This window comes from Podarcis filfolensis (assembly GCF_964270895.1).
Source record: "Podarcis filfolensis genome assembly, chromosome: 3".
Lineage (NCBI taxonomy): Eukaryota > Metazoa > Chordata > Lepidosauria > Squamata > Lacertidae > Podarcis > Podarcis filfolensis.
Window position 1 is genome coordinate 67597541 of NC_139606.1, and position 68364 is coordinate 67665904.

General features: G+C 43.9%; 1 protein-coding gene across 3 annotated transcripts; it reads left to right on the forward strand.

The window, feature by feature from the left end:
- Positions 1-34228: 34228 nt before the first annotated feature.
- Positions 34229-59336, forward strand: OPRM1 (opioid receptor mu 1). 3 transcript variants are annotated; one of them, XM_083608034.1, is made up of 5 exons: positions 34233-35082; positions 48722-49074; positions 50839-50948; positions 51220-51359; positions 56399-59336. In XM_083608034.1, exons 1-5 carry the CDS (start codon positions 34868-34870, stop codon positions 56493-56495), a joined length of 915 nt encoding a protein of 304 aa, XP_083464160.1. In that variant the 5' UTR covers positions 34233-34867; the 3' UTR covers positions 56496-59336. The 3 variants fall into 3 exon arrangements, with proteins under 3 accessions (XP_083464161.1, XP_083464160.1, XP_083464159.1); XM_083608035.1 differs by lacking the exon at positions 50839-50948 and having other exon boundaries at positions 34229-35082; XM_083608033.1 differs by having other exon boundaries at positions 34234-35082; positions 50839-51359.
- The last annotated feature ends 9028 nt before the right edge of the window (positions 59337-68364 follow it).

Below are 68364 nucleotides of genomic sequence, written 5' to 3' on the forward strand. Positions count from 1 at the left end.
AGACAAATTCGATAAAAGTACATTAATTCTGAGGCTGAATAAAAATTAAGGGTCAAACTATATCTATCTATCTATCTATCTATCTATCATCTATCATCTATCTATGAGGTTTAGACAAATTCATGGAAGATAAGGCAAGCAATGGGTACTAGTCATGTCAGCTGTACTGGAATCTCTACAAGGCAACATGATTTAAAGTGCAGAACCCTGAATCACTTAGTGGCACCTTAGTCATCCAGATATTTTGAAAAATGCTGCAGTCATTTTTGAAAGCAAAAGCAATGTATCTAAGCTTTCCATAACACCAGGGTGGGCTAACGGAGAGAAGAGGAGAGCAAATACAGAGTGGGGCGAGGACACAGAGGAATAAGGCTGTTGTCTGCCTTGTAATCAGAGGAACTGGCCAGTGTTCTACAATCCCAGTAGTTATTGCAGGGAGCAGCACTGCAAGGTTAAGTTTTATGTCTAGAAGTGGAGGTAAGATGTCAGAATGGGGAAAGGTGAAGAAGCACTCATGCACAACTGACTGATTTCACTTTTAAAGTGCAGGAGTGAAGGAGTCCTTCTCAAATTTGGCAGTATTTATGCCCTCAGAGGGATGGCCTTGCATGCAAATTTCACCCAGTTCTGCAAAAAAAAAAGTTAGAGATGGTTCCCTTTTGCAGGGGAAGAGTGGTGATCACATTTTAGAGTTGTTCAGCACAAACGTCCCTGGAATTATTTACTTGTATTTTGCATAAATCTGGAGGGGCTACCATGCTTGCAAATTTTATCCACTTCTGTCAAATAAAAAAAGTTATAAGCATTTTAAAACTTCCCAATAGTGAATATGGATGGGGGAAACAAAGTGGATTTGAAGCATCAAGTCCAACTGTGTTGTTTTTTGAAGCTTTGAGTTGAAACTGAATATTGTGGTTGGTGCACATTCCTACGAGATAGGCCCTTGGTCTGATCAGGCAATATAATGTTCTTATATACAGTAATAATTTAAAGCAGATGCGGGGGATGCAGCAAGATAAAAGAAGAATTCAAACAATGCAATAAAAGGAAATACTAAGAAAATAAGAATTTAAAATAGCACTCCCCAGATGAGTGTACACAGAATATCAGCCTTTGTCTTAGAAACTCATCAGTGCACAGTGCTTATTAAACATACTGTACTGGTTTGCATTTCCATTTTTAAAAGTGTTTTCCTTCCTCTTCCTTACCACTTGTAGGGTGCAATGATCACTGAAGATTCTTCTTCCTGTTCTTGACCATTTTAAACAATGTAGTACCTGAGCACTCAGCACCACCTCTGGACAATAGCAGAAAATGCAAGGGAGAACCAAGCTGAAAACATGCTTTAAATGCAAAGCACATAGGAGAGATTAATCTACCAAACAGATTCATAAGCAACAGAACAAAGGCACCACATCCTTTGTAGAATATGACAGAACTGATAGGTGACAAGGAGAAGAGCAGGCTTCTATCTAATGTGAAAATCTAATCAACGACCCAAAGTGCTTTCTCTCACAGTTAGAATAATTGCATGTTACGCATTGCAAAGTGGGCTTCTTCTTTGTTTCCAACATCAAAGAAATATTAAGAATCATATCAATGTTTTTGTCCTTTTGCAAGGCATTAATTTTGGTCAGGACTTCTTCACACTACCAAGACTCAGAAGTTGTGCTCTCTGAATGGTTACCCCTGATGAAACCTACCTAGAATGGTTCAGAGGTTGCATTCACACACCATTTCTGCAATGTTTCCTAACTTAATACCTGCATTATATTTGAGCTTTCACACAACGTAAAAGCCAATTCCAGAAAGCTAGTGGAATCTAGTGGATATTTAGTACTCATTTCTGTGTTAATTGCTTCCAGTGCAAAACATCAATTTGCAGCCCCATTAACCCAGGAAATCACTGGAGTAAAGTGACAAAATGTGGAGTGGTATATACCAGCCTACAGTTCTTTCCTGCCATTTTCATGGGTGAATCATGGAGGAACAGAGAAGCGCACATGTTCGGCAAGGTGGAGGAGTAGCAACACTGTCCAATGGCATTTGTTGTGTCACACCATGTCTATTGGTGTGAATGCAATGCAACAGCAGTGTAACATGCTGGTTTATCTGTCAAAAAGCTACAGTTCCATAACACAGTAGTTACTGCAGTGCGAAAGGAACGTTAGAAAATGTGACAGAAGCCCTACCATCATAATCAAGATTTTGAAACCTGGAGATAAAACAATTCTGGGAGGAAAACCTACAGTAAAATTAATGCAGTGAGCTCACCTTCAGCCCTCACAAAGTTTACAAAAGAGATACAAAAGTGGTCTCTACTTAATCATAGGTCTGTTTTAAAGGGAAGGTGGAAGCCAAGTGTGAAAATCTGAGTGTTCTATTGTCCATTATAGAAACAGATACACACGAATGGACGATGGAAGTAACTTGGGAGAAAACAGCCTATTGACTTTAACGACGCCAAAGCTAGTGCCTCCTTTGTGCCTTGTATGCAAAAACTTGCATGCCTCTAGCAAAAATAATGGAACATTAATTGGCAATGCGTCAGCAAAAAACTAAAACTAAAAATACCGTGTCTTGGACATTATTTGAATCTGGTTACATCCCCTTGGGTAATCTGCAACTGTTTATTGTAAAAATTCTAATGTAGTCACTAAGCATGCAGTTGGTATCTCATCTGGCAGATCCCATAAAGCTTCCTTATAAAGATGAACTTGAATTAAAAGCTCATAATGCTTCTACGTACCCAGATAAGTGACAAATAATGTAATCCTGCAGTCTGCTATGCCTGGTTAAGCCTACTGAGCTCATTGGGACTAAGTGAGTAACTGAGTCCAGGGCTGCAGCCAAATCCTTTATCAAAGGGGAAACTGACACAGCTTCTGTAAGCCAGTAAGGCCTTTTAAAGTAGAGTTTGCCAAATGCAAAATTCCAAGAAAACAGCTGTCCCAGAGCTGCAGTCTCTGGAAAAAGAAGAGAAGCTCCTATGTCCAATCAGGAGCCATAATATTTTGAAATAAAGAACAGTCCTACAAAAATAGAGGCTGTGATGGGTCCATAAATTCCTTTTGGAATGTGTGGGTATCATTCACACGTGCATGCAATAACATATTCTTGCACAACATAAAGTCAGCAGGCAGCTGATGATACTCTGGAGCAATGAGAGGCAGTTCTGCAGTAGGCCACAGCCAGCATTGTCAATGACAGGGAATGATACTCTGTGTGGGTAAGACTGAGAGGTTTCCAATTCATGCTTCTTTTCCCATTACATCCACTGCTGCAACAGGAATAATTAGAAAAGGGATAAGTAGAACACTGACCCTGCTCTAACCCAGAAGAGACAGACTTCTTGAGCCAGTCTCTCCCAACCTATTGCCCTCCAGATGCCGTTGGACTACAATTCCCATATTTCCCTGACCATTGGCCAAGCTGGAAGGAGGTGATGGGAGAGTCTAAAACATCTAAAGGACACCCAGCTAGTCTAAATGCACAGCTTGGTGTTGACCTCCACATGGAGTTATTTCTGGACCATGCTACTTCAGACTTAACAGGTGGAGAAGCCCCATGCTCTCTACAAACATCCCTGCATGGAGAAAACAAGAATATTAGAAATAGGATTTTTGAAAGTAGCTCTCAACCTTGCTTCCATTTCATGCAAAGGGGGTCCAAGAAGACCTAAGCCACACAGTAGAATTGTTCCTTAAAATGAGTGTCCCTTTTTTGTACCAGAATGAAGCAGCTCCAAGTGTTTAGCAACAGAAAGCTAAAATGTCTTCGGTATTGCTAGAGTATAACTCTTAAAAGTTATCTCCTTAAAAACAGAATTTTAATGACTTCATTTGACCTCTTTCATTTCCCAAGCTGTTTAATTAAAGTGACTCGGGTGGTAAGCCCTCCAGGTACAGAAATGAAGATTTTGAAACAATGATTGCTGCAGCCTGTTTTGAACCCCTGTGAAAGAGAAGCCTACAAATAGAAACAAATAAATAAATCACACAACAGCGTCACCGGGTATCCAGAGGAGGCAGGGCAGGAGAAAACTGCATTTATTCAATGAACATGTCACCCACAGCCTAAAAATAATTGTGTGGAACAGGCTCCAGGAAGCCTGCAGGTTGTGTGGCACTGGAGAGGAGATAAACTCTAAATAGAAAGACAGGGGTAACAGTCTAGGAGAGGTTTTCTTTTCTTCAGAAAGGAAAATTAAGGGTGATAAAAAGCTCCCATTTTTCCCCTGCATATTGCTGCAAAAATGTAGAGAACTGAATTTAAGGCTGGAAAAATGAGAAACAGGGAGAAACAAAGTTGGCAGATCCTTTGATTCCTAGGTGGGTGAGAACTTACCAGACCAAAGTTCTTTCTTGGAGATCAATGGGTTTCCACAGCTCTGGAAAAAATGAAATGTTTTGTTTGCCCCTTACATTCTGTACATAGGAACAAGCATAGGTGCATAGTCTTATACTAGTCAGGCAATTGGTCCACATAGCTCAGTACTGTTTGCACTGATGGACAGTGGCTCTCCAGGGTTTCAAAGAGGTTTCTCTCCCATATCTACATGGAGATGCTGGGCATTGACCCTGGGACCTTCTGCATGCAAAGCAGATGTTGTGTCATGAGTTACTGCCATTCCTCAAAGAGTTGTCCCTTCCTCCAGTAGCAACACCAAGTGTTAAGCAGCTCTCTTTTTGAGGCTCTGGGGTTCCTCCCTGGGCAAGAAGATATCAAACTCCCTTCTCTTGCAGTATTCAACTTTTCCACTTTTCCACTGAAGGGAGCCCTTTCCTTTCCCCCACCTCAATATGCTATTCCAGTTTTGGCTCGCAACAAAAAGTTGAATTCTAGCTGTCTGGCCACACTGAAAGAGACACAGCATGTTCCTTCAAGTGCTGCAGATCTGTCCACTGGGTAGAGAGTTAAGTCAACAAATAGTGGTATAATTTTAGTGAATCTGGTTAAGTTTTAATTTTGTTCCACAGGGGCAGATGTGTTATCCATTTAGTGATGAATGTTGCTCAATGAAATTACAAAGTGGGGTAGAGGGAGAAAGACTGTGGCAGCTGCAACCATTACAGAAGGTAGCCATTACTATTGCCAACCTCTATAAAGTGTGAATGCCTATCACCAGAGTTTCAAGGTAGAAGTCCATATTGGTTACCAGTGCAACATAATGAGGATGTGTCAGCTTGCGTTAAAAAGCACAGAAGAACTATTTGCTAGAGGTCTGCAGGGTTCTAAATCTCATAAGGAGCCTTCAGAAGTAGAGGAGTTTTCCTGCTTCAGACTTTTACACTCCAACTCTGGGGGCAATAATGGTGCAGGCAGGGGTATGGAGCTTAGCTTGTTAAACCATACTTGGGTATTGCTTTTACATGCAACATCATTTTGCGCTCTCTCGGCTCTCAGCTGGAAGAACATCACCTTCACCAAGCTTTGACAGGATCTCTTCCTTCAAACCTGAGAGAGAACCCCAGCTACCAAGAAATCATCTCCTGTCAATAGCTCCCATTACTGAATCATCAATCAATTACCCTTGGACTCTTAATGAGTCATCAGCCTGAAAGAAGAAACCAATTTAGGCACAATCCACTGTGAAATTTTCCTGCTCTTTGGAGTGAATGGGAATATCTTTTTTATATATATGTGGTATATTGTGCCCTTTCACACCAATTAAAAATTGTGTCATTTTTTTTTTTGTCACTTTGATCTGGCTTATGTGGGAATATTGTGTTACTAAATGTGGGAACTGTCAAGAGGGAAAGTAATAAAGAAAGTTGGAAATTTTGTTATGTTCTTCTTAGTTTCTATATAGAGATTTCAGTCCACGCTTTACCCAGAAAAATAACACATGCAAGAAAATGTGACATATTATAACTTTCTTCCTCTGTTATGCAAGTCAGGCACAAACAGGGCATGGATCAGGCACTATTATGATTTGGTGGTGGTGCTGACTGGAAGTTTCCATCTGGGTCATGCACTCACATTATAGAGGATTTGTGTTCCATGGTGAAGAAAGTTGATGCAGGCATGGGTGGCTAACCTGCAACCCTCCAAATGTTGCTGGACTATAGTTTGCACCATCTCTGATCATTGGCCACACTGGTTGAGGGTCCTTGGAGGTGAAGGGCAGCAACATCTGGAGGACCAGAGGTTAGCCACCCCAACATGCAAGTATGTCATCTCACTCTACATTTCAGGGATAATGCCAAGGTGGCCACCTACACATCACTCAAGAAGAGCAAATGCATCCTCATGAGAAAGGACAAAACAGTGCACAGATCTGCATGCTTATTTGCAGCTATAGATGCACACTGAGAAATTATTACAATAATTTAAACAGAAATAAAGACAACTCACCCTCTGGGGAAAGGACCAAGGGCCCTGCTGGCCTACTTCGGGTTCTGTCCAGTTGTTGTTGGTGGGTGACTCTCCCTTCTTATAGTTCTTTACGTTTAATTTGGAACTGGACTGGACCAGGAGGGGCTGGTAAGAATCAGTGGCACCACACCCCTGACCTCCCAGCAGCGGAGTCACTACCATATACTAGAGGGTGTGAGGCAGCAGGCAGATTCAACGGCATGGGTGCTTTGTCAGAGGCAATCCAATACTCCTGCTGATACACCCACACAGCACCAGCTTCCCTGCTGCCTCACCTTCTCCCTCCCAGAAAGTTGCAGTGACTCCACTGCCAGGAGATCATGTGTACAGCTCCTCACTTACTACTCCTGGACTTGACTGGACTGCCCTTCAAATAAAAGAAAATTTAAAACAGAGGACTGACTGTCATCTGTGAAGGAGTCACGCCTTCCCTCGGGATATAAGAATAAACAAAAGAGAGGCAACATTAATTAAGGATGCTGTCTGTTGTGACAAGTATTTGCAGTGGACATAACAGAGGCACGAATAAGTCTTATCTGTTGTCCAGCATATGGTCAAGAAGTTCTTTGTAATATATAACTAAAAGAAGGAGACGTGTTTGTTGCTGTCCATGTTGGCATTCACAGTAAGACAGCATCTGTAAATGGCTAAGCACTTCTTTTTATTCATCTAGCTCCTCAACCATCTCAGCTATGGAAACAGATTATTGGTTAGATTACCAGTAGGACTGTCAGGACTGATGGCCTCATCCTGAAGGAACTGAACTGAAAAATTGATCTTGGCTTGTGTGTGGAATTGATTTTATCTATTAGGGAAAGAAAGTCAAAAACTCATTTAGTAAATATGATTGGCTGTGTTTATGAGTAATTACGGACAGGTTGAAAAGGACTGGGACTTCACTGTGTACGCTGGGTCTCACCTTGAGTGCTTTATTTTCTGAGTTTCTTATACAGGACTGTGTGCTACTAAAATATTCTATCTTCAGTCTTAAAGTCACTCAAACATTTCTTATCCACTGAGAAAAACAACAGTGGTTATGTCCTCTATGTGGCCTTGATAGAACACAGAAAGTATTCACATCTTGTTTTGAACTGCCACTTCTTTCCCCCCTCAGTGTCACTTCCCATTCACTCTGCTGAAACCTCTGCCATTGTTAAAAATTACCACTTACCCCCTCTCACTTCTCCTCCATCCCTGGTCTACTCAAACGTCTGCTGTTGTTAAAAACTGGTGCAGCACTACAAATACTTCAATGGGGGCTGTGTAATGATAGCTGTCTTCTGATCTGAAAAGTAAATTAGGCTTTGATCCTATACACTCTTACCTTGAGAGTAATAACCATTCAGTTCAGAGGAGCTGGTGCTTACTTCTGAGTAGACATGTATAGGATTGTGCTGTTATCTAATTCCCAAGCCTTTTAATGTTTCTATTCACAGAATTTTTGCCCAGAAATTTCAAATCACTACAGAAAAACATCCCCTGCTCTCAGGTTTACAAACTAAAACTACATGAAACAAATGGAAAGTGGTTTAGAAGGAATGAGGAAATAAGCAAACTTGAGTTCAGGTTCTTCGTTACAATTTCTAGTTATTATGCACCTACTTTACTAGTAACTTGAGATGGTATCTTGTTAGACTTCTTAGGCTTTTGTTCTGGCTCCCAAATTCTATATTCTGGCCACAAGGCTTCTCCTTGCACCACAGATCTATCTTCAAATATCTGCCCCACGCTGTCGAGACTTTATAAAGTCTTTATTGTTGTTTCAGAACATGCTTTTACTGAATTTAAATTAAACTATGGTATTTTATTTCTCCAATATATATGATACAATTTGGATTTGAACCACCTGAAACATGTGGTGAGTCATAGAATAGTTTGAGCTGTTACCTTTGGTCAAGTTTTGATTGCTTCAAATAATTTTTATTTATTTATTTAAAACAAACTTTATGAATTAGTATTTATTTGATACACAAATTAAGCTAAGAATGGAATGGTAAAAGCAGTGGTTTAAAATATCTTGTTTGTTTTCCAGGAAATAGTAAAGATTTAAAGACAAGCACGCTGACTGTTGCCTACATCTCTATAATCCAGTTGTATGTTTGAAAATAAAAAAGATATTTTTAAAAATGCAAAATGTGTGCAGCACTCTCTGCTTCAAAGGAAGTAACCACAAATGTGCTCTCTATGGAGCACCCTACTGCTCAAGGAAGTGGTAAGGCATTAAACACCTTACAAATATGGTGTAACAGGTCCATTGGATAAAACATATCCAAGTAAATATGGATGCACCTAAGAACAAGTGAAAATCATAAAAGCATGGAATATCAATGCTGGTATTGATATAAATGGTTGATGCAAAGTGCTGTAAGCAGGCTGCCATGCATCTTCACACCTAAAATTGCCCTATACTTTTGGTTGTCAATATCACTATTATTTCATTATTTGCTCATCTATTGATTACAATCCTCTGTGGAGCTGCACACTTTTAAAACCAAGTGTTTTTGGCTGATGGATACAGTGTACTGAACAAATACAAATACATAGTTACTATGATCTGTCAGAAGGCACGAGTCAATTATTTGCAATAATATTGAAACTGCTTGCTGTTCTCAATTTCTGTGCCAATGTCATACCATTGCATACCAGGCTTGCAACAGAGTGCACATTATATCAACAATCACTTCCAAAGGTACACCTTTCCCCTTCTTCTTTTTAGCTACAGGATGCCTAAAGTATACAGTGTCAAGGCATTAAAAAAAAAATAGCCACTAGTGGTTTCAGTATCAACAGGATTAGTTCCATAAATCAGTGCAGCAGCTGGGGAAGGAGGGCTATCTGATCGAAAGGGTGTTTTTGTTCTGATCTAGAAAAATAGACTCCCAATATCTAAGCATTCTAAAATTAATTTAATTTTTAATATGCTCTTGAAACCTCTGCTAATGAATCATGATTGCTATGTGAGTGAATCAAATTATTATAAGTGATGATTCACTCCAGGTGTTCAAAAGTGACACAAACCCAGCTCCCATTTCTCTTCATTATTATGCCATTTGATTTGGAAAGGAGGGTGTTAAGGAGCCTTGTGGCACATCTTTTAACAAACCATAACATTTCTGAAAAAGATGGAGATACCCAAATCACTTGCTTCTTCCTTTTCTTTGGCAGCATCAGCTCATCATTCCATGTCAGCTTGGTACCAACAAGCTGTTGCTAGGATGTGGATGTTTCCATGGCAATAAGCAAACCACTTAGCAGAGCTAACAAACAGAACTCTCTCTTTTGCTCTCAACTCCCTCCTGCACCTCACCACGCTTGCTCAAGGCGTATAGGTGTATTCACTATTATTAAGCCCAAACAAAGCTGAGAACACTGCATGGCTGATTGCATCTTTTCTTGTGTAGAACACATCTGCAAATTCGATTATTCCAGTGAAAGTTTTTGATTTGTGGGGGGGTGGGGTGGAGGGTTTAATTTACCCCTTGGGAGTAATGTGTGGCTGTCTGATATGGAGCCTGACTTCCAATGGATAAGCCAAAGTTATCTCAAGAGTCAGAAGGAACATCCAGTTTCTCTTAAATGAATGTGGATTGCAGGATGACCCAGGTGCTCTCTTGTTCTTTCTAGATGACTTAAGGATGCCTGATAGCTTCCTGTAGCACACTTTGCAAGCATGAAGAGACTGTGTGTGATTGCCACCTGTTGGGTCTGAAACTGTAACTACAGTGTTGTGAGCTGCGATGGGCAAATAATATGACTTGATGGAGTGGTTGCCCATATTGCTCCAAAGTTCAAAAACCCTTCCCAGTTCAAAAACAAATTTAAAACACTTAATTATAAAAGCAGCATAAAATACAGTATAAAAACATGAATAACAATAAAATTCAAAAATCAATTAGATAATCCCCAGGGCTAGCTGGCTGAATTGGTCCTACTTGGGCCAGCAAGGAGGCCAGGGGAGAATTAGCTGTGGGGTCTCAGAGTGGGTGATCTTCATAAAAGGGGAGGGGGAGGGAAGAGAAGGGAAATAAAAGATCAATCTGAATTCAAATTAAAGGCCAGTCGGAATAGCTCTGTCTTACAGGCCCCACGGAAGGAGGTTAAATCCTGAAGGGCCCTAGTGTCATGGGACAGAGCATTCCACCAGGTCGCAGCCATCACTGAAAAGGCCCTGGCCCTGGTGGAGGATAGTCTGACTTCATTAGGGCCCGGGACCTCTAAACTATGGTTATTCATTGACCTTAGGTCCTCTGCGGGGCATACCAGGAGAGGCGGTCCTGTAGCTACAAGGGCCCTAAGCCCTAAAATTCTGCTGTTTTTATGGAAAATACTACCACTTTCAACTTTTCCTACATTCTTCAAGATGTCTATGTTTTAGATGAGTCATCTGATGGCATGTCTTCAGTGTAAACAAGTAGCTTGGGAACCTTTGTTGCCATTCATTGCTACTCTGTTTCCGTAGAAGAGAGGTAGGTGCTAAGTAGAACATAGGAAGTGGTGTTATTGTCAGTTTGCATTTCTTAGTATTGATCTGATGTGTAGAGATCTTTCCTGTTCTGCTTAGTTCAAGAGGGTTCTGGATGCTTGTCTGTAAGAAAGAAGGTTACTGATGTTTGGGTTATTTCTTCAGGGAAGCTGAGTACAGCTGGTTTAAACTGGTTCTGTTATCCTTTCTGTCAAGGTCATTCTGACTATAATAGTCAGGCCAGGAGGAGCCTAGCTTTCACACTTGCTCTTTCTATCTCTTTGTTCTGGTGTGGTGTTCTATATGCAGTGTTCAGGTTTAGTCTTACTGTAAGTTCTTGTTAGTTTAAGTTAAGTCTACTGCAACTGGACTTCTTATGGACTGTGCCAATCCTGAATGTATTGGATTTGTGACCATTATGCTTATTTGCCTTCAGTAGCAGTAAAAAGCAGAGACATCACCTTGCCAGCAAAGGTCCGTATAGTTAAAGCTATGGTTTTCCCACTAGTGATGTATGGAAGTAAGAGCTGAACCATAAAGAAGGTTGATCGCCGAAGAATTGATGCTTTTGAATTATGGTGCTGGAGGAGACTCTTGAGAGTCCAATGGACTGCAAGAAGATCAAATGTATCCATTCTGAAGGAAATCAACCCTGAGTGCTCACTGGAAGGACAGATCACGAAGCTGAGGCTCCAGTACTTTGGCCACCTCATGAGAAGAGAAGACTCCCTGGAAAAGACCCTGATGTTGGGGAAGATTGAGGGCACAAGGAGAAGGAGCTGACAGAGGTTGAGATGGTTGGACAGTGTTCTCAAAGCTACCAGCATGAGTTTGACCAAGCTGCAGGAGGCAGTGGAGGACAGGGGTGCCTCTGGTCCATGGGGTCACGAAGAGTTGGACATGACTAAATGACTAAACAAAAACAACAGCAGTAAAGCTCTGCTGGATGAAGTACAATTGCCTGTGGTCTATTTTTTAGGAACTCTGCAATATGTTTAAGTTTTGCTCCACACACGACAGTTATGCCAGGTCAGGCCATTTGTCCCTCTAGAGTAGTGTCCACTCTGACTGGCTGCAGATCTCAAACAGAGTTCTTTCCCATCACTTGCTACCTTATCCATGCATCTCTAGAGACTTAAATCTGGGACCTTCTTGTCATGGACTGGCTAGAAGCAGAGGAGTGGTGAGAGGCACCAACTGGGGAACTCCCAAGGGAACCCCCAGGGGAAGATGGCTCAGAGCCAGGGGATTGGTGGTGGGACAAGGATGCAAGGTCAGGGGAGGGGAGAGGGGGCAGACTGAGAGGAGGTGGTGTCGGAAGCTGAAGCAGGAAGAGTCTGGGGCATAGAGCAGTCCAGACTCAGAGGCTGGAGAGGAGAGGTGCCAAGAGACAGCAATGAGGCAGGCTATTTAAGAATGCATGAAGTCTCCCCTCCTGCTGCAACCAGCTCCCCTCTGCCCCCCCATCTCCTAGAACATGCAGAACATTTCATAAATGAAAAGAGCAGAGGAGAGATTGGTTGCATGCAAAAGCAGTCTAAGACTGCTTGGGAAAAACCCTGGAGAGGAGGGGACATAGGCAGCTGTGGAAAGCGGGGGACGGGGACCTTCAGTCCTCACAACTGCCTTATTGAGGCAAGACCCACGGGGTAGAGTTGCTGTAATCACTAGGCTGGCATTGTTTTGAATAAAGATTTAATTTCACTGACACCATGCTTTTCATTGCTGACCTACACCTGACTCCGGCTCCTGCATGGAAAGCACTTGCTCTCCTACCAGTGGTGGCTGATGCCCGTTGGCACTGGTGGGGCAGAAGGCAGAGAGCCCAACAATAGGCAGATCCAGAGGAAATGATAGATGGAACCAACTAATTCTAGTTTATCCTTCCTCCTCCCTGCTGAGTTTTACCAGGCCAATACTGGGACTGAGGAGGAAGGACAGGCATGGCAACCCTGCCCTAGACTGGTTGTAAGTATGACAGCGGAGGAAGCTAAGGAGCTGGTTCAATGCAGACTGGGTTTAGTGGAGCAGTGCCCCAATGGACCAGCTTCCACTCCTGAACTATACTTCTGCCCCATAGCTGTGTGTAACTTTCCCCAATAATAAATTGTCCATCTTAAATCGGTTGTTTTCCCTCATGAAAGGCTGAGTCGCAGAATTGAAAGAACAAAAAGCCAACCAAGTTTCTTTTGTTGCACAAAGTATTTTAAGAGTTAATGCTCTGAGTCTTCCACCATAATTTCTGGCAAGTCCCTTAACAGCCAGGCAGAAATTCAACAGGAGAATGGATGGGTGCAGCAATGAAGAAATCTTCACCTGCAAAGTTTCTGCCTGACACACAGACAAAAGGGTGGCAATTTTTTGGCCCCATCCAAATATTATAATGTAAATCATAGAATGCTTCCATATGTCACAAGATGCTGCCTCACTTAGCTAATAAACAGAAAATGCTATAGATAGGGTTGCCAACTGACCAGAAAAAAAGAGGGTGGTCTGTTCCTTTTGCAGCAACACAACCTGCCGAAAACAGCAGGTGAAACATTTTGTAGCATGGATATAAGCCCGCTGTTCTTTGAAGAACAAGATTTGTTAAAGGCATTGGAGTAGGAGGCAGTTTAAAAAACCAACAACTTGGCAATGGGAAGTAGCTCATTAAACAAGTTACTACCTATTTAGATCTCTCATTGCTATTTTGGTGCAGGGGTAATTTGTCTCTGGTGCCAATCTTGCCAATTTTTCTGAACTAGCAGTAAAAAGAACTTGTACTGTCCTTTGGGCCTACGTGAATCATCTGCGGATGATGAACATCAGCATGATTAAGAGTACCAATTCTGCACAAGCCCATTCACATGGAAACTATTTAGCGACAGACAGAGAGCATGGAGTGATCAAGTCCCAATGTGCATGAAATGCTTCAGTGGCTAAAGAAAAACAGGATGAGCAGAAATGCTAATATGTAGGTAGAGGGGGGAGGGAAATGGTTCATTTCACATTTAAAAGTAAACCTACGTAATTCACAGTTTCCAAAACTATACACAAACTGAAAGACAGCAATCCTTCAGAAACTGCACTTCTCCAAATTTTGCAATGCAGTTCCCCAGCCAAGTGATGCATAGAAAAATGCATATATTAGTGAGTATAGCATAAAAAAAATGCATTGTATTAGGTTAAACTGTTTTTTTAATGTGTGTATTACACAAAATTACATACAAGCCTGTATATAATTGTTTTTGTTTTTATTTTGATTATGTATTTTGTGGATTTATATTTTGATTTTATTCTATGAACTGCCCTGAGACTTCTGGGTATAAGGTGATTGAGATTATATATATATGTGTGTGTGTGTGTGTGTGTGTGTGTGTGTGTGTATCGTGTTAAAATGCTAATTAGTTTTCAGGAGGCCTTTTTTAAAAAATCATCATCATCATAAACTGATGTGGGATTCTAGAGGATTAAACAGCAGCTTAAGAAACAGAGAAACAAAAAATGATAGATCCAGACGTCCCTAGGAAAAGGGATTATGAATCCTTCATTCAATGGTAAGAAGAGGGTGGCGATTCCCTTTTGGGTGTACCACAATTGTTTCTTCTGAAATGCAAAACCCGGTTTTTTTGTGCCTTGCTTTCCTAAAACAAGACCATAAGAAAAGCCCTGCTGGTTCAGACCAGTGGGCCAACTCATCTAGCATCCTGTTCTCACAGTGGCCAGTCAGATGCCTGTGGGAAACCTGCAAGCAGGATTTGAACACAAGAGCATTCTCCCCACCTGTGGTTTTCAGCAACTGGAATGATGATGCAAGAAGGGCTGTGGGGTGGGTGTATTTCCCTGGGCTAATGATATGCACAACATATTTTTAGGAGCTGTGTCTAAATATTTCCAGCATGCTGTGCACAATATGGTTGTTTGTGCCTTCCTTCAATATGTGATAACATTTGTTTAATGATTTCTCAGGCACCGACCCAAGCTTGACGGTATCTGCTGTTAAGTTCTAATGAAACTGGGGGAGGAAGTTGCTTACTAAAACTGGAGCAATATATTCAGCAGAACCCCCTCCAACTTTCCTTTGAAACCCAACTGCAACATCATGCCTTGGGAGAAAATAGCACTCATTGCAAGAGAACGTCATTCCTTCTTCATATGCATGCTTATTGTTTCATCCTTAAGTTTTCCTCTTTGATATTTTTTCTTCTAGTCTTAGGATCACTTGCACTCCTAAGATTTTAAACTGCAAACCAGTTCTGTGTTAGGAGAAAGCATAATACACATTGCCAATAATGAGGAAGAAATGCACTGGCACTCTAATAATGTAGGATAAGTTTAACATTCCATTTTATTTAAGGAATGATTGACAGCTGCCCCACAAATGATTCCAAAGTGGCGTGCAATAGAAATATAAAGGAACAATAAATAGAGGGAAATAGGTATCTACATAACAATTTTGCAAAAGATCTGAAAAGCATTTAATTACACAAGTTGTGTATAGTATACAATATAAAATAGGCGAGTCACCTTTCAGGGAAAGCACTCTCTGAAAGATAAACTTCCAACAGCAAAAAACTAAAAGCAAAAAGACCGAGTTTGATTGGAAGCTGATCCCACAGAGCTGAAGATGCTACACTAACAGCTGATGACTGGGGCATCCCCCATTACAGGAACATATGGGCAAGGTGGTACGTCAGATAAACTGGCCTCAAGTTGTGCAGAGCTTTAGATGCTAAAAGCAAAACCTTGAACTGAAATAAAGTGCTATCCCACTATATAAGCAGCCTTGTGTCTGATTGTTTATGTACATGTGTATGTATGGAAGTTATGTATTTCAAGCAGTGCTGTATTATTTTAAAATCCCTAGATTGCAAATTTCAGGTGAAAGTTATTGCAACACACTTGTTTTTATCTTGTTAAGAAAATTTCTGCCTTTTCTTTCAGGCCCCAAAAGAGTCCACAAGAAACTATTCAGATTTATTTACTTTTTAAAGACATGGATCAAAAACCCATCAAAAAAATTGTGGCAGATCCACACTATACATTTAAAGCACTTCCAACACACATTTAAAGCAAATGCGCTTCATGAAAGAATCCTGGGAACTGTAGTTTGTTGAGGGTGCTGGGATTGCAGCACTGTGAAGGGGAAACTACAGTTCCCATGATTCTTTGGGGAAGTCATGTGCTTTAAATCTATGCTGGATGTACTTTAAATATGGTCAAAACAAAAAAAAAATTTTCCTTCCAGTAGCACCTTAAAGACCAACTAAGTTAGTTCTTGGTATGAGCTTTCGTGTGCATGCACACTTCTTCAGACACTTCGTGCATGCACACGAAAGCTCATACCAAGAACTAACTTAGTTGGTCTTTAAGGTGCTACTGGAAGGAAAAATTTTTTTTTTGTTTTGACTATGGCAGACCAACACGGCTACCTATCTGTAACTTTAAATATGGTGTGGATCTAAAGGCTGGGTGCAATGCATTAATTTGGAATAGATGACATTCTATGGATGAGGGTTGAATTATATTTAGGCATTTTCTTCCCCTCTAGCACTATCAGTCCATCACAGCTAGCATCATGGAAGGTTGTGTGCATGCTGTGGAAAATAGCACAACAAAAGGAGGTGGCTGGAAAATCTAAGGAGGGGTTTCCAAGGTTTACAAGCTGAATGCCAGCACTGCTACTTTTGCCTTTGAATGTAACTGCTCAGTGATTGGATCCCTTCTAAGAAACCTGCAGGGCATCCTTCTCCAAGTTGGGTCTTCTGACACTGTTGGCCTCCAACTCCCATAATCCTCAGCCAGCATGGTTAATTGTCAGGGCCAATGGGGTATGTAGTCCAACATCTTGGGAACCAAGGTTGGAGTAGACTTCTATAGGGCAAAGTTTGGACAGTAACAGGCCTGTATTAATGCTGCCTTATTGCTTGCTCAGGCAAACACATTAATGGCCTGAAAGTATAGTGAGATGCCATTCAGCAAGGTGGCAACCCCAAATATCCCCTTCTGTTCCCCCAATGCGATCTCAGCTTTTAAGGTTTTTAGATGTCATGGCTATTTAAAGGGTCGGAAGTATGGAATCTCAGAGGCAGCATAAAGAGTATTCTGAACTGCTCGCTATCTACTCAGACAGGTGTAGCTTATCTTAAGGGGCCACTCCAGAGCCCATTGAAGTTAATAAGATTTCCCCCCCAATTGACTTCAGTGAGCTGAAATGTGGCATGCAAAATGAGTGAAGCGAGCAGTAAGCATCAACAAGGGAGAAGCACATTGGAATTCAATCATGGAAGCTGGAAGCTTTCTATTAAGAACTTGCCTTCACGACGAGTCAAACCCATTCTTCATGGTTTCAGCTGTCAGGGGGACAAATGTATTCAAGACAGATATGCAGAACAAAGGCCTGAAATAAGTTCTGAAAGCAATGTTGTCCACTGATGCTTGCTATGCTTGCCCAGAAAACCTCCTTGCCTTCCCTCCTTTGCTTACCAGCTGCACATCAAAGGTAAGGTTACCAGATTTTTTTTCTATGCATCCGGGGACACTTTTCAACTTCAATAGGAATGATAGGATTTTGTCAGGGGACTGATTTGTAAATCCAGGGACTGTCCCCAGGAAATGGGGACGTCTGGTAACCTTAAAAGGGGCCTCAGGATGAAGCACTACTTGTCCCACTGGCCTAGACCTTCTGGCCTAGCTGGGGGCTTAAGCCAACCTTCCCCAACCTGGTGCTCTTTTGGACTACAATTCCCATCGGCCCCAGCCAGCATAGTTGGTATGAAAGCTGCTTTAGGCTTCTTACAGGATAAGTGTGACATGTCTTTTCTGTGCTTTCTGTTCCTCCCCAGGACAAGAGCACTTATTGATGCAACTGACTTCTCCTCCTTAGAGGGTAGTGTTGAAATTGACCATGAAACCATTTCCCTTTACAATCTCACTGATTATTGAGGCCACCCATTGCCCCCAAGAGTTGCTTCAAGTCTGCAGCTGGCTGGGAGTGACGGGAGTTGTAGTCCAAAACATCTGGAGAGCAGCAGATTAGAGAAGGGTGACTTATGTCATCTTGACTCCCAAGAGCCATCTTGGACCCCAACTTGGGATGGAGATGGGATAGGAAAACATTAAATGAATGGATGGATGGATGAATATTCTTCAGAATGGGATGTTAACGTCTCCTTTCACAGCAGATTATTGTCTTTTCCAGGTTTTTCTCCCAACTGTCCATATCCAAAGGCTTCTGCTAACCTAACAAGTGGGGGCACACAATATCCCTGTAGGTCAGCTACCCATCTCAATGCATCATGTGTTCTTTCAAAATTGTCTTTTTCCATAGTGAATTTTATACAGCACAGCAGCTTGACAATCACTGGCTCACCAGAGCGAGGTCCCAACTAAAGAAGAATGGCAACCTAAGCTGACAGAATATGTGCAGCTTGCAGACTTAATATGTAGAATAAGAGAACAAGAGGAACATACATTTAGAGAAGATTGGAAAACATTTATTGAATATATGGGGGGAAATTGTGTACACTTGAAAACGTTGGCAGCATTAAGATGAATTCAACAGTGTAAATAAGTTTTGATGGATGTAATAATGGAATACTGAATGGTTTAGGTTTTGTAAAATATGCAGGGATTTATGATATGCAAAATGAACCATGGGAAGAGAAGAACAGAAGTCACTGATCTTTTAAGGATGTACTAATGAGTATTCTAAATTGTAAAACAGAAAAATTAATAAAAATTAACAAAAAAACTCCACTCTCACCCAAACTGACTTGAAATGTACTGGTGGCAAAATGACATTGGTGCATTTTAAGCTGTTAATATGTACAAAGCTAAAGAGAGAAAAAGATGCCAATTTTAAAGGGGATTTTAAAAAGGCACATGGATACTATTATGATTTAAAAACAAAATGAAACTGTGAAGTTTCAAGGTTTGCTCTCTTTTGTGTCTCCTCCTGAAAAAGGGGAGGTGGAATTCCTGAAATGATTTACAGATTCAGCAGCAGGCAGCAGCAATGAAGACAATTCCTGGTTTTACTTTTCTTTTTCTTAAAGCATTTTAATAGGGGAAACTTCAGGCCTCTTCTCCTCATGGCCCCTCCTTCCACGCCCTCCTGCATCTGCTCTGGCACTGCAATTAGCACAGTGGGAGCCAAAAGTTCTTGTTCCATTGTTTCGCTTCCCCTTTAGGCTGTGAAGAGATTGCAGGAAGCAAGAAAGATTCTGTCCTAGATATATGCGTGTGCAATTTAATAGTGGATATATTCAAGGAAAGGCCTTTATACTTTGCAAAGTATCTCTCTGTGCCTAGCCTTGTGAAATCTCCAGCAAAAATTTTGGTTTCCTATTCAGAAGAATAAACATCTTTCTATTGCAGTGGTCCAGATCCAGCTTGGGTACCCACAATTTTCAAATTCCCTGGCTTAGCGATGGAACTGCTGACACTGAACATTCAAATTTTCAAAGAGCCAGGCATGTTTCTCCTCCCTCTTGCAGTAGACATACCTCTGGGAGCTAATAGTTAAGACCTGGAGAAATGTGCAGTGACTAGCTCACTGATATAAAGTGGCTGATGGAACGCAAATTGTTATAAATCTTTTGTGGCATGCACATGAATTTCCTGTTTGCAAAGTGTATGGTTGGAAAGGGCCTAATAGGATAGGATTCCAAAGGATATGACTCCCAGGTAAGTGTTACAGGCTTAAGAATTAGATTGAGCTAGTTTAGAACCTGCATAGGTGCCAACTCCTGTGGCCCTGAGTGCCCAATCACCCACAAAATTCCCCATGAAGGGGCCGGGCATCCACATATTTTCGTGCCAGGGCCATGCACTCTGCATGGCACCCATGGCCCCGGACACCCATGGTCGCTGGGCCAAGTTGGCACTCCTGAGAACATGGTTTCCAGTATACATCCAAATTGTCCTTGCAATATTACTGGTCATTTCTGTTTAAATCACTTGCAAATGAGAATGCTAACTTCATCTTCTCCACTCTGCAATTGATTATGAAACTAGTGGACACTTGAGCAAATACTTCTTTAGTAATTAAAGAAATATTCCACATACTCTAGATTATGGATTCCTTTCATGCTTTTTTAATACATAGTTTGTAAATGGTGTGCATGTGGTATTAGCTTGAGAAAGGGGATCTAAGAAAAATAGCCCTGCAAAATGTAGAAAATAGATTGTAAGCCTGCTAGCATTTTTATATCATGTCTGTTTAAAAAATCCATCTCATCTAACCATCTGGATTTATGAATAAGATTCCCAGGAATTGTGAACTCATATATACCAAGTGTCATTTCACGACTGAAGAGGTGATAAAGTGCTACAGTAGAGTGAAACTAGGCACATCTCTGGGGAACTTTCATATTTCAAAATCATATGAATAGCATTTTTCTTTTTTTATGCAAAGGTTTTTCCAGGAATTCTTATGTACTGTAGAAGCTAGTCATACTACTGGGAACAGTAAGGCACTACTTGACCTATTGATTTCAGTTGCTGCAACCCAGTCCGAAACAGTGGCCAAAACATTTTCCAGTGCAATGAAGTTATTCAGAATGGTAATGCACAACAAATGTTGTAACTGTTGCTCACAGAGCTGGTGGGTGGGTGTGGGTGGGTGTAAGGCTGTGCACACCCACCCACCCCAATCTGATTCAGGGTCTGATATGGTTATTCAGATTGACCCTGACGTGGGATGATCTGGATTGCAATGCCCCGCCCCCCTCAGAAATCCAATTGATTTGCATTGGGAATCCAAAACGGCCATAATTTTCTTATTTTTCCAAATAGGTACATAATATTTGAAGGCATGGTAGCCCCCAGAAGGGTGGTTCCCGAACACCTCCATTGTTGTACATTTTGGTTCTCGAATGCTGAAAACCTGGAAGTAAATGTTTCCATTTCTGAATGTTTTTCAGAACCCAAACGTGCGACACCGCTTCCACTGAGTGCCTCAGTTTTTGAACATTTCAGGAGCCAAATGGGCTTCCAGAACGGATTTCGAGAACCAGTGTAAAATTATACTGTATGAGTGCTGATTGTGCACTGACTGTATATAATATATTGGACAATATAAAATGTGCTTACAAGGATTACACGTCCCAAAATACTGAAAACAGAACACAGCTGTAAATAAAATGTGAAGCTAATCTAAAAACTAGGGCCCAGATGGGGCCAGGGGATGGAAAGGAGGCCCTGCCTAAGTAATGAAGACTAAAACATAGACAACAAACTTTTTGGCATGAGATTCTAGCAAGAGCTCTCAGTGAGCAAAGTCCACCTACCATCCCATTGTCTGTTCTCCCCTTCGCCCCATCCTGACATTCTCCATATCTGGTGCTGTAACTAATAATTGCAGAACTTGGGAGACAGTCTGTCTGTATTTAAAGAGACTGATTTTTAGTTCCAGATTAGCACAAATCACTATAAATCCCAATCCCTCCCTGTAGCAATTTATAGCTGCCTCAACCTGATCCAACACCTAACTATGTTCTATTCCAGTGGAGGGAAATTTACATCTCCTCAGACCTCCAATTACTATGATGCTAGTATAGGAGTTGTGAGGGAAACTCCTAGGCAGGAGAACCATCAATTAACATTGGATATTGGAACCTTCCAAGCACTGAAGTAGCCTCACCTCCAAGCCTTGCTGCCCTCCGAGTCAGGGCCTTTGTTCCAGCACTCCTTTTCTTCTGTTGGAACAGCCAGTGCTTGCCTCTGCTGGTATCTATGTGTAGGACTCTCCCCCCTCCCCACCCCATAAACCAACTGATTTCAAGAAACTGAATTGTGCTTAGTTATTGAAACAATATAAAATACCTACAGTTAGAAAGTGTTGCTGCTGAACAAATCAAGGGCTCTTGGAGAAATCTTCCCTATCCAGTGGCAATTTCCAGCTGCCTAAGTCTGAGAGCTGCTTTCCCACATTTTGGACTTCCTTGGCCATCCTGGTCTGGGCTTCTGTATTGGAAGCTGCCAATCAAATGATTTTCACTTTTCCGTATATGCAGTGTCCTCTTGGACTCACTTTAAAAGTTCTCAAAACTTCCATTTCCACATTAAATGAATGCTCCTTTTTCTGATTACCTTGTTGTTGGGATGCTTTGGTTGCTTTCAACATTTGCTCCATCTGGGGTTACACATTTATCACATAGAAAAAAAATCCCACCACTGACACTAGTCTGTCAGGAGCTCCTTGCTTCCCTGAGCGATGAAAAGTCAAGGGGCTGGATGCATAAGCACTGGATACTTTTGTTGTTGTTGTTGTTGTTGTATTTGCTTTATTTCCAAATAAACAGGTAGACCATAGTGGGGGCCAATTAATTCCCTCAACAGAAAGCATAGATGTGAATCCTACATCATATTCTCCAAAGAAAGGCCCTTGGACTCCAAGGTGCTTCACTTTCAGCTAACTCACAGCTCTGACAGTCTCACTCCTCTGTCTTTGAATACAATAAAATTTGCTTTTAACTGTCTCTCAGCCCCTCCTCCAAATGGGTGTCTGATGGATGTTGTATGCCAAAGACTAGGGCTATTAAGCTACATTTACGGTTCACTTCAGCACCCTGAGCAAAACCTTCCTGATAAACCCATTTAACTAGAGGAGGGCTCTCCTGTGTGAGTGTCTGAGGGCCCTGCTCTTGCCGCTTACCACCTGGCCCGGGGCGGGGCCTGAAGCCTCACAGGGACTGCTGCACTCTGCTGCCCAGGAGGACTCTCCTGTGTGAGTGTCTGGGGGCCCTGCTTCTTCCTGCCACTTACCACCTGGCCCAGGGCAGGGCCTGACGGGCCTCACTAGGACAGTTGCTGTTACTGCTGGAGGGGTGCAGAGTGCTTTTAAAATGTTTTAAAATTTTTCTTTTGAATTTTTTGTATGTGGGGGTGGGTGGGGGGGGATGGATGTTTATTGGGCCTGGGAATTTGTTTGATTTTATGTTTTTGTAATTTTTACTGTTTTTTGTTTGTATTGTTTTATTGGTTTTTAGTTTTTTTAAGGTGTTATTTTGTTCTTAAGGGGAGGGGTCAGGACTGCCGGGGAGTAGGTCCCAGCCAACAAAATGGCTGGGGCATGTTCCACAGGGGGGGATGCACTGGGACAACCGATCTCAGTGATCACGGGTAGGAGGAGGAGTTACGCTAAGACCAGACCATGTCATTACAGAGGGGGCAGGTTTAGTCGTTGTCTGAGGACTATCCCTGCCTCCGGGTCTGGTCCTGACCGGATGGATACTAGAATCAGCAAGGGATACCCACATGACCTGAAGGTGCTGCTGTGCAATGCCAGGTCAATGATTCATAAGACCACTGCCATCCATGACTTGATCATGCATGGAGGACTTGACCTGGCATGTGTAACAGAGACTTGGTTGGATGAAGCAGATGGGCCTGTCCTTGCCACTGCTTGTCCACCAGGTTTCTCTTACGCACAGCAACCCAGGTCATGTGGGCGGGGAGGGGGGGTTGCAGTGATTTTTAGGAAGTCATTAGCTTGCATCAGGCGTCCTACTGGGAAGACCCAGTTTTCTGAGTGCATGTTCTGGAAGTTGGGCAATAGGGGCAGTACAGGATTCCTTTTGGTGTACTGACCTCCCCGCTGCACCAAGGATTCCCTGCCCGAGCTGCTTCAGGTTGTGGCGGATGTTCTCCTGGAGACACCTAGCTTGGTTGTCCTAGGGGATTTTAACATCCATGCCGACACGACCTTACAAGGGGCTGCTCGGGACTTTGTGGAAAGCATGGCCTCCATGGGGCTATCCCTGAATAAGTCTGGCCCAGCCCATAGCCGCGGACATGCCTTGGACCTGGTGTTTACCTCTATGGATGTTGGTGATCTGACACTAAGTAAAAGTGAAATGAAAGAAGTGCCATGGTCAGATCACTTCCTGGTGCAACTGGACTTCTCTGCGACCCATCCCCTCTGCAGGGAGGTGGGACCGATTCGGATGGTCCGCCCTCGCCACTTAATGGATCCAAATGGTTTCCAGAGAGTGGTTGGGGATGCTTTATCCCATGTTGATGGCCTTTCAGCCGATTCCCTGGTGGCCTGCTGGAATGTGGAGTTAACCAGGGCTATTGACTGTTTGGCTCCGAAGCGCCCTCTCCGATTGCATGGAGCCCGGGCAGCCCCGTGGTTTTCCACGGATCTGAGGGCAATGAAACAATCTTTGAGACGGCTAGAGCGCCGGTGGCGGATAACTCATTCCAAATCTGACCGGACACAGGTTAGAGCTCAACGTCAAGCCTACCAAGTGGCGATAGCGACAGCAAAGACGACTTTCTTCGCCGCCTCTATTGCATCTGCAGAAAACAGCAGCAGGAGACTTTTTCAGGTGGTCTGCAATTTAACGGAACCACCTGCGACATCGGGGCCCAGTACAGGCCACATGATCTCCTGCAATGATTTCGCAAAGTTTTTTGCAGATAAAATCGCTCAGATTCGGGAAGAAGTAGACTCCACCGTGGGAGCAGGGCCAGGGCGGGAGAGTGCTAGAGTCCTGTCTAGTCAAGTTGTGTGGGATCAATTCCAATCTGTTACCTCCGAGGATGTGGACAGGCTGCTTGGACGAGTGAAGCCAACCACCTGTCTCCTGGATCCTTTTTTTTTTTTATAAATTTTTTATTGGTTTTTCAACACATATTAAAAGACAATACAACACAATACATAAACAAACAAACATATAAACACGTATAATTTCTTAACCTTTCTTTCCTTAGACCTTCTTTCAGCGACTTCCCCATACCTCCCCTTTCTGCATCCCTGTTTTAAATCATTCCAGCAACCCCTAATTTCAATTTCTTATAGCACTTTCTTTAAATCTTTTTTCTCATATCCAATTGTTTGTCACTGCAATTCTATTTTGCGTTACCCAAGACATTTTAACATTCATTAATTTTACAACAGTTCTTAAGATAAACTTTAAATTTCTTCCAATCTTCTTCCACCATCTCTTTCCCTTGGTCACGGATTCTGCCAGTCATCTCCGCCAGTCCCATGTAGTTGATCACCTTGGTCTGCCATTCTTCCAGTGTGGGTAGCTCTTGAGTCTTCCAATACTTTGCTAAGAGTACTCTTGCTGCTGTTGTAGCATACATAAAAAACGTCCTATCTTTCCTTGACACCAATTGGCCTACCATGCCCAGGAGGAAGGCTTCTGGTTTCTTCACGAAAGTGCATTTAAGCACCTTTTTCATTTCATTATAAATCATTTCCCAGAAGACCTTGATCCTTGGGCACGTCCACCAAAGGTGGTACCTGTCTCCTGGATCCTTGCCCATCCTGGCTTATAAAAGCTAGCCGGGAAGGACTGGGCGATGGGCTTCGTGGGGTGGTGAATGCTTCCCTCCGTGAGGGAGCCTTCCCAGACCCGCTGAAACCGCTTCTTTAAAAACCATCTTTAGATGCAGCCACGATGGCCAATTATCGCCCAGTCTCAAATCTTCCATTCTTGGGCAAGGTGATTGAGTGAGTGGTTGCTGAACAACTCCAGGCACGCCTGGATCCCTTCCAGTCGGGATTCAGGCCTCATCATGGGACTGAAACTGCCTTGGTCGCACTGGTTGATGATCTCCGGCGGGCTAGGGACAAAGGTGAGAGCTGTTTCCTAGTTCTGCTGGATCTCTCAGCGGTGTTTGATACCTTCGACCATAACATCCTTCTGGACCGTCTTGAGGGGCTGGGAGCTGGGGGCACTGTCATACAGTGGTTCCGCTCCTTCCTCCTGGGCCGTGTTCAGAAAGTGGTGGTGGGGGATGAGTGTTCAGACCCCTGGGCTCTCACTTGTGGGGTGCCTCAGGGTTCTGTCCTCTCCCCCATGCTTTTCAACATTTACATGCAGCCACTGGGAGAGATCATCAGGAGGTTTGGGCTGGGTGTTCATCAGTATGCGGATGATACCCAGCTCTACCTCTCTTTTAAATCAGAACCAGTGAAGGCAGTGAAAGTCTTGTGTAAGTGTCTGGAGGCGGTTGGAGGATGGATGGCAGCTAATAGATTGAGGTTGAATCCTGACAAGACAGAAGTACTGTTTTGGGGGGACAGGAGGCGGGCAGGTGTGAAGGATTCCCTGGTCCTGAATGGGGTAACTGTGCCCCTGAAGGACCAGGTGCGCAGCCTGGGAGTCATTTTGGACTCACAGCTGTCCATGGAGGCACAGGTCAAATCTGTATCCAGGGCAGCTGTTTACCAGCTCCATCTGGTACATAGGCTGAGACCCTATCTGCCTGCAAACTGTCTCGCCAGAGTGGTGCATGCTCTGGTTATCTCCCACTTGGACTACTGCAATGCGCTCTACGTGGGGCTACCTTTGAAGGTGACCCAGAAACTACAACTAATCCAGAACGCGGCAGCTAGACTGGTGACTGGGAGCGGCTGCCGAGACCATATAACACCAGTCTTGAAAAACCTACATTAGCTCCCAGTACATTTCCGAACACAATTCAAAGTGTTGGTGCTGACCTTTAAAGCCCTAAACGGCCTCGGTCCAGTATATCTGAAGGAGCATCTCCTCCCCCATCGTTCTGCCCGGACACTGAGGTCCAGCTCCGAGGGCCTTCTGGCGGTTCCCTCACTGCGAGAGGCCAAGTTACAGGGAACCAGGCAGAGGGCCTTCTTGGTAGTGGCACCCGCCCTGTGGAACGCCCTCCCATCAGATGTCAAAGCGATAAACAACTACCTGACATTCAGAAGACATCTGAAGGCAGCCCTGTTCAGGGAAGTTTTTAATATGTGACATTTTAGTGTATTTTTCATCTTTGTTGGAAGCCGCCCAGAGTGGCTGGGGAAACCCAGCCAGATGGGCGGGGTACAAATAATAAATTATTATTATTATTATTATTATTATTATTATTATTTATTTAGAGTAAGCCAAACTAATAACAGCCACTATCATATTGAGGAAAACACATCTGCTTTCTCAAACCAAAATGGTGACTGTGCATTTGATGCTGTGCCCTCCAGGCCTAATTAAACAACTTCCTTGCAAAAATGTCGCACTGAAAGAGAACTAGATGCTGACATTTGAAAATGTATGAAAGACAAGAAGAATTGGTGTCTGTTGAACAACTGCCGTAACACTAATTCTGTACAATTTCTGTTTAATATTTTTGATTATGAGTTGCATTAACAAAAATTGGAAGACAGTGGTAACTGTTCATTTCACAGAATCACAGAAGCATAGAGTTGGGAGGGACCCCAAGGATCATTCGGTCCAACCCCCTGCAGTGAAGGAATCTCAAGTAGATCATACACAACAGGTGGCCATCCAACCTCTGCTTATAAACCTCCAAGGAAGGAGAGTCCACCACCTTTGGAGGGAGTCTGCTTCACTATCAAACAGCTCTTCCTGATAGTTGGAATCTCTTTTCCTGTAACTTGAATCCATTGGTTTGGGTCCTAGGCCCCTCCCCCCCCCCGGCCATTCCCCTCTGTTGGAGGACAGAACTGTACCTACAACATGTCATGTCCAGGTCCCCCTAAACTGTCCCACTGCCAGTCCAGTTGATCTCTCAGTGTGGCAATGTTGTCTAGTCCTTCACCTCAGGGACGTAAATATATCGGATTGCCTCTGGCTTTTTTCTTATGAAAAAAATTATAGACCAGGTACCAATTGTTGATTTCCTTGATGGCCTAGTCATTTATTGCTGCAAGATCAGATTTGGTTTTTATGTTTTGCTTTGTTTTGCTTTTTAAAGCAAAAGCACTCGCTCACATTTTCAGTTATATTCTCAGTGCAACATTCTCACCCACCATCACAGATTGCCCAAAGGTCACAAAATGGGTGTCTGGCTTTGGCATCTGCACATAAAAGGGTTATAAAAATAACCATGGCATGTTTTGCATACCAAAATACAGCATTTTGTCACCCAAATGATACTACTTTGCAGCGGTGCCTGGTATGTAGGCAGCTATGCGTCTTTTTGTGAAAGCATGAAGTTACAAGGAGTCTGTGTTTGTCTTTCGCTCTGTAGTGAATCGATGCTACTTCACATGCCATTGATTTTGATGCAAGAGATATGTTATATGCTGAAAATTACAATCCTGAATCCACTTATCTTGGAATAAGCATAACTGAACTCAATGAATTTACTTTTGAGTAGACATACATAGGATTGTACAATAAATCTCTCCCAATAAAGCCAGTTAGTTGGACATTATCATGCTGAACTTTGGGCAAAATCATGCCCAGTGTGTGAAAATAAAGGCATAGCATTAAGCACAGAGAATGAAAGAAATCAAATGATAGCAAGATAATCTTGACAGATCAGTACTGGTATTATGCTCTTAGCTAAGGCACATAAATTCAGTTGCCTTCAGAGACGAGCAGCAGATCCAAATGAGCTCAGAATTCCAGCTTAGCAAAACGTGCTTAGACTTCAGTTCCACAAATGCAGCAGGATGCATCTTGTTAGTTATAAAAGGTAAAAGGTAAAGGACCCCTGGATGGTTAAGTCCAGTCAAAGGTGACTATGGGGTTGTGGCGCTCATCTCACTTTCAGGGAGCAGACATTTGTCCACAGGCAGCTTTCCAGATCATGTGGCCAGCATGACTAAACAACTTCTGGCACAAAGAGACACTGTGATGGAAACCAGAGCGCACGGAAACACTGTTTACCTTCCCACTGCAGTGGTAGCTATTTATCTACTTGCATTGGTGTGCTTTTGAACTGCTAGTTATATTCCAGCATGGCTGTTGTTAGTGGGTGGCTCAGAGGGCCAGAGCCCAAGGTCTCCTGACCCTATGACTCCCCTTTAAAAATGTAGTTCCCCCTCAAAAAAAACACACCTTTGCTTACAGGGCAGTTGGGTACCCAGAGGCATCTAGCTATCTGCTAATGGTATGCAAATTTGTATCATGGACTTCTGCTTAGCAATGCTCCTGTATTCCAGGATGTGTTTGAGAACTCTGTCAATTTTGCTTTTCCAACTTTTCATTTTTTTCAAATCATAAATTCAATTCTCCACATTTCTGCAATGATTTGCAATTGTTATAAATGCTGATGGAAAATTGTCAGCATTTTAGCGCAGATTTCTCCTCATAAACATATTGCTGTATGCAGTTTTGACTGAGATTCACATTTAACAAGCAGTGCTTCATAACATAATACATCTTTGTATGTTATTTTTTTATAATAGTTGCCGTTTTTTGTAACTTGACTGGAGAACTGCATTGCCAAAATTTGGAGAACTGCAAATTCTCCAGTTCACATACCATTTCAAAAATTGTGAATGTGGTATGTTTGAATTGATATGTGAACGAAACTGAGTTTTTTCCCCATCCCTAATTTCAGGCCACTCAGGGCCTAATGCTTGCTTTAAAAGCCAAAATAAGGCTAGATCCTATGGTATCCACTCATGAAAAAATCCCTCCTAATGGCAGGAGGGGCTATTGTCACAGATCTAGGGTACCAGTGAATGAACGTCACAGATCTAGGGTACCAGTTAGTGAATGGTTGAAATTAATAAATGGTACTATTTAGATAATATTTGGGATATGAAGGGAGAATGCATACTGCAGAACTGTGTGAGACAATAAATTCCTGGGTTAGCTTATGCAAACCAGCCTGGCCTGGCTAGCTAACTGCAGAGCCATTGAGAAACAATGGGGAGCCAGGTACTTGGGCATGAAGGGAAATTGGCAGTGCAAAAAAACTATCCTTCTCCTCTGCCCTGAGGCCTGGACAGAGGCAGGAGATTTCTGAGGTTGCCAAGGTGATGGGAGGAAGTAGGCAGAACTCCATGTGCTGACTGGAGGAGACTTCACTGAGAGACTGGGGGCCATGACTGACTGCTGCTTTGGACCCAGGTTTCCTGAAGCTATGCGAGGAGAACAAGAGACTCTTGGATAAGGTTACCAGATTTTTTCAATGAATCTGGGGACACTTTTCAACTTCAATGGATTTTGTATGGGGACTGATTTGTAAATCCAGGGACTGTCCCCAGGAAATGGGGACGTCTGGTAACCTTACTCTTGGAGTATAATGTTCTGCACCCTCTACATTGAAGACTTTAGATGTAAATATGTGTAAAATACATCACTAGCCTCCACTGTGCCTCGATTTCCCCAGTGGAAACACAACCCTGGGTGAGTGCCTGAAACCCCTTGGAATCTGGCTACCCATTGGCAGAGATTGAAGGTGGCGCACAACCTTCATAACACCATGTTAGCTGACTCGGTCTTCCCCTGTGCGCCTTGAAAATCAGCTTTAGATGGGGCATCCTCCACAGCAGCAGGAGGGAGTGGTTGGCAAAAATGGCCTCACCCACTGAGTCCTTCCATTCACATTCACAGGAGGACACCTGCGAGCCAACCCATGAAGTCAAAACCTCTTAAGGAGAGTCAGAGTCCTCCTGGTTCAGGCATTTACTCAGCTGGCCAAGCCTTTTATGGGGTGTAAAAAATGAATGCTAAGCCCTTGCTTCCAACAGCCTCCTGAAGTACTTTGTGATGTGGACTGTCCACATTTGATGGCCCAACTCACACTGTTGGTACCACTCAGAAGTGCAGAGATTGCCCAAACATGGTTCTCAAGGAATCAAGTTTCTATGATATGTTCCTTTGGAGAAAGGGGCATACAGCCTTTCTTCAATCCCACAGAAGAACAGATGTCTAGTAAAGTATCTGAACCAGGGTTTACTTTTAAAAAGAAAGAAAGAGCAGCCAGTGATTTAGAACTGATACGCTTTCCTGAAAATTAGATGATATTTTGTGTTTGAGATCAGCTTCTATTTTTTCCTTGGGGTGAGGATGCCAAGATAGCAGTTTGCAGCCCTACGTAGTTATCTCATGAAGTGGCAGTTTGTCTGTTGTTGTTGTTCTCGTTCTCTCTCTCTCTCTCTCTCTCTCTCTCCCTCCCTCCCAGAATAGCTTCCCAAAATTTTCACCCAAGGAAATCTGTCTTCACATTGAACATTGATATCTGTCTACATAACTTCAGCTTTCTCCCAAAACAAATTAGTCATCGCTTGGGCAGAAATGACATTTCAGGTTTCCCTGAGGGTGGCTGCAAAAGATTTGATTACAGGTAAATCTGTCACCAGCTCTGAGACCTAAAGTGCCTTAGGAAAAGACAAGATTCTGAACAAGGGCACACACAGTGATAGGTGCCATCAGCCTGCCTTCCCTTGCCTGCATCCTGGTTTCCATGCTAGAAGAGAAGTGTTGCCTTGTGATCCTAAGCACATTTACATGGAATTCAACTTTCATAGAATCACAGGATTGTAGAGTTGGAAGGGACCATGAGGATCATCTAGTCTAGCCCCCTGCAAGACAGCATCCCACATCCCTGAGATTAAGAGTCTCCAGAGTGATTCAGTCAGAGCATGAGACTCTTAATCTCAGGGTCATGTTGGGGGGGGGCAGGGAAATCCTGCATTGCAGAGAGTGGGACTGGATGACCCTCATGGTCCCTTCCAACTCTGCAATTCTGTGAAAAAGGCTTCTATGTTCTACCAACTGAGCTATCCCTCTGGTAATGCTTGGGACAATGATGTTAATATTCAGTACTCATGCTTTCTTCTGGACTCTGCCTGCTTAACTTTTTTTTAAGTAGCCAAACTGGGATGCAGTCCAAAATCTTCTTGAAGTGAGCTATAGTTGCCTGCAAAAGTACAGCAACCTTTCTTTCTTCTACCTGTCTCCAGCACATACAATTTCTGCAGAGGAGCTCTGAAAAGAACACTTTCCTCTTGGGAGTATTCATTGTTGTGAAAGGAAAATCAGCTGAAAGCAAGTATTTTTGTCAAGGGGAAGTCCAATAAGAACTTTGTTCTTGTGCCCAAAAACCTTATGCAGGGGATATCTGTCTCTGCTATTGGAAAGGCCATACCTTCTCTCAGTTCCCAATCTTTCCTTGTAGATACCATTGCAATCTTTTGCAAAGAGCTGCCGTTTTCTGTTGGCTTTGTTCTTGCAGCCTTTGTGATAGCAAATAATTGCATAAGGTCAGGCACAAGCCCTGCCACTCTCTGTGTTTCTTTTGCACTCCATATGTTTTGCCTTGCAGTCAAGCAGAACAGTGAAATTAGCACAGCAAAAATGCAAATGATAGCAAAAGGCAGCACCTATGCTTTGACTAGAACAAACTGTGCAAGTTAAAATCAACACACCAGTTTTCTTTCTCTGCACAGTTCTTTTGTTGTTGCTGTTAATTTGGGGGAGCGCATTCATACAGACCACTGACTCCTCACACCTGAACCATTATCATTCTTTTTTCTAACACAGATACACACAGGCAGATTTTATTTCACCAGGCATAGCTCCACAAAATGTTTTTGAACTTCACTTTGCAATCCTAAGGACTAGAAACTTTGTGTGTGTTGAATTTTAAAAAGTGGAATCCTGAGGATGCTGGATTCAGTATAGCATATGAATTTCTGCACTTGTGAGGTCCATTTGAAGATGTGCAATACAACAAATTCTGACAGAGCCCTTAGATGACCAGAACTTAGTTTCTAAGGTGCAGTAGAAGGGGAAGCACAAGATGGACTGAGCAAACAGGATGAACCAAAGAGACTACTGAAAAAACAGAGCAAGTTGCCACTTCTCCGCCTAGTCTACCACACACAAAACCCAAACCTACATTTAACAAAGTCAAACCACAGCTGAAGTTAAGAAACTCGTGAATTACCCCACTGGGAGTGTCAATTTTTAAAATTACTATATTTTATTTGACATTTTTACATGACTGATCTGCATCTCATGGAGTTTCATTTCCGCAGTTTGCCAGATCAGCCCCAAATGGATAGCTCCATTAAATAATCAAGCCATAGTCCCAGGTCTTGCTGGAACATAATTGTAATTCTATGTTTAGAGAGGAGAAACGCAGGAGCTGCTTCAAAGAACACTTTCTACTACTCAGCATGTATAATCAAACAAGGTAATATATACAGCTCAAAGCATGCTGTTGACTATTTTTTGACCTCAGACATACACACAGAGTGTGCAGCCATGAAAATCCAAGGTAACAATAATGTTGTTTCCAAACAATGTGTACTACTGAAAGCATCCTTTCATTTGACCCATGTTTTCTTGATGACAACAGGGAACATAAGGAATGTTTACAAGAAGTGCCTATAGCTTCTTTACTTATTAATTTGTTTATTAACTAATTGGATAAATTTGCAGGCACAGAAGAGCCCCTTCTGAGGGGATGAAGCTTGTTCAAATATATGCTCTCAGTGGCTGCTAGCTACAATCACTATTATGCCTCTGCTGTCAGAACCAATAAGCCTTTGAGTACCAGGTGATGAGAATCACAAGTGGGGAGAGTGTAGTTGCACTCAGGTCCTGCTGATGGACTTCCCATAAGAGATTGGGCAGCAGCAGCTTTCTCAAAACCTCTGGATCCAAGGAGTGCCTCTTTAAGAGGGGCCTCACCACACCTCTTTCAATGTGGTGGGCCTAACTCCCTCCCATTCTGAGGTATTGGCCACTCACTGGACTGTCCAGCCCACCCTCTCCTACTGGATTTTACGGGCCATGAATTATGATGGGCAAGGGCAAGCATTCTGTCCAGGAACTCAGGCTGCAACAAGGAAATGGATCTAACGGACAGTTCTTATTTGTTCTTTTCAAAGAAGTTGGTGCATTGGAGACCTTCACCTGCTTACTTTTCTTAATTGTTGTTGTATTCCAAAAACTAGAATAATTTGATCCTGCTGTCAGCACTTTACTACTAAACCTCTGGCAGCTTTTAGCATAAAAAATAATAATCTAATGATGGAACATTTTAAACAATAAAAAATGTGGTGAAGCAACAGAAAGGCAACAGCCTCCCAACCACTTCTACTCCAACACTGTGCGCACCTCTCCCTTTCTAAAAAAATATGCTTGATATCATTTATGGAAGGCCATGTGTTCCCCTGTCTCTGGTACGGGAAGCTCACACCTGACCAGATTTTTAATGTTCTTTTTCGTTGCAGTGAGCAGCAGTAGAACTGTGCCCGTTGCAGAAAGGCTGTCCTGTGATTACTATGCGAGGGAGACTTCTGGCAAGGGTATAAATGCGGTTGAGTCACGCGGTCATTGGTCTTCCGGATAAGAGCCCTCTTCGCTTTCCTTTATTTAAAACAAACAAAGCACCAATCTGCTGGCAACCATTGGGCGCTGCAGCCTAATGCCATCTCATTGTTCTAGGAAAGCTGCGTGAACGGAAAGAACAAACTTTCCAAGTTCGTTACATAATCCAAGGTAGTCGCAGCCCGTAACTCGGACCGCAGACCGATAGTAGCTAAACCCCCTTCCCCTCAGCCTAGAAAGCACCGTGAACTCAGCCCTCCGGCCACTCCCTGTGCTGGAACCCAACTCTCACGAACAATTAACCCTCTTCCTGCGATTATTAAACCACCTTTGTCCTGGAGGCTGCTCTGGTTAGCTAAAGAAGGGAGAGACCGGCGGAGGTGGGGGTGAGGAGAGCGCCACAGCTCGCTCGCGAAGCGGGACCGCCTGATCTCAATTGCTCCTGCCTCTGTGCAGGTTGGGTTAAAAAGAGTCCCTCCCCGCCTCCTCGTCCCATCAGCTGGAGGCTCCTCCTCCCCATGCTTAGCCATCCCCCTGGCACAGGTGAGCGCGCGTGTGCCAGAGCCAGCTGTGGGAGCGCACGTGTGTGAGTGTGCGGGAGCGCGCGCACATCTGGAAGGAGGGAGCGCAAGCTTTTGGATTGCTTCCTGCCGGCTCCTTCGTCCCGGGCTCCTTGGTGACTGCTCTGAGCTCTCCGGCCCTTTTGCTCCGTGCGCTCCTGTCGAAGGAAGCGGCTGCAGCTCAGAGTAGAAGGCAGCGCTTCTTTCGTCTCCCGCTTCGCCACTGGCTTAGCTGGGAGGTGTAACCCACTGGTCCGTCTCCCTCCCTCCTTCTCTCTCCTGCGTCTGGGGCAGCTTTCGACGGCGGCAGGGGTCCCGCCCTCCTGCACTGCAAAGGGGAATTTGCCCTGAGGCTGTCCAGTCAGCACCAAGGACAGCTCCCTGGCCGCCAGCGCCCGCAGCCCCTTGGAGCCTCGCTGTGGTCGGGCGGCCGCTGGCCGGCAGAAGCCCTCTCCGGGACCATGGGGGGCGAACCCTGGAACCTGAGCGAGCCCAACAGCACCCAGCTGTTGTGCGGCGGCCCCAACGGCAGCCTGGAGGCAAGTGGAGGCAGCCTGTGCTCTGCCCACGGGGTCAGCCCTTCCATGGTCACGGCCATCGTCATCATGGTTCTCTACTCCGTCGTGTGCGTGGTGGGACTCTTCGGCAACTTCTTGGTCATGTATGTCATCATCCGGTAAGAGGAAGCGAGTCTTGCGGGGAGGCGGTGGCGGGGTGCGTTCCAATGAAAGGGCCATTCATGCAAACAGGCAAGGGGGGGGCTGGAGGCAACTTTCGGGGCGATGGCTCTCCCCACCACCCCATCATGGAGACTGGAAAGGGAGGTGGTTCCCTGGTCGTTTTCAGGGTGCTCCTTCAAGAAAGTGCAGCCAGGAGAAATGCAGTTCTTTACCCTTGGTGAGGAAAGACCTGGAGAACATAAGTGTGCCCTTGAGAACCCAAAAGCTGCCTTCCCCAACCCTGCTGGCTGGGGTTGATGGGAATTGTAATCTCAGAGAGGGCACCAGGTTGGGGAAGGCAGACCTAAAGGTTTGGCTGGGAGGTGCCCTTTGGAAGATTTTTAAAACCAGCGATTCTTTTTCATGTGGGACCCATCTTCTGCAGAAACCCCTTTGCACAGTTCATGAAAGGAGATATTTGTTGGACACCTTTAAGGTGGACCAAACTGCAGTAAACCAATTGGTGCCCAAGGTGCCGTGGCACTTCTCGTCCTCACCAACCCCTGGCTATGCTTACCACTGCCACCATGTTGATGCCTCTTCCCTCAGGAGGAACTGTATTCGTGGGACCTTGGTGGTGGGGAATCCTGTTGAGAAGAGATGCAGTCATTGCCTCTTGTTTTGATGCCTAAGGACTGATATGCATGGCAGTTCTGAAGACTCTGTACTGGCAGCAAGAAGAAGTGTGTAACTGGAAAAAGAAAGTTGTAACAGGGAGCATGTCTGATTGTGCAAGTAAATTGGTTTGGAGTTGGAGTGGTAGTCAGGTGATAAGAAGACTTTATTTTTAAAAAGAGAAGAAATTCTTCTTGAGTGAGAATATGAATTTTTATGGGTGAAGAGTTTAATATATGTATTAGATAGGAAAAAAACTTTGGATCATAGCTCTTCCTATATCCAGGGAGAGAGAAAAGAACAAAACAATAACCCCTTCTCAAGTGGCTCAAAAGCAGTGCCTTCTATGGTCAGGTTTGCTGTCTTAGAAATGCACATCTGTACTCTTTTGCCAGCCTCCCAGCTAATAAATCACTTATATATAAAGAGATGAATACCAACAATCCTTTCGGGGGAAAATAACAGAATTTGATGGTCATATCCCCCCTCCTACTGACTTTCATACCAAAATGTTCCCTCTTTATTTCAGTTATGAAAATATCTGAACGCCCCCCCCCCTTTTAAAGGTTTGCATTTCCTGGGCAAGTAAGCTCCTCTTCCAAAGAAATGTTGTGCAATATTCTTCCACAGAAATACTTCTGTCAGATGCAAGTTTACTGCAAAGAGATTTGTTGCCCATCTTAAGGGGGGGGCACAACACTTCTGTATGTGGAATGGGTTTTCTTGTTGCCTTTGTGAAATTAGATTTCTTTAATGAATGCCAGGTAGGACAGCAATCAAATTTGCTCCTAGCACCCGGCTAACATTTAGGAGAAACGAGATTACAATCAATATCTAAAAGAACACAGCACCATCTATTGAAACGATTGATAACAACAGGTGGAAACGGCTGCTTCTGAGACAACATTGGAAGGGGGGCGGAAACCAGTTTATTTATCTGAAAAATTCCACCTGGGATGGACAAAAGCCTAAAGAAGCAAAATCTTAATTTGCAAGTAATAAAGGTATTCAGTCATATTTTAAGATTTAGTAGTACCTGTAACAAAATCTTGCAGTGTACCCCTCTCAAAAGTTCCCTTAACTTACTTCCCTGGGAAACTATATAAGCAATAAGCAGCTGAAGTCAGCCTCTTTTTTCCAGCTGACACTCAAAATTCATTGGCAACTGAATTTCATTTCTTTTTGTCTGGGTGTGTGTCCCCTCAACCCTTGGGTCCGTGTGTTGACATGCTATTTCAACAAACCTCAGAGTTTTCCAAAGCTTACTTATACCACCCTCTTTTTCTCTCAATGGCCTAGTTTTAACTACATAACACCAGCATCACCCTTCGGGTTCTAGAGGGCCCTTAGGCAAGACATGCCCTGTGCTCTCCCCCAGTACTCAGGGGGCCTACCTCCTCACCACCATAATCACCAGCTTCTCCTACTGCTCTCCCCATCCTCTTCATCGTTGTGATGACCCGCTTGCTTGCCAGGCAGAGAGCCAATGTGCAAGCAGGCAGTGGCATCGATTGCTCCTCCCCACCACCACCATTGGTTGAACCAGAGAGGTGAGTGATCAAACAGGAAGAGGAACAGGTCCAGGGAAGCTCTTGTTAGGGAACTCTTTGCTGGGTCACCCTCAGCAGCTGTCCAGCCATGCCAACACTGGATACCAGCCCTGCATTCACCACCTATGTCTTCTCTTAGCGGGAAGGAGTGGTGCATGTTGTTTATACAGCGCTATGAACTCCTTGCAGGCTGACTTGTATTGCCTTTTTTATTATTATTATTTGATCATTTGGTTAAGAACTGAGCTAACTCAGGTTGCACAAGTAGGGATTGTGACTGAGAAGCAACACCACCTTTGACAATGATTATCTACTGTTTATTTCAGCAACATCTGCTGTTTATTTCAGCAGCAGCAATAAGAAATCTGCTCTCTCTGTCTCTTTGCAATGCTATTTCCATCTGCCTGGGAGTAAGCCCTACTTGACTCAATTGGCTTACTTCTTCGTAGACGCATTTAGAATGTCATTGCTCTTTCGTTTATCTCCTGTTCTTCCTTTATGGGACTCAGGACAGCATGTATGGGGCTCCCACTGAACCTCCAGGAGTTGAATCCACAGTCCCACACTGCTATAAGACTAATTATTCAAATGCATTTCCTTCCTTCTCATCATTGCATAATGACTTAATTGCTTTTTCAACAGTGGTTAGAGTGCCTGATTAGTGCCAGGGAGATCCAATTCAAATCTCCACTCAGCCATTGAGGTAACTAGTTGGCCTTGTTATGACAATAAAATAGAAAAAACATTGTGAGCTACCGAAAGGTCTTTGGAGGAAGGGTAGAATAGAAATTATATATATATAGGTGTGGGTGTGTATTTGAGCTGATGAATGGTTTCCCACTCCGTACCCCACAATGACCAAGAGCAACATTTTCATTGAAGGCAGTGGATTTGAATTCTAGGAGGCTCCTTGAGAAGCACATCAGCAGCAACCTCCCATACTGAACGTATAAAAAACCATCCTTTTTAGGTCTATAGGAAAGAGTAGATGAATTTTGGTGTGAGGAACTTGCATTTCAATCTATACTTGGCTATGATGTTCTCTAAGGCTCAAATTACATGTGATACTCATTCACAAGTAACACCCCCCCCTACTTTTTGTAAATCTAATTTTTATTGTTTTTACAGAACATTTAAAAAGTACAGCAGGGATAGTGTGACAATGCATAATCCAGACATTGTTCCTTTTTTAAAAAAAGAAATAAAGCAAAGTATCTGCTGGGAGAGACAATCTTGAGTAGGTGACTGTATAACTCCTACTTTTTAAGCATTTCATCATTGATTCCCACCCCAGTAGCACCTGTGGGAACAAATATATTGGGACCTGCAGGTCTCCCATTCTGGAGAGAAAATCAACATGAGGTTGGGGAAAGTGGCATAAGGAGAGGTAAAAGTGAAGCAGAATGGATAATCCCCTTTTTGTTGGTGCTCTGATAAAAATACCAGTCTCCCACAACTGCTTTTTACTTTTTAAGAAAAGAAAATGCAGATCAAGTGGAGGAACATGAGACATACAAGTATCATGTGTACTTTGAGTATGAATGACCATGGGGAACTCACTTTCTCTTGGTACTGTGAGCAGTTCTATAGAATAATAATGGCATGTTAGATGTAAAAACTGTCAATCAGAAGAAACACTTTTTACTGCCATTGACTGGATTTGAGTAAGCCTTGTGTCTGCATAAACGTGGATAGAGTTACAGTCCCCAAAGTGTTTTTCACTTCCTGAAATTTTGATTATGAGTCATGTTTGATTACATTCCCTGCCGCCGCAATGCAAAGAATTAAGTCATTATTGCAACAGGTAGAAATTGGGTATCCCAATTTATGTCTGCAGCTATACAAAGACCACCCTGCCTGAAAATTGCACAGTGTGAGGACCCTGCATGAAAGGAAGTATATGCAGAATGCTTCCATTCTGGTAGATTATTTTAGATCCATACAGGCAATTATTTTAGGTTAATACAATGACTGAAAGGATTTGTTTAATCCAAGACTGCTCAAAAATCTGAGAAAGAAGAGCATACAAGTCCAGTCAGCCTCCCTAAATCATGGGCTGGAATTTACTCAGGGCATTGTTAAATGGTGGTATTTACTGATGTGCTAATGGCCACCAATTGAGATAACTTTAAAGGGGGATTAGACAAATTCATGAAGGACAAGGCTATACAGTCCTTGATCTCTATTGATCTCATCTTCTACTCATGAGCTTCATATCTGATGGGCTACTGTGAACAGATACAATAAGCCTTTGGTTGGATCCTGAGAGACACTTCTTCTGTTCTTGATCAGGAGTGGGGAACCTTCTTCAGATAAAGGGCCACATTGCCTTCTAGGCAACCACCTGGGGGCCACTTGTCACTGGGTGGAGCCATGGATGGTAAATGTTTACCTTTGTACAGCAGGCTAATTTCTATACACACTTACACATCCCCTTTCATCCAAGCGTGTGAGAGGCATTAGCAGAGTTCATGCCTTATGGCAGCCAGGCAAAAAGCACTCATGGATATTGCAAAACAGGGCTGAGGAGTGGCCTGGACAGATGGGGGTGGCTGTGGACAGGGTGGCCTGGAGAGGGTCCTTACGGCCAGGTAAAGAGGGCCATATCCGGCCCCTAGGCAAACCTGAGCGAAGCCTGCTTGCTTCAGTTCTGCTCCCCTAGCCATGCCCCCTTGGCTGCCACAGACTGGCCAGTTTGAATAGCAGGCTGGTGGAAACCCATGAGCCTCTGCGGCGGCCGAGGAGACATGATAACAGCCAGGAAAATGTCACGGTGCCAAGAAAGTAAATTAATGTTGAACTATAAAATATCTGAACAGGAAGTAGAAGGTGCCATTCAAAATATGCAACTGGGCAAATCTCCAGGACCGGATGGGCTGACTTCTAGATATTATAGATCTTTGAGAGAGTGGTTAGTACAACCTTTGAAGGAAGTCTGTAATGAAATTCTGGAAGGGAAGAGGGCACCAGAGTCGTGGAAAGAGGCGTATATTACACTTATACCGAAAACAGAGACTGAAAAGACCCAGCTTAAGAACTACCGTCCTATATCGTTATTTAACGTGGATTACAAATTTTTTGCTGACATTCTGGCCAAGAGATTGAAAAAAGTATTGATGGAAGAGATTCATAAAGACCAAGCGGGCTTTCTCCCATGAAGACATTTGTCTGATAATTTGAGGAACATAATTGAGACATTTGTCTGATAATTTGAGGAACATAATTGATATTCTGGAAAAACTAGAAGTGAATATAAACACTAAAGCAGTTCTGATATTTGTGGACGCGGAGAAAGCCTTTGATAATATCTCTTGGAGTTTCATGAAAAAGAACCTACAGGGGATGGGGGTAGGCCAAGGTTTTGAAAATGGTATAGGTGCAATATATTCTGAACAAAAGGCTAAATTAATTGTAAATAATGTGGTGACGGAAGAATTTAAGATAGAAAAAGGGACACGACAGGGGTGCCCAATCTCCCCATTGCTTTTTATATCAGTCCTGGAGGTTTTGCTGAATATGATTAGAAGGGACCGGTTGGTTAAAGGTATACAGGTCGGAGCCAAACAGTACAAATTGAGAGCATTTGCAGATGATTTAGTATTAACGTTACAGGAGCCAGAATCTAGTACTAAAAGGGTTTTAGAACTAATTCAAGAATTTGGTCAAGTGGCAGGATTTAAATTGAACAAGTCAAAAACTAAGGTTTTAGAGAAAAAATTAACACTGACTGAAAGACAGAGGTTTCAGAATGAGACAGGTTTGACTGTGGTTAAGAAAGTGAAATACTTGGGGATTAATATGACAGCAAAAAATGGGAACTTATTTAAAGATAATTATGAAAAATGTTGGGCGGAAGTGAAAAAAGACTTAGAAATTTGGTCAAATTTGAAGCTTTCCTTGTTGGGTCGAATTGCAGCTATAAAGATGAATGTATTGCCTAGAATGCTGTTTTTGTTTCAAACACTGTAAATTGTGGACAAGATGGATTGTTTCAAGAAGTGGCAGAAAGATATCTCTAAATTTGTCTGGCAGGGCAAGAAGCCCGGAATAAAATTTAAGATATTGACCGATGCAAAGGAAAGGGGTGGATTTGCCCTGCCAGACTTTAAACTTTACTATGAATCAGCAGCATTTTGCTGGCTGAAAGACTGGCTACTTCTTGAGAACACAGACATTTTGGATTTAGAAGGTTTTAACAATGTTTTTGGGTGGCATGCATATTTGTGGTACGACAAGGTTAAAGCACATAAAGCATTTAAGAACCATATTGTCAGGAAAGCTTTGTTCAATGTTTGGACAAGATATAAGGATTTATTGGAAAATAAAACACCAAGGTGGCTGTCACCAATGGAAGCAAAAGCTCAGAAAAAGCTCAATATGGAGGCCAAATGGCCGAAATATTGGGAAATTTTGGAACAAGAGGGAGATAGACTAAAACTGCAGAGTTTTGAGAAACTAAAAAACAAAGTGCGAGATTGGCTTCATTACTATCAGATAATGGAGGCATATAATTTGGACAAGAAAATTGGCTTCCAGGTGGAGAAATCAAAATTAGAAACAGAACTGTTAGAACCCAAAACTAAGATTTTGTCAAGGATGTATAACTTGCTGTTGAAATGGAACACTCAGGATGAAACGGTGAAATCTGCTATGATTAAATGGGCACAAGATGTTGGACATAACATTATGTTTGCGGACTGGGAACAGTTGTGGACAACCAGTATGAAATTTACGGCATGTAATGCCTTAAGAGAGAATATTATGAAAATGATATACAGGTGGTACATGACCCCAGTCAAGCTTGCAAAAATATATCACCTGCCCGATAATAAATGTTGGAAATGTAAAGAAACTGAAGGTACATTCTTTCACCTTTGGTGGACGTGCCCAAGGATTAAGGCTTTCTGGGAAATGATTTATAATGAAATGAAAAAGGTATTTAAATATACCTTCCTGAAGAAACCAGAGGCCTTTCTTCTGGGCATTGTCGGCCAATTGGTGCCAAAGAAGGACAGAACTTTTTTTATGTACGCTACAACAGCAGCAAGAATACTTATTGCAAAGTATTGGAAGACACAAGATTTACCCACTTTGGAAGAATGGCAGATGAAGATGATGGACTATATGGGACTGGCAGAAATGACTGGCAGAATCCGGGACCAGGGAGAAGAGGCGGTGGAAGAAGACTGGAAGAAATTTAAAGACTATTTACAGAAATATTGCAAAATTAACGAATGTTAGAATGATGTTGGATAGAAATTAAGTGGTTTCCAGCTGTAATGCTTTAAGAATATGGAAGAAGGGCATAATTAGTTAAAAAAGATATATAACTAAAATGTTGTTGGATTGGAAATAAGTGGTATTGGCAACAAAGTTAATAAGAATATGCAAAAATGAATTGATAATGTATGAAAATACTGAGTTATAAAATGCTAAGTTATAGAGATAAGATAAATGAAAGAGGGTAAGGATTTGCTGATTTGATTATTTAAATGGGAATACAAGAAGGGGAGGTGTGAGGAAGTCAAAGAAACAAGCAAATGAGTTTTATGTTATGGAAAATAATTGTTTTTAATTTTTCTTGTTGTTTCTGTATGTTTTATTTATTTTTTATTTTTTATTTTTTCTCTTTTATTATTATGTGTTTTTGTATATTTGTCTTTGTAAAATCTTAATAAATATTTCTTAAAAAAAAAAAGGAAAATGTCACGGTGCAGTGGGGCAAAGTGGAGGTGCTGCAGTGGGCCACAACCGCCACTCACAGTGAGGTCCGGTCAGCGGCCATTTTGGCCAGGCACCTGAAACTCAGTAGCGGCGGTGCTTATCTAACTTATTGTGAGAGGGAGTTCTGTAGATCAAGGCCCACAATGTTGATTTCCCCTTCAATGATCTTGACTTGGGGTATACAGGGTTTCTGGGTTTTCTGGGCCTAAGTTATTCAGGGCTTAGTACACTAACCTTGAACCTGGCCTGGTTGATCCACACACACCCTTCCAGGAGAGCAGGTGGCTTTCTTTGTATAAGCTTTGCACAAGTATTTACATACTTCGATTATATGACCTGATAACAGAGTTTGAGGGCCAGCACTTCTTTTACCCTAACAGACGGAGGGATTGTTTGATCTTTCCATTTACCTTCTTGGCATTTAAATACTAGGTGAACTTGGGCCTGCTCCCTAGAGACATTCTTTGTTTGAGACTGCACAGTTATTGTGATCTGTAAACAAAGACCTGAAAAAGAAACCAGAATGTCAGAGTCGTACGATATCAAGAGGCCTGGAAATAATTCTGCCAGGAACATTCATCTGGATGCAATATGTTGCCTTTGCAAATCCATTAAAATGATCTCAAGCACAAAGCAAATGATTTGCATGCTCTCTTGTCATGTCTAGTGTTGGTGCCAAAAAATTGTCCTTCGGTTTCTCAGAAGCTTTCTTCCTCTGAAAAGGAGACTTCGGTTTTAATGCCCCATCTTCAAGGCACATTAGAAATGCTTTAGAAATTGGATGGGGGTGCATTTTTGAGCTTACTTTAGCACTGTGAGGTGGCCAGGGATTGCGGTTTTTTTCATTGTAATAAACATTTATCTAGGCTTTGGAGGGAAGCTGTCATTAATGCCAAGTGTACCCGCCCACCCCATAAGCCTGTTTACTGTATGGGAGGGTCAAGTAAGAGAGGCCATGAGCTAGATCTAAACAGAAGTAGAATCAAAGTGTTTGAACAGCTGCATTGGGGGCTACGCAGTCCGTTTCCAAAGAGTATTTTTAGGATGGAGCTTTCAGTCAAAATGATAGCAGCCTTTTACACATATGAAGTGGACCAGGCAGTGCTGCGTACTGAGAATCACTGGAATGTTGCATTAGTTGCTATGGATGTAATCAGTCATATTGTCTTCAGTAAAGTTTGCTAAAAGCACCATTTAAAACATGTATAGTTAAAAATAACATCTCTGAGCGATTTTCTTTCAGATGAAATGTTTGGTTTTCTTAGTCTGCTGCTAAGGTAGAAAATGAATTGTCAGTTTATTTAAAATATTTGTATAGCGCTTTCACACAGCTCAAAGAAAATGTAAGAAAGCGTTTTTAAAACAATAATTAAAACACAAAACACCCAAAGTAAAATACAAATCAAAACTCAATGATTGTGAGCTGAAATCTGGGCAACCTACCAATTGCTGCAGCAGCCGAAAAACCTCCCTGATTTTGCAGTCTCTCCAAGACGGCTGTGAGGGAAGAGTGGATTCTGACCTCATTGGGGAGGTAATTCTAAGCTATTGTGGCAAAGGCTCTAGTCTATGCAGGGATGTTTTAACTCATACAGTGAGGCTCTATAGGGAAGGCTTGAAATGCAGTCCATAATCAGTCAATGCAGGGGCTCATTCAGGAAATTAAAGACTCTCTGGTTTGTCACTTCCAGCCCAGGCCAAGAAGTGCTTTCAAGGTAGCCAATTTAGCCTGGCACAGAATTGGCTAAATATGTTGTCACCACTTAATACTTTTCAGGAGGCAAGCCAAAACTACTTGCAATGTGTCTTCAAGGACAGTCCCATGTAAAGCACATTTTGAAGCAGTCAGTCTCACGGCTCACCCACAATTCCATTTGCCGTGCCTAGAAAGCATGGGTCCGAATGGTTTTCCCCTTCCCCCACTCCTTCCCAAGGGAAAGCCCACTTTTCAGCAATAGATCAGAACAAAAGATCAGAACAGAGTGGCTGGGGAAACCCAGCCAGATGGGCGGGGCAGAAATAAATAAATAAATAAATAAATAAATAAATAAATAAATAAATAAATAAATAATTATAGCAATCAGCTCTGATTGAGCACTATGTCTGGAAAGGATGATTACCATCCTTCCTATTACAAATGTAACCCTCACTCAAGAGCCTAGGATCTTGCTCTTGATAGCATCGTGTCTTTCTTGTCAGGATTCAGCTTTTTAAACTTTATCCCACAGCTTCTAGGCCAGTGTTTCCCAAACTTGAGTCTCCAGCTGGTTTTGGACTACAACTCCCATCATCCCTAGCTAGCAAGACCAGTGGTCAGGGATGTTGGGAACTGTAGTCCAAAAACAGCTGGAGACCCGAGTTTGGGAAGCACTATTCTAGGCACTAGTTTTGCAAAACTTGTACAGGTGCTCCTTGATGTCTTGTTATAACTGATACCCAAACCAAAAGGCACTCTTTGTCCCATATGATCAGCTGCCCAATGACCAAGGTCAGAGCTACAACAATGAGATGGAAAGAAGTGGAGGAGGGTAGCGTTTCGCACACCTTTCACAGGTAAACATGCAGAGATTCCACAGCAGTAGAACCAGGGGTGTCTATTATAGTGCAACATTTTCAAATGCAAAAAAAAGTGACAATGTTCAAAATTCAAGAAGTTGGGGTTAAATGCCAAATAATGTCAAGTTCTGGCATCCTTGAGAAATTCCCTTCTAGTGTTAGAATGGTGGCTGAGGAAACCCAGGCAGTTGGGTGGGGAATAGTAGTAGTAGTAATAATAATAATAATAATAATAATAATAATAATAATAATAATAATAATAATAATTCACTACTACTACTACTACTACTACTACTACTACTACTGCTACTCCCTCCCTTTTAAAAATGTAATGTTTCTTCTGAGCTTCACAGTGAGAAACCGAGTGGGCAATTCCATTCTATACTCACACCTGTGAGGCACCCCATTTAATTCAATGGGGCTTCCTTCTCAATAGCATGAAGAGAATTGTGCTGTCAGTCTCAGAAGCTGGAAGGGGTGAAGCAACATTTTTAGTAGCTAAGGGTGAGCCTTCAATGCCTGTCTAGATCTTTGCCCCTCAAAATGAGTAGAAGAAGCAAAAAAGATGATACAATATAAGAAAATATAAACTAGCGTGCATCATTTATACAGATCTTGTTGCAGATTGATTTTTTTGCATGGAATACAAACACAGACCTTACTGTAGCCAGTAAATCAAGCCATCTCCTCCCTCATCCTGACTGTCTACATTGACTAGTGACATCTCTTAAAGGTTTCATTTGCGGCAGGACTTCTCAATCCATCCTGGCTTCCAAGCCCTACTAAGTGTAATTCTGCCCTTAATAGTCAAAAGCCTTAGCACAGCCACTTTCTGGCGCTGGTTATGTACCTGAATGTTAACGTTGCTTAAGAGAAATTTCATTTGGAAAAGATATTAGCAGCCATCTGGGGAAGGCAAATAAAAGAGAATTGGGAGCATCTTATGAGTTTATATTGGAAAGAAAATAATAGATCTTCTGCCAAGTATCTCGAGTTGTACTGCTAGGATTGCAATAAAGAAATACAAATAAAATGCTTGGTATCGCCTCTTTTTTCATTTAGCTTTGGCTCCTGTCATAAATATGTAATAAAAACCATGAAACAAAATTATGAGAAAGTGTCAAAGCGAAAATAACTTTAATCATAGAAAAACTCTGGAGGTGGGTATTACATATTCCATCTCCTTATCTGTCCTATTCTCACTCGGTAACAATAAAGGAGCAATGTAAACACTGCCCTCGCAAACAGGAAATCATCTTTCTTAAATGGAGAAATATGCTATTCTTTATAGGTGTGGAAAAATGAGACAACTTCATCATAAAGATAGGACAAAATGCAACATGGCCTAACCTAAGAATATAAAATGTAATAGGGAGAAAATGAAGAAGGAGGTTAATAAAAATGTAAATGATACTATTTGAGTAGCTGGACAGCACATATTTCTTAACCAGATTTCCCAATAGCTGCATAGATGGTTGCCCAGGGCAGCAATTTGTAATGGGTACCAGTACTGCAGCATCAGATAGAAGAGACCTTGCCAGAGAAACATTTATGCCTGCTTCTTTTCCTCAGGAATATCATTAGCACAGTTTATAAATTCAGGTTGTTTTATGAATCGTGTGTACATACAGTCAAGTCAAGAGTAACAGTCTGGCCTGTTTGGCTTAGCAAATAACTAGTCACAGGGATAGGATTGCAGCCTTTGAATATCAAGCAGGTAGCATAGTCAAGTGGGGTAACCTATAATTTAATTCTTGTGAATTAAGCTCCATGATATTCTGCCACAGCAGGAGCACATATGCAAAAAGGCACCATAAATTTAGGGAGATAGAGAAAGGGGTTTCTTTCAAAAATGGGATTTAGATGGGATTGAGTCAGCATTAGAGCCCTAGCTTGAAAAAGAGCTGACCTTATGCTCACACATCCCTACTATCTTCATGCTGATCTCAGGTTTGAGAAAGGGAATGTCCTCAGTGAGACCTCCCCCCCATTAAGGCTATTGATGAAGGCTCCGGACAAGGGTTGTGCTAACCATGTTATGAGTTAGTGCATTTTCTTTAATACTCATTTTATTTTTCAGTCTCTTCACATATAAAGAGCCCTGTGTGGATGCTAAAGCTGTGCAAAATCCACGTGACTATTGCCAGGTGCAGGACAGGAAGCACATAAAGTGAATTTATGCAACCAGCCAGAGAACATCTCCGCATAAGCCATGCCTTCCTGCTCTTGATCTCTCTTAGATATCTCAAAATGCAGGCATTAAGTGCCTTTCTTGCAGACCCCTTTGCCCTTTGAGTTGGGTTCAACGACACTTTGTGGTAGACATTTGTTTGTTGCTCTTTGTCAGCGTACAGGGCAGTTACACCCAAGTACCTCAGTTGAATTCTGTTCTGTGGAATGGGCAGCCTTGTCCTATGGGACTGCTTTAGCTGTAGTGGCAGAAACAGAAGTTTATGCCATTGATACTTAAGAGCATCCCAGCTACAATGAGTGAAGCAGAACTTTGGGGCTGTGTCCATAGAAGAGATCTAAAATCACTTTGGTTCTCATTGGGTAAGATGCTGTGAAATAGCCACCTTGCTCACCACCTCAATTAAGTGGCCCACAAGAAGAACAGGACAGAGCAAAACTCCAATACAGGAGGGGCATTCTCACCCCGCCTAGAATAGCTTTCTAATGGCATGATGGAGAGTTCCACTCTCCTCTCTGTTAGAACATTGTTTTATAAGTATTAATAAATAAGTATTTATATACAGTTATATACATTATTGTATGTGTCTGTTTATGTGCTTGCTCCTGTAGGAAACCCAGAATGTATAGGTACAAAATATGTGCATAAAATTATTTATCTAATTATGTGTATAATATGTGAGAAATGTTTATATTTCTACTACTAGAACAGGTGGGGGAAAATAGCACGCTTCTCATCAAGATCAAGGAGAAAAATGGGAATTAGAGATAAAATATCTACAGATAAACTTGATACTGAGTCCCCCCCCCCCCGAAAATTCTTTCTGTACCATATTGCTGGACCAAGGCACAAAAATACGATATTCTTAATCCCTAGTCCTCAAATCAGACATTAGTCTGGTTATAACTGCGTTTGATCTTGTTATAGCTTTTCATTCCTCTGCTTTGTTGACTTTCTTAGATATACCAAAATGAAGACTGCTACCAACATCTATATTTTCAACCTTGCCCTGGCAGATGCCTTGGCAACAAGTACGCTGCCATTCCAAAGTGTGAATTACCTCCTGGGAACATGGCCGTTTGGTACCGCCATTTGTAAGATTGTTATCTCCATAGATTATTACAACATGTTCACAAGTATTTTCACTCTCTGCACGATGAGTGTGGATCGCTACATAGCAGTTTGCCACCCAGTCAAGGCTCTGGATTTCCGCACCCCCAGAAATGCCAAAATTGTCAACGTCTGTAACTGGATTGTTTCTTCAGCCATCGGCATCCCAGTTATGGTGATGGCAACCACCAAAGAGAGCAATGGTGAGTAAGGATTTCACACACCATTTCCAGATGCTCAAATATTTCAGCAGTGGCAGGAAGGCAGGGAATGAAGGAGAGAGAGAAACTCATGCAGAAATCAAATTTCTAGGTTACCTTCCAGTGAAAGTCAGAAAATTTAGTAGCACATGTAATATACAATGAAAAGGGGACTTTTCTATACTTTACACTCAAATGGGCGACTCAGAAGGCATCCACCCCCCAAATGGTGATACTTCCACCCTAGTGAGAAATCTGACATTTGGTTCACACATTGAGACACACTGATTATGGAAATGGGAAGTGGATCTTAAAGGGAGGACACTTGCAAATTAATATCAAGAAAGAGAGGAATGATACCCTCCTAAACATTAAGGTACTTCCAGAACACCCAGAAGTACGAAATTTGGTATACACATACATAAAACATGAGTCACAGTGATTACTGGGAATGCATCAAAATGGGATATTTTAATACCTAATAAGAAATAATGTTTACCTAAAAACAGAGGCTGACACACTGGCAAAGAACAAGCCAGGCCACAAGTACAATGCAAAATAGAGTTGTTGAAGGTTTGTTGGTTCTTCACACACTTCCATCAAGCTGTGATTATGTGGGTAGAAAGAAGAATTTCTAGAAGCTGCAAAGAACATTATGGTTGCATAAAGGGAGCCTCATTTAGAAGTAGTGCATCTACATTTTATTTTTATTTTTTGGCTACATCTATCTCTCTTTATGTAACCCATAGAAACTAAGCAGTTTAGGATACAATCCTGCACCCACTTTCCTGGGAGTAATCCGCTTAGAAGACAGTGGGAATTACATCTACATAAGTACATATAAGGTTTTGCTGTTAATCAATAAACTAATCAGCTAAGAATGGGATTATATCTTGTCTATTATAAAGTCACCCGGACCATTCCAGTGGGACTTGCTCCCAAGTTAATGTATATAAGTTGTGGTTCATTTAGTGATGGAGACCCGGTTTAAGTGGTGGCACTGTGATTTAAAGGCACACTTTTATATTTAGATTATTTTAGAATTAGATAGCTACTTATAACAGGGAATGAAAAAGCAAGATATTTAACATGATTTTTTCTAATAGCAGTGAACGACACTTTTTGTTATTAAATAGTAAATTATCTCCGACTTTCTTTTGCTCCTAACAGGAAGGAAGGAAGGAAGGAAGGAAGGAGATAGCTATGAATTCCACTAAGCTATCTAACAGTCAAAAAGATGGTTTTTGCCCAAAACTATTGCTGGTCAGCTTAAGGAAGCCTAGTTATGTGAATCTTACCTATTTTCTCTTTTTGGAGAAATGCTTTTATATGGAAAATAGGCTAATTTAAGCCAACAAGACTCTATTCAGGGATATTTTCCTTGCACAGAAGCACTTTATCAAGGTCCCTGATTATGCAGAGGGTTCTGCTCATTTTCAAGCAAACATGAATAAAACTTCTGCAGACAACTCCCAGTCAACATGAGAAGTTCAGGGACTGAACAGGCAGACATACCTAGGGACAGTTGGAGTGGGACTTGTATGTGTGGCCCTGCCCTTATTGACCTTTTGAACACTGAATCTCCCCCCTCCCTAAAAATTCTATGTTGTAAACATCACATTAAAAGTCAGTGAGTTTTCTTACAGGCTCGCACCACAGTAGAATATAGTTATGGCCTTGGATGGAGGGGGCAAGAGGAAGAACAGGATTAAATGTAAATAAATAATTCTCTCAAACCTCATTTCTTTCTTTTTCTTTTCCTCCTAGGATCTGTTGATTGCACACTTATATTCTCTCACCCAGCATGGTACTGGGAGAACTTGCTGAAAATCTGTGTTTTCATCTTTGCCTTCATCATGCCTGTCCTAATTATCACGGTATGCTATGGGCTCATGATTTTACGCCTGAAGAGTGTCCGAATGCTCTCTGGCTCCAAGGAGAAGGACAGGAATCTTAGAAGGATCACCAGGATGGTCCTCGTGGTTGTGGCTGTCTTCATCGTCTGCTGGACCCCCATCCATATTTACGTTATCATTAAAGCCTTGATCCATATCCCAGAAACTACTTTCCAGACCGTCTCCTGGCACTTCTGTATTGCTTTAGGGTACACAAACAGCTGCCTTAATCCCGTCCTTTATGCCTTTCTAGATGAGAACTTCAAAAGGTGTTTCAGAGAGTTCTGCATCCCAACAGCTTCAACCATGGAGCAACAAAACTCCACCCACGTCCGACAAAACACTCGCGAGCATGCCTCCACCGCCAACACGGTGGATAGGACTAACCAGCAGGTATGACTAGCAGTGGAGATGTCATCTCTGGATTCGGGAATCCCTCCTGGAGATGACATGAATTCTGAAATTACAGTCTTTACTGATGTGTAGCTTCTGGAAGATGTGCCACTCTTTTTGATTTATCTTCCCTAGCTGGGGAGTCATGGAATGATGAATCCAGACATCATCAGTCCCAATTGGGTTTTGGGAAACTAGAGAGCTCCCAGATGTACCTTGCATGGCCAGGCCCTTGTCTGTGTATCATTGTGATATTTATTCCATAGCTGAGAAAGGAGGAGATGCTTTCATAGTTTTTGAAGCAACAGAATGTTTGCTATTGCTTAACATTCTAGAACTGTATATATTTTAAGAACTGCCTTGTACCCAGTCAGAATCAATATAACTAAGGTCTATCAGCCCTTCTAGCACCTGGCCTTACTGCCAGCCCACAGGGCCCTTGATAGTCCTCCTTCTTTAGACTTCTGACTGGCAAGCAATAGACTTTCAGTCAATGCTTTTAGACATGTCTGCATCACCATGATTCATACTACATGAGCAGACCCTGATGATCCATTTTCCTACCATGGCTTTTGTGAAGAAGTAACCCATAGAATTATTTGGTTGTGATCTCACCTTGAAATAGCTATCTATTTTGCAATGGGTCATATGGAAATTCACAATGGGGAGGTGCTTTTGTGAGCAAGCTCAGTTGGGCTGAACTCACAAGCCCCTGATCTTCTGTTGAGTATTCACAATTTATTCAGTAGAGGTATTCCCGGTGTTCATTCCAGGGGTGTGTGTGTGTGTGTTGGGGAAGGGTGTTCTTGGGAAAGATGCCCTCTGTTGTGCTCCTTGGGCACAATCCACACAAATGCTCAGAGGGAAAGAAAAGGCACTTGAAGGATGTTCTTTCTTCTCTTTGCTCCTGCCACTGCCCATAAGCTTAGAGGGGACAAGTGAAGAGGGAGCAACACCATGGAGAGGGGGCAGCAGGTCCAGGATAGAGGACTAGTGTCCAGCATCTGTTGGTGCCCAACAGTACTTGCCCCAATATCCCAGCCCTGTGAACTACCCAAAGTATAGGTTTGTTTCACCTTCGTTTTGTAAAGAGTAACTGCCAGGGTTGATGACCACCACAGCTATCAACCACTCATATGATACACAGATCCCCCTACTTTCAGAATTGTTCAAACAGCCCTTTCTCCAAGTCTGGCCCATATGTCTTCTTTATCCTCCATGGTGACTCTCTTCCTCTTCTTAGTAATTCCTCCCCTCCCCTCCACCACAGACCACATTTCTGGGGCTCCATGACAGATTTTCATTGTGCATGCATGGTGGGCATTTGCAATGGTGGTGGAGAAATCATTGCAGAAATAAGGGACAGCTGATCAGACAGTTAACAAGGTTGCTGTTGGTGAAGAGCAGCAGGAGAAGGGAATAGATGCTCCTTTTGCAAGCTGGTTTGGGTCCCCAGATCTAAAGGTGTCAAGTCTCTCCGACCAAGGCCTGCTCAGAATTTACCTGAAGTGTAGTTACCAACTCTAAGTAGCAAGCAAAGATATCAAGATCATTTACAAGTGTTACTTCATTATCTTGAGAGGAGCATTGTGGCTGATCTGAAATTCGATGACTTGGAGGGTGGGAAAAGGCCTCACACTACTAATATTGGTATGGAGATATGGTAAACTTACGGAGGCCTCCTAAATGCCTTAATGTTTCAACAGGAACTTTGAGTGCCCTTGTCTAACAGAAGTACTCTAAAATTGGCACATTAAAGGAATTTATGTGCCTGTTTCTAAGAAAAGACCCACTTAGGTGAAAAATCTAGGAATATTTATGAAGTCCTCCCACTTTGCCTGTGTGGTTTGTTGAACCTTGCCTTGAAATGGTGACCTGTGGGCACTTGTCTATATTGTAAAATTAAATTCTTATCTATAGCATTCATAACCACAGAGTTCACGTGAGTATGTGTGGTTCTCCCCTCCCCTGCTGCAATTTAATCCTCACCACAACAAGTGAGGTAAGTTTGGCTGGATGGCATGATAGGGGACCAGTCCAAGGTGACTCCATGAGTTTCATGGCTAAACGAGGAATTAAACTGAGTCCTCCCACTACTCTAATTCAGCTCTCCAGCTTTCCATTTCTCATTGCATTCTTCATTTGAAGTAGTTCTGAGATTCAGGTTCAAGGCCCGTGTCCTACTGCGGCAGTCCAAAAATGCCACATATGCATCCTTTCCAGTATTTATTTTAGCCGGGAGATTTTGCCGAAGGTATTTTAGTATCTGAGGCAAGTGGTGGGATGGTAGCAACACCCAATTCCATGTACAGAAACTGACTGGTCTGACAGCCAGTTCTGATTTCAATACTGGCAATGGGATAGTGTCCTTCACTGCACCTGAGCGCAGCAGCTAGTTTCAGGTGTTTGGGAGAACACTGCAACTATAATTCTGAAATGTGCAGGCTGCACCCCATCAGAGGAGGTGATAATACCTGCAAATTCTATCCAATTCTGGAACAAAATGAAAAAGATTTTCTTTTTCTTTTTTAATGTCAAATTTCAAAGGTACCCTGCATGCAAACCCCCTGGATATATCTGCCTACAATTTGGCAGGTGTGATCCAATGGGGGGACAGGGCTGCTATTCCTGCAAATTTCATCTAGTTCTGTGAAAAGAAAAGAATCACTATTTTCAGATTCCCCATTATAGTGAAAGTGGGGCCAGGGAAGCTTTATTGTTAGCAGATGGAATTTGGTCCCAATTAATGAGTTGAATTGGAAAGATACAGAACAGCTCTGAAACAGACCGTACTGCTTCCCAAAGCTACAGATGCATGCTAAATCTTGTGAATGGCACACATGCTCATAGGACTGCAGCTCTTCAGAATGCTCGAAGATTTAAAAGGAACCCACTGTGTAGGGACATTCTGGGATCATTTCCTTTCAGCTTGCTATACCTCTTATTTCTATGACTCATTTTCAAAACTGTTCCATGGCCCTCTAGCAGGTGAAGGAGGAAATGAGAACTACCTCGTATTTTTGTTGAATTTGTTTGTTTTCCCAGCATTTCAACCTTAAAAATAAAACCTTAAAAGTGATGGGGGTGTTTTTACTTAGTAGTAGCAATGTGAGTCTGCAGTCATAAACAAAAAATGCTTAAATACTACTGAAATCAACTGGATTTTAGTGGCCTGAGGATAGGATTGTTGTTTAAGACATTACTGTAAATAACATTACATTCAAAAATAGGGTCAGGTTTCAAACAATAGTTTTTCATCAATGGCTACAGAAAAGAGAACATCTATTAATGCAGTCTACAAAGGACCCATTGAATCAAAGGAACAATTGTACTCTGTGTTTGATATGTTATGTAACGTAGTGTGTGTTGTATTTTTATATTCTATATAGTCTGGGTTGTGTAGCTCCAAATCTTCAATTGGTGTAGGTTAATGAAACTTTGTTCAACTCGGTGAAGTTATCAAGATGAAGCTCTGCCCAGCATACCCCAATCCTCTGGGTAGAATATTTCATTATTAAGAATTTCTGAATTTCTCAACTACAAGTTTGGTAACATGAACCCACAAGGCAGACACTGGACAGTTGACCAAAAGCTTGTCACAAAGGGAACTGCCATCTCAGTTTCAAAGTCCAAATGGATCTACAAATGAACTTTTCCCACAAATCACTCTCATGTTGGCATGTTGCTAGAGAAATCGAAGATAATGTTAGAAACAACTTATGGAGTGTGAAATGTTGGCAACTGGGGAGAGGGGAGGTTTGCATGGGTGAGAAGGAGGAATGGTGGTGGAATTTGATTCAGTTCACACTGAAAAACAAATCCACACTTTCTGAAACAATATGAGAACTGAAACTTTAAAAAAACAAAACTCACAAATTGCTGCAGAAATGTGGAGAACTGAATTTAGGATTGGAAATTAAGAACAAAAACTGACAGCTCCTTCCATCCCTAGTGAGAAGTTGTGGGGGATGCACAGTGTGTGTTGGAGTGGGGTGGGAATCCCAACATTTAAAAGGGATCCACATTTTGAATTTAAGAAGCAGATCCATTTTGACAACTTCGTAAACATTGTGGTTCTGTTGGTGGTTATTAACTTGAAACCTGAAAAGCAAATATGTTTCTTTGTGTGCACCTTCAGATATTTTCTCCTTTAATCTTGCAACTGACCACCTCCTTTCTGGGATAATAGGTCACTTCCAACCAGATGGGCTTTTAGAAAGGTTTTGAGGTAAGAGAGAGAAATGGCATCACCCAGCTGATCTGAGAGACAGTTCCAAGCCTATGGGGCAGTAGAGTCTTTTGAGGGAAGTGCAACATGGGATGCTGCCTTAGAATGAGTCAGGCCACTTGTGTCCATCCAACTAAATATTGTCCATGCTGACTGTCACCACTTTCCAAGATATCAGAAAAGGCTCTCCCAGCCCTACCTAGAGATGTTAGGGCTTAAACCTGTGACCTTCTGCATGCAAAGCTGATGCCTCACCACTGAGAAGCAGCCCTACCCAGTCAGGAGAAGCGTCCATGTCCACTGCTTCTATTTTACATCCTGCAGTTCTGTATTTTACACTCATGTACTGTTGTGCAATTTTTAGCTTATCCAGTATCAAAAGGAGTCCAGAGAGGCAGGCTGATTACCATTTACACAGGAGTAACTGAGGCTGCAAGATGATGGCTTCTCCATTACTACCAGGGGAGTGAATGGAATTTGAAGCCTGGGTCTCCTACCAAGCCATCTATTGCCTCAGATTGGGTTACTTATTCTAAGAAAATACATTAGTGATGTATCGGATACATTGCATGTATTGCAGAGATGAAGCATCAAGTTTTACACTGGAACCAGCCTGGGTTCCTTAGACTTTGTTGTTCCATGTTGTCATGTGAAAGGGTATTCCTGCCACCTCAAAATGACTCTACTCTGATTTGTCCCCTGAGAAAGGAATGGCTCATGCTGAGCAAATTCGCCCAGCATCATTTGCAAGCAGGAGGGTGGAGAAATTAGCTCATTTCTTTTCTCTCTCACTGTATTTCTTTCCTTTCAGTTGGAACTTCTGGAAGCTGAAACTGCACCACTGCCGTGACAGGGCCCCCTGCCGTGTAGCAACCCCAAACCAGTGCCACTGGGTGGCTGTGCTATAAGTGTGGTGGGGATATGGAGGAGACTGGTGCTCTCTCTTGCCCGCCCCGCCCCAAGGCAAGTGCCTGCATATAGTATCCATCAGAACGATTTGCTCCCGTGGCAAAATCCCATTGCACAAATAACTTCAAAAGAGAGTCTGACCAAATGGGAACTTTGCACTCATCATCTACAGTACTGAGAAACATGATTCTGAGATTAGACAGCCTTACCTTAATTCAGACTCGAACTGCAGTGGCTCAAAGCCATAGTAACCCCATCTGCCCCCTACTCCACTCCCTAAAAGGATCAGAGGTATGGGAAAAGGGAATCCAGTGGAGATTATCATTCAGAAGTACCATACTTTTCCGTGTATAAGACGAGGTTTTTTTACTCTAAAAGAATGTTAAAAATCGGGGGGGGGGCGTCTTATACACGGATAGTGCATATGCAGGATGTGCAATTGGTTGCAGCTGCGAGTAGGAACTTGTCAGCAGCGATTGGGTGGGTGATTAGTGGCTGCTGCAAAGGCTGCTTAGGATTCGCTGTGGCAGTTGTGTGGCTGATTGGTGGCTGCGACAAGGGCTGCTGTGGATTGGCTGCTGCTGTGGCAACTGGGCGTGCAATTGGTGTCTGCTGGCGGCGAGTGGGCTGACGCTTGTTTTCTTCTGTGACGCATGAGATTTCAGCGTCGGGTGAGTGATTTTTGTGGCTCAACAACTTTGGCAATCCTCCCCAAAAAACTCTGGGCCAACTCACCCCATTTTCTTAAATTGGAGTCCCCAAAAGTAGGGGGCATCTTATACACAGAAAAATAAGGTATATATCCAATGCATTTGCATAGGACTTGAAATAGTTCATTTTTATCTATATGTGTTTAGTTGTGCAGATTCTCTCTCCCCCCCCCCATACAATTATTTCCAACATATCGTTCTCAGTGAGAAAAAAATGATTTTCAAGCTAGCTGCAGTAACAAGACTGATCAAAGCTACCTCTGAGTGTTAGTGGAGGTTGTAACCCTCGTCTGTTGAAGTCCTCCATTTCACTAAGATTTCATCCAAAGAAGATTCTTCATCTATATTCTGTGCTGACTTGGAAAAACAATCTCCTTCTTTACACATTTACAAATATTTGAAGTGCAAAATTATGGAGTGAGGCAGCAGATGGAGTGTGGAAAAGCTTTTGTGTTGTTGCTGAATGTATGTATAAAAACAGAAGACAGCTGTAAATATTGTAAAATACCATAGTCAATACTTGTATATTCAGTGATAGATTAGGAAATAAATTATATCCATATATTATTACATGTGCATAAAATAATTGTTTGTGTGTGTGAATAACTACACCTGTAAAGTAGTTGAGCATTTCTAATATACTTAAAAATGATTTACTAATTATGTAGCAGGAAATTATAGATTTTGTTTAAAATTAAAAGATGGGCAGTCATATTATATAAGGTTTTCTGTTCTGTTACCAGTGCCATCATCTGCTCCTCTGTTATATGATAGCAGCAAAAATAATTCACAGCTTACAAAAGCATACTCTGTAAAAAGAAAAAAAAATCTAATCTCCAGAATAAGCAACAGTAATAATTGTCTAGATAATTTGTAGTTCTATATCATTTTCTACTTGCTGTTTAATGTGTGCTGTAATTAAATGGTCAAAAATTACCCAGGAAGCAAAAAGCACTTTGATGAATTTGTGTGCATTAAAAAAAGAAAAATCATATCCATGGTTTCTTTTTAAAAATTTCTGCCACTGCATTTTCATTGCTGCTCTGCTCAGTTGTGGAAGTGGTATCTGCTTAGTGTGTAAAAAAGGAAGTCTACTCTTCATCTTGACTGAGATGATGAAGTTCAGTTACTTTTAAAAGTGAGATCAAGTTACCTTAGCTTTTTGTATCCACGTGTACATGATTATGTAAAAACATGTATGAAAAAGTGCCTTATTTTTCTCTTGCATCTCAATTCTCTTTTGAAATCATGCTTTTTTGCTAGCTTCAGCCTTTGGTGAACCAGTTTTTCTGAAATGTATCATGCAGGTTGGTGTTATTAATTGTTTCCCGATTTTGACACAAAATAATGCATTGCACCAAATCATTCCCCCAACCACTGGCTCTTACTGGTGTTGAATCGAGTTTTACTCAGAGTAAACTGAAATTTCAGTGGGTCCTCTCAGACTAAAACTTAGCTGAACACCATCCCAATCTTTCATTTTTAGAAGTTACCCACCTAACCAACCATCAAAGCTACTAGGCTCAAATCAACCTTCAAAAGAAGAAAGAGAGAAAAGAGTGGTAAAATCTAAGGAAGGGTGGAGGGAGAAAGAAATGGGAGGAGGGAGTGTCTTCAACAGGAAGTAGGTCAATAACATAGAGATTCCCAATTTTATTTTATTTTTTTACTCTGGGATAATGCATTATTTAGATATACTGGCCTAAAACCCACCCATCAAGGCAACAGTTAATTCTATAGTGTTTTCTGCCACCTATGCACATGGGCATAGCCGGGGGGAGGGGCAGGGAGGGGCAGCTACCCCCCCTAAATTAATAAAAATCAATAAAAATACACAGCAAACTGAGGTTCTCCCTCCCCCCCCACAAAATGCATGCCTATGCATACAAGTGTGTTAGTATGTACAACACAAGGCTTCATCCTTTACCACTCAGTATTGATTCATCTAGATTGTAGATCAAGAAGAAAAGGCTCTCAACTGCCTGCAAATCTCTGCATGTTCTCTGTGTGGGGTGTCCTCACTGGGGCATATTGCTGTTGCAAGCAGCAGCATCAAAGAAAGCTGGGAAAGATTTTGCGAAACAGCATGCTACCTAGTAATAAAGTAGATTGTTGAGGAGCATGCTAAGTGAGGAAAGTGTGATTTGTGCCTAACACCAAGGAGCAATTCACAGGAATGGACCTGTTTTGGGACAGGGGTGCAAGCTCTGGACCAAGAGTCCATTGGATCCTAGGTATTGGACCGAGCACCAATCCAAGGTCAGAAAAGAGCATTCTCAATCAGAAAGAAAATAATTTTGCTCAGGTTAAGATCTGGATTAGCCCCAAGACTGATGGTTAAGCACTTTCTTTACTCCAGAAAGTCAGGAAACAAACATGCAAAGCAGCACCAGTCTTTGGCCTGGAGACTGAACTAGCAAACCATAGATATAACTCTGACCAGGTTGTTTCCAAGCCCAACTATTTTCTAGGCAGCAGTTGGCCATTGTCTTAAGCAGCTCCCCATATCTGGTGTCCCCCAGATGTTTTGGAGTACAACTCCCATCATCACTGACTCATTCTGGCTGAGGCTACTGGGAGTTGTAGTCCAACAACGTTTGGAGGTCACCATGTTGGGTAAGGCTGATCTTAAGGCTCCTCAATTCTAAAGAAAAGCCCAATGACTCTTGCAAGGATTTTACATTATTATTGGAAGCATCTTACTTGTTATCAGATGAAAAACTGAACACAAGAGTAGCCCCAGCAGCCAACTTGTCTAAACAACACAATTAACGTTACTGATCTACCCTCAGTGCTCCAATACTCCATGTCCATTATGAACCTCTTGAAGAAAACATAATTAAAGCAGAGCTCAGAGGTTACTGCATTCAATAGCTCTCCCACATCCTCTCAGTTACGTCAAACCATTATTTCCCTCGTATCAAAGCATAAACAAACACTGCTGAACTGTGCTTTTCTGAGAAGGCATGGATATTCATTATAAATGTGTTACAACAAATTGTGACCTGACTTCTTTGCCCCCGATGCATTAATAAAGAAAAATCTGAATCAAATGGGTTTTTTTTCATTTATGTGTGGTGTACAGCAGGTGAAGCTGATGGAAACAAGCAGCAGAAGGGGAGGGTGGGTGGTCAGGAAATCAGCCATCGCTGTGTGGCTTTCCATGGAGACACAGCTCTGCTTGTGTGGGCCCATCTCTCCACGGCCCCCACCCCAGGTCCAGCTGCCAAACAAGGTCAGAGATCCTCCCTTCCACTCTCTCTTGGGTCAGTCCATTGGAGTTGTACAGTCAGTAGCACAAATGTATTTACAGAAGACTCCTATGCATGTCTATTCAGAAATAAATCCAACCGAGTTCAGTAGGGCTTACTCTCAGGTAAGAGGGTATTGGATTATAGCCCTAGTCACCTGAAGCAACCCGACCATGAAGCAGGTTATGTAACCATCTTCAAGCAGTAAATTTGGGGTATTATTTCCTGTGACACTGAGAGATTGACCTAAAGGGCCAAATCCATTGAAAAATTCTTCTCAGTGAGACTCACTGAAATGAATTGCACAACCATTCGTTGTAGTGGGGCTTCTGACTGGAACTTTCTAGGAGATAATAGATGGAAGGTTCCATATCATTTTCTGCCTCCCATGTCAAAATATTTTATCGACAATACAACTCACTACAATACTTTTTAGATTCAGCATTCCAAGATACAAACATTATTGAGGAATATCTAAAGGTACTCATGTACCCATCGGTTTTGAATTGTCCTTTTTTAAAAAACAAAAACAAAAAAACCCTGAAACTACAATTGTCAGGGAATCAGGAGCAGGAGCACTGGGGAGAGAGGATTGGGAGAGCGAAGGGGAAGAATCCGAGGGCAGCGTAGGGGAGTATGACAGTGGCCCGAGAGATTCCATGAGCTTCTCCAGCGAATCAGAAGATTCCCAGAAGGGGGCGCCGATGGTCAGGGCAAGGGGGGTCCCAGGGGGGACGCACCAGAAACAAGGAGCCAGAGGGGAACCCCAAAGCAGCAGTGGAGGATCAGGACCAGTTTCCCCACCAGAGCGTAGTGGGGGGGAGGAGTCACATGTGTCAGGAGCAGTGTCTCCTCCAGAGAGGGAGTCAGGGCTGACCACGCCTCCAACGGAGGGGAGGTCAGTTGCAGCTAGCCCCCCCGATGGGGGAAGCAGTGACAGCAGCAGTGGAACGGTCAGGAGGAAAGTTGCTGGCTGGGCGCGCGCGCCAAGTTCAAATGTGCAGGCGCGCGGAACAGCAGGAGACCCGGATGGGGAACCAGCTCCTAAAGCCCGCCGGAGGGAGGGAGAAGGCTCAGGGGAATCAGCGGGAGAAGAGGCTAGAAAGGGCGGAACCCCGGCGGGCAGGCGGACCCAGAGGAGGAAGGAGCAGCGGAGAAGGTGGAGCAAGGCTAGACTCTTAAATTGGTGTCAAGGGGGAGGAGACTCAGACGGAGCATCAGTGGTCTGACACTTTAGACGTGGGGCTGCGCGCTGCGGCTCTGGAAGTGAAACTGAACTTCAATAAAGGCTTTTATACTTAACAACGAAGCAGCGTTGGTCCTTTGTGAGCTGGGACCTAGGGTAGCCCTGACAGTATGCTCCGTCTCTCATAAAAACCTCGCAGCGTGAGTTGGTGCAGCGAGGGGCAAGACTTGGTGTTTTGCGAGCTCACGAAGATAGGCAAAGATGACTACAGAGAGCCAGGTGAAAGAACTGCAAGAAGCAGTCACGACGCTTTACGCGGAAGTAGCAGCATCCAGGAAAAGAGAAGAAGAAGCAGTAGCGCTCTGCCGGGATCTGCAAGCCAGGTGGGACCGTTGGGGGAAAGAGGGGCTGCCAGGACCCAAACCGGAGGGAGTTGGCCTCGGGAAGAGGGGGGGCAGCCTGGTGGCGCACTTTGATGGGAACCTGCAGCAATACCCTAACTTCAGAGCTGACGTGGTTTACGCGCTCAATTTGCTTCGGAAAGACTTTAGAGATGAGGAAGAGAAGGTGGGATTCATAATCACTCATTTGCATGGGGAAGCAAAAGCGTGGCTGCGGAATTTGTGGCGCGAAAAAGACCCTGCCCTCAAAGATTCCGATGCATTTATCAAAGCTATGGACGCTTGCTTTAAATCTACGGTAGATGTAGATATTGCTCGGAGGGAAATGCATGGACTACAGCAAGGGAAAGCGACGGTGAGGCAGTATCACTCGCGCTTTTTTGCCTTACTGAACGTGCTGGGCTGGGAGAAGGACTCCATTGCTGTCAGAGACCTGTTCTGGGAGGGGCTAAGTGGAGAGGTGAAAGATGAACTGGCAAGAGGAGAAAGACCCCAAAATACCCAAGAAGTTGCCCAAAGAGCGTTGGCAATTGGTGTGCGCCTGGAAGGACGTAAGGGAAGCACCCCAGCCAGGACAACCCCTTTCTTTCCCAGAGAGGCGGGGCGGGCGCTGTCCATGCCTCCTTTGGGAAGGGGAGAAGAGCCGATGGAGATTGGTGGTGCAAGGGCTCAGACTGCCAGCAGAGCCCAAACACCGGGAGCAGTCAAGGGGAAGGCTCCTAGAGGGACCAGGAAGTGTTACATCTGCGACAGTGCACAGCACATGGCCAAAGAGTGTCCCCAGAGGCTCCAGAAGCACACTGCAGCCTCAGCAACAGTAAAGGGAACAGGTGAGCAGCTGAAACAGCTGCAGGGGGAAGAAGAAGCCTGGTTGGAAACAGAGCCACTGGGGCCCAACCAGGCAAGTCAGTGAAGCAGTCCCCAGAGATTTTACAGCCCACAGACCCCCTCCCACCCAAACCAGTGGTGCAACTCACCGCATCGCTCCAGTTGCCCAATGGGCACACCATTGACTCTGGGAGCAACGCAGACTTTATTGGAGTGGACTTTATCAAGCAACATCGCATAGCACTCATGCCAGCCACGATGCCCCTAAACGTCGTCACGGTCGATGGCAGGAAGCTACTGGGAGGAGAGGTGGTACAGCAAACACCACCGATGGTGATGCAAATTGGAAACCACCGCGAAGTCATCAGCTTCAACGTCACCCACCTGTCGGACACGCCCATAGTGTTGGGTATGAGTTGGCTGGATAGGCACAGCCCGGCATTGGCATGGTACCAGCGGCAGTTGACCTTCTGTTCCTCCTACTGCGCAGAACACTGCATCCAGACCCGCCAGGAGGAGGAGGGGCAAGAGGATGAACCGCAGCTACACCTAGGCATGGTGCAAGCGGTACCCAACAAGTACAAGGAGTTTTTGGAGGTCTTCTGCGAGAGGGAAGCGGATAAGCTGCCTCCCCACAGGCCTTACGACTGCAAGATTGACCTCCTGCCGGGAGCGACGCTGCCGACTGGGAAACTGTATTCCATGTCTGAAGATGAACTGCAAGAACTCAGGGAGTTCATAGATCACAACTTGAAGCGGGGGTTCATCCAAGAATCTAAAGCAGTGGGGGGCAGTCCCGTGTTTTTCGTGAAGAAGAAGGACACGCCCCAACGGAGACTCATAGTTGATTTTAGGACCATAAATTCCAAAACAAAGCCCGCAGCATTCCCCATGCCCAAGATCGACGACCTGCTCGCGACGGTGAGGAAGGGACGGATCTTCACCAAGTTGGATCTACGAGGGGCGTACAACCTTATACGCATGCGGGAGGGCGATGAGTGGAAGACAGCCATGTTTACACCTTTAGGCACCTATGAATATCGCGTAATGCCTTTTGGTCTGCAAAATGGCTCCCATACCTTCCAAGCTTTCATGCATCACGTGTTAGCGGGACTCCTCTACAAGAAGTGCGTCTGCTTCCTGGACGATATCCTGATCTTCTCGGAATCGCAGGAGGCTCACGAGAGGGACGTCAAGGAGGTCCTGCAGAGGCTACGGGAGCACAGACTTTACGCCAAATTAGAGAAGTGCCAGTTCGACATGACGGAGGTGGATTTTCTGGGCTACAAGCTGTCCGACAAGGGACTCGCCATGGACAGCGCCAAGGTCCGCGCGGTGTTGGACTGGAAGAGCCCGCGCAATCGGAAGGAGGTCCAGAGGTTCGTCGGCTTCGCCAACTTTTATCGCAAGTTCATCAAAGGGTTCGCGAAGGAGACGGCGGCCATCACGGACACCCTCAGCTCCAAGAAGAAGAAGTTCACCTGGACGGACCAGGCGGAGCAGTCCTTTCGGAGACTCAAGCGTCTCTTCGCGTCCGAAGAACAGCTGCTACATGTAAACCCCAGCAGACCAATGAGGGTTGAGACGGACGCCTCAGACAGAGCAGTGGGGGCCGTCCTGTTGCAGCAAGATCCGCAAGGGGAATGGAGGCCGTGCGCATTCTACTCCAGGAAACTCAGCAAGGCGGAACAGAACTACACCATCTGGGACAGGGAGTTGCCGGCCATTCATGCAGCTTTCAGGGCGTGGCGGCACTTCCTCGTTGGAGCCAGACACACAGTGCAAGTCCGCACGGACCATAAGAACCTGGAGTACTGGCGCACGGCGCGGTTCCTGAACCAGAGACACATCCGCTGGGCGGAGTTCTTTGCGGATTTCGATTTCCGGATAGAATACATCCCGGGAGACAACAACGTCATGGCGGATGCACTATCCAGGAAGCCGCAGTATCTCGAGGAAGCGGCGCCGGTGGCGGCCAAGCACATTTTCGCACCGAAAGCGTGGGCGTGCGCTTCAGCTGCCGTGGACCTGGACGCGGTGCGTCGAGCGCTGCAGACGGATTCGTTCGCACAATCCAAGATGGAGGAGGTGCGAAGAGGCACAGCGAAGGACGACGAGTTCCAGATACGAGACGGACTGCTCATCCGCAAAGGGGCTCTCTACGTGCCCGGAGACGACCTCCGCGCGAAAGTCTTGCAGCAGCTACACGACGCGCCCAGCGCTGGGCACTTCGGCAAGGACAAGACGGCGGAATTAGTAACCAGAGACTTTTGGTGGCCCAAGGTGAGGGGAGAAGTCGCGGATTACGTCTCCAGGTGTGACACCTGCCAAAGGGCCAAGCCAGTACACAGGAAGCCAGCGGGTCTACTAGAACCCCTACAGACGCCGCTCGAACCGTGGGAGAGAGTGGCCCTGGACTTTGTCACAGATCTGCCCAGCTCGCGAGGCAAAACAGCGGTGCTCGTGGTCGTAGACATGTTCACCAAGATGGCGCACTTTATTCCGTGCGCGAAGGTGGCCACAGCGGAACAGACCGCCAAGCTGTTCATAGACCACGTGTTCAAAGCTCACGGCTTGCCGCGGTCCATCCTGTCCGACCGGGGTCGCCAATTCGTCTCGAGTTTCTGGCAGAAGCTGCTGGGCATCCTGAACGTCAAGATCAACTTAGCGTCGGCACGACACCCGCAGACCAACGGACAAGCGGAGAGGGTCAACGCCATCATGCAGCAGTACCTGCGATGCTACGCCAATCAACAACCCTCGACCTGGGTGGACTACCTACCGCTGGCCGAGTTTGCCTACAACAACACGAAGCACGGGTCTACGGGAGTGACACCGTTCTTCGCCAATAATGGGCGGCATCCCAGAACTTTCCCAGGGTTAGAGACGAAGGGGGAGGGGGAGCCAAGGGGAGCAGAGCACTTAGCAGCAGAGTTACAGGAGGTCCACGAGCAACTCCGCAGGCAATTGGAACTGGCGAAACACGCCTACAAAATGCAGGCAGACAAGCACAGGAGGGTCGGGGAGGGCATCCAGGTGGGGGACTGGGTCTGGTTAGCAGCCCAGGCAGTGCCGGCCAGGACGCTAGCTAAGAGGAAGCTCAAGCACAAGCAGCTGGGACCTTACCAGGTCGCGGCGCAAATCAATCCAGTGGCCTTCCGGTTGACACTCCCGGAGGGCTCCAGAATGCACCCAGTCTTTCATAGGTCAGTGCTCACACCCTACAGGGAACCCCACAGGTTTCAGGCGACAGGGAACGCGCCAGACACACTTAGTGAATCTCCGAAGAGGGAGGGGTCACGGAGGGCGACGCCACTCAACGAGGTCACGGAGATTTTGGACTCGAGGTGGGGGGAAGAGGGGGTGGAATACCTCCTCGCCAGGGAAGGTACCCCAGCCAGTGCCAACAGGTGGGTACCGTGCTATGCCGTGGAGGAGCACTATCTTAAAGACGAGTTCCATGCACTCTTCCCACACAGACCTATGCCGGCAGAGTATTTCGACGACTGGCTCTTCACGCCCACACTGTCAGCCAGTACGTTCCAGGGTTTTTCATCAGCTGAAGAGACGACGCCAGACACTAGCTCCTCGGAGGGGTCTCTCTCGGGGTTTGCCACAGACCGCTCCTATTGGTGGGACACTCAACCGGAGGTGGGGTGGCGCAGGGAGCTGCTGCGGGGACCTTTGCAAGCTGTCTCACCAGAGGTACCCGGGGGAGGGGAGGACATGGACGTGTTGGGGGAGGATCCTGGATTCGAGCACATCAGCAGAGAGATGGAAGCAGAGGAAATCGACGTCGACGAGCCCGTTGCGGTTGGGCCGGATCCAGTGGACCGGCTACACACCAGGGGGGAAGAATGGTATCCCGCACTCACACCCACTGGACTGGAGCACCCGGAACCCACACCCGAAGAGGGGGAGGGGGGAAGGGGGGGCTTCGAGGGGGGGATGGATGTCAGGGAATCAGGAGCAGGAGCACTGGGGAGAGAGGATTGGGAGAGCGAAGGGGAAGAATCCGAGGGCAGCGTAGGGGAGTATGACAGTGGCCCGAGAGATTCCATGAGCTTCTCCAGCGAATCAGAAGATTCCCAGAAGGGGGCGCCGATGGTCAGGGCAAGGGGGGTCCCAGGGGGGACGCACCAGAAACAAGGAGCCAGAGGGGAACCCCAAAGCAGCAGTGGAGGATCAGGACCAGTTTCCCCACCAGAGCGTAGTGGGGGGGAGGAGTCACATGTGTCAGGAGCAGTGTCTCCTCCAGAGAGGGAGTCAGGGCTGACCACGCCTCCAACGGAGGGGAGGTCAGTTGCAGCTAGCCCCCCCGATGGGGGAAGCAGTGACAGCAGCAGTGGAACGGTCAGGAGGAAAGTTGCTGGCTGGGCGCGCGCGCCAAGTTCAAATGTGCAGGCGCGCGGAACAGCAGGAGACCCGGATGGGGAACCAGCTCCTAAAGCCCGCCGGAGGGAGGGAGAAGGCTCAGGGGAATCAGCGGGAGAAGAGGCTAGAAAGGGCGGAACCCCGGCGGGCAGGCGGACCCAGAGGAGGAAGGAGCAGCGGAGAAGGTGGAGCAAGGCTAGACTCTTAAATTGGTGTCAAGGGGGAGGAGACTCAGACGGAGCATCAGTGGTCTGACACTTTAGACGTGGGGCTGCGCGCTGCGGCTCTGGAAGTGAAACTGAACTTCAATAAAGGCTTTTATACTTAACAACGAAGCAGCGTTGGTCCTTTGTGAGCTGGGACCTAGGGTAGCCCTGACAACAATGCTTATGAAAACATCTTTGTCACAATTCAGCTTTCATAGTCAGTTACCGTTACAAAAACCACACACACATAATCTCCTATAATTAGGTTAGATTGCTCAATGAATTCTGCATTTTAATTAGCAATCAAGGCTAGTTTGCAGTTGCAACAAGAACAGGAATAGGTCTTATTAAACAAAATTAGCTTTCATGCTGAGCTCAGCAATAGAAAAGAAACTCAGTAGGTCTGAAACCTCTTTTTTTAAAAAAAAATAGTGTTGATCTTATAGGAGTGATGGGGTCAGAGCCTAGGGCTTGCCGATCAGAAGGTCGGCAGTTCGAATCCCTGCTCCCATTGCTCGGTCCCAGCTCCTGCCCACCTAGCAGTTCGAAAGCACATCAAGTGCATGTAGATAAATAGGTACAGCTCCGGCAGGAAGGTAAACGGGATTTCCATGCACTGCTCTGGTTCGCCAGAAGCAGCTTAGTCATGCTGGCCACATGACCCGGCTCCCTTGGCCTATAGAGCGAGATGAGCGTGCAACTCCAGAGTCGTCCGCGACTGGACCTAACAGTCAGGGGTCCCTTTACCTTATGGGAGTGAAACTTCTACCTTATGAGAAGTACCAGGTTGCCTGAGACACTCAGCAGAGGAAAGGAAGAGAATGTCATAGGACAGTGAACAAAAGGGAGAGGCTTTCAGGCAAGGGCAGAGTTTGAACAGAAAGAGGGGTGGGGGAAGAAAGGGGTCACTAC

What these genes read in the sequence shown, in the direction of transcription:
- OPRM1 (XM_083608033.1), top strand. Translation starts at nt 34,868, where the DNA reads ATGGGGGGCGAACCCTGGAACCTGAGCGAGCCCAACAGCACCCAGCTG. An exon ending in GTCATGTATGTCATCATCCG is followed by an intron (nt 35,083 to 48,721) that starts GTAAGAGGAAGC and finishes TGACTTTCTTAG; the next exon opens with ATATACCAAAATGAAGACTG. An exon ending in TGGATAGGACTAACCAGCAG is followed by an intron (nt 51,360 to 56,398) that starts GTATGACTAGCA and finishes CTTTCCTTTCAG; the next exon opens with TTGGAACTTCTGGAAGCTGA.